The sequence below is a fragment of the Rutidosis leptorrhynchoides genome, chromosome 11 (assembly GCF_046630445.1).
Source record: "Rutidosis leptorrhynchoides isolate AG116_Rl617_1_P2 chromosome 11, CSIRO_AGI_Rlap_v1, whole genome shotgun sequence".
Lineage (NCBI taxonomy): Eukaryota > Viridiplantae > Streptophyta > Magnoliopsida > Asterales > Asteraceae > Rutidosis > Rutidosis leptorrhynchoides.
The window spans coordinates 349,163,941-349,236,029 of NC_092343.1; positions in this window are offsets into that span (position 1 = coordinate 349,163,941).

Below are 72,089 nucleotides of genomic sequence, written 5' to 3' on the forward strand. Positions count from 1 at the left end.
AGTTTTAAAAGAGGGAAATTTAAAGGATGAAATACCCAAAGGATCGGAGAAGCATCTTAATATTCGGGAAGACGGAACCCGGTATAGGGCTGAAAGGATTTGGGTACCAAAATTTGGAGATATGAGAGAAATGGTACTTAGAGAAGCTCATAAAACCAGATACTCAATACATCCTGGAACGGGGAAGATGTACAAGGATCTCAAGAAACATTTTTGGTGGCCGGGTATGAAAGCCGATGTTGCTAAATACGTAGGAGAATGTTTGACGTGTTCTAAGGTCAAAGCTGAGCATCAGAAACCATCAGGTCTACTTCAACAACCCGAAATCCCGGAATGGAAATGGGAAAACATTACCATGGATTTCATCACTAAATTGCCAAGGACTGCAAGTGGTTTTGATACTATTTGGGTAATAGTTGATCGTCTCACCAAATCAGCACACTTCCTACCAATAAGAGAAGATGACAAGATGGAGAAGTTAGCACGACTGTATTTGAAGGAAGTCGTCTCCAGACATGGAATACCAATCTCTATTATCTCTGATAGGGATGGCAGATTTATTTCAAGATTCTGGCAGACATTACAGCAAGCATTAGGAACTCGTCTAGACATGAGTACTGCCTATCATCCACAAACTGATGGGCAGAGCGAAAGGACGATACAAACGCTTGAAGACATGCTACGAGCATGTGTTATTGATTTCGGAAACAGTTGGGATCGACATCTACCGTTAGCAGAATTTTCCTACAACAACAGCTACCATTCAAGCATTGAGATGGCGCCGTTTGAAGCACTTTATGGTAGAAAGTGCAGGTCTCCGATTTGTTGGAGTGAAGTGGGGGATAGACAGATTACGGGTCCAGAGATTATACAAGAAACTACCGAGAAGATCATCCAAATTCAACAACGGTTGAAAACCGCCCAAAGTCGACAAAAGAGCTACGCTGACATTAAAAGAAAAGATATAGAATTTGAAATTGGAGAGATGGTCATGCTTAAAGTTGCACCTTGGAAAGGCGTTGTTCGATTTGGTAAACGAGGGAAATTAAATCCAAGGTATATTGGACCATTCAAGATTATTGATCGTGTCGGACCAGTAGCTTACCGACTAGAGTTACCTCAACAACTCGCGGCTGTACATAACACTTTCCACGTCTCGAATTTAAAGAAATGTTTTGCTAAAGAAGATCTCACTATTCTGTTAGATGAAATCCAAATCAACGAAAAACTTCAATTCATCGAACAACCCGTCGAAATAATGGATCGTGAGGTTAAAAGACTTAAGCAAAACAAGATACCAATTGTTAAGGTTCGATGGAATGCTCGTAGAGGACCCGAGTTCACCTGGGAGCGTGAAGATCAGATGAAGAAGAAATACCCGCATCTATTTCCAGAAGATTCGTCAACACCTTCAACAGCTTAAAATTTCGGGACGAAATTTATTTAACGGGTAGGTACTGTAGTGACCCGAACTTTTCCATGTTTATATATATTAATTGAGATTGATATTTACATGATTAAATGTTTCCAACATGTTAAGCAATCAAACTTGTTAAGACTTGATTAATTGAAATATGTTTCATATAGACAATTGACCACCCAAGTTGATCGGTGATTCACGAACGTTAAAACTTGTAAAAACTATATGATGACATATATATGGATATATATATATAGTTAACATGATACTATGATAAGAAAACATATCATAAAGTATATTAACAATGAACTACATATGTAAAAACAAGACTACTAACTTAATGATTTTTAAACGAGACATATATGTAACGATTATCGTTGTAAAGACATTTAATGTATATATATCATATTAAGAGATATTCATACATGATAATATCATGATAATATAATAATTTAAAATCTCATTTGATATTATAAACATTGGGTTAACAACATTTAACAAGATCGTTAACCTAAAGGTTTCAAAACAACACTTACATGTAACGACTAACGATGACTTAACGACTCAGTTAAAATGTATATACATGTAGTGTTTTAATATGTATTTATACACTTTTGAAAGACTTCAATACACTTATCAAAATACTTCTACTTAACAAAAATGTTTACAATTACATCCTCGTTCAGTTTCATCAACAATTCTACTCGTATGCACCCGTACTCTATATGAGACGTTTTTCAAAGACTGCATTCATTTTTAAAACAAACCATAACCTTTATTTCATAAATAAAGGTTTAAAAAGCTTTACGTAGATTATCAAATAATGATAATCTAAAATATCCTGTTTACACACGACCATTACATAATGGTTTACATTACAAATATGTTACATCGAAATCAGTTTCTTGAATGCAGTTTTTACACAATATCATACAAACATGGACTCCAACATAGTATATCCATATAAAATTTCATAATTCTATATATTAAGTGTTATTAACTAAATAATAGTTAAATCCCGGAATGGAAATGGGAAAACATTACCATGGATTTCATCACTAAATTGCCAAGGACTGCAAGTGGTTTTGATACTATTTGGGTAATAGTTGATCGTCTCACCAAATCAGCACACTTCCTACCAATAAGAGAAGATGACAAGATGGAGAAGTTAGCACGACTGTATTTGAAGGAAGTCGTCTCCAGACATGGAATACCAATCTCTATTATCTCTGATAGGGATGGCAGATTTATTTCAAGATTCTGGCAGACATTACAGCAAGCATTAGGAACTCGTCTAGACATGAGTACTGCCTATCATCCACAAACTGATGGGCAGAGCGAAAGGACGATACAAACGCTTGAAGACATGCTACGAGCATGTGTTATTGATTTCGGAAACAGTTGGGATCGACATCTACCGTTAGCAGAATTTTCCTACAACAACAGCTACCATTCAAGCATTGAGATGGCGCCGTTTGAAGCACTTTATGGTAGAAAGTGCAGGTCTCCGATTTGTTGGAGTGAAGTGGGGGATAGACAGATTACGGGTCCAGAGATTATACAAGAAACTACCGAGAAGATCATCCAAATTCAACAACGGTTGAAAACCGCCCAAAGTCGATAAAAGAGCTACGCTGACATTAAAAGAAAAGATATAGAATTTGAAATTGGAGAGATGGTCATGCTTAAAGTTGCACCTTGGAAAGGCGTTGTTCGATTTGGTAAACGAGGGAAATTAAATCCAAGGTATATTGGACCATTCAAGATTATTGATCGTGTCGGACCAGTAGCTTACCGACTAGAGTTACCTCAACAACTCGCGGCTGTACATAACACTTTCCACGTCTCGAATTTAAAGAAATGTTTTGCTAAAGAAGATCTCACTATTCCGTTAGATGAAATCCAAATCAACGAAAAACTTCAATTCATCGAAGAACCCGTCGAAATAATGGATCGTGAGGTTAAAAGACTTAAGCAAAACAAGATACCAATTGTTAAGGTTCGATGGAATGCTCGTAGAGGACCCGAGTTCACCTGGGAGCGTGAAGATCAGATGAAGAAGAAATACCCGCATCTATTTCCAGAAGATTCGTCAACACCTTCAACAGCTTAAAATTTCGGGACGAAATTTATTTAACGGGTAGGTACTGTAGTGACCCGAACTTTTCCATGTTTATATATATTAATTGAGATTGATATTTACATGATTAAATGTTTCCAACATGTTAAGCAATCAAACTTGTTAAGACTTGATTAATTGAAATATGTTTCATATAGACAATTGACCACCCAAGTTGATCGGTGATTCATGAACGTTAAAACTTGTAAAAACTATATGATGACATATATATGGATATATATATATAGTTAACATGATACTATGATAAGAAAACATATCATAAAGTATATTAACAATGAACTACATATGTAAAAACAAGACTACTAACTTAATGATTTTTAAACGAGACATATATGTAACGATTATCGTTGTAAAGACATTTAATGTATATATATCATATTAAGAGATATTCATACATGATAATATCATGATAATATAATAATTTAAAATCTCATTTGATATTATAAACATTGGGTTAACAACATTTAACAAGATCGTTAACCTAAAGGTTTCAAAACAACACTTACATGTAACGACTAACGATGACTTAACGAGTCAGTTAAAATGTATATACATGTAGTGTTTTAATATGTATTTATACACTTTTGAAAGACTTCAATACACTTATCAAAATACTTCTACTTAACAAAAATGTTTACAATTACATCCTCGTTCAGTTTCATCAACAATTCTACTCGTATGCACCCGTATTCGTACTCGTACAATACACAGCTTTTAGATGTATGTACTATTGGTATATACATTCCAATGATCAGCTCTTAGCAGCCCATGTGAGTCACCTAACACATGTGGGAACCATCATTTGGCAACTAGCATGAAATATCTCATAAAATTACAAAAATATGAGTAATCATTCATGACTTATTTACATGAAAACAAAATTACATATCCTTTATATCTAATCCATACACCAACGACCAAAAACACCTACAAACACTTTCATTCTTCAATTTTCTTCATCTAATTGATCTCTCTCAAGTTCTATCTTCAAGTTCTAAGTGTTCTTCATAAATTCCAAAAGTTCTAGTTTCATAAAATCAAGAATACTTTCAAGTTTGCTAGCTCACTTCCAATCTTGTAAGGTGATCATCCAACCTCAAGAAATCTTTGTTTCTTACAGTAGGTTATCATTCTAATACAAGGTAATAATCATATTCAAACTTTGGTTCAATTTCTATAACTGTAACAATCTTATTTCAAGTGATGATCTTACTTGAACTTGTTTTCGTGTCATGATTCTGCTTCAAGAACTTCGAGCCATCCAAGGATCCATTGAAGCTAGATCCATTTTTCTCTTTTCCAGTAGGTTTATCCAAGGAAATTAAGGTAGTAATGATGTTCATAACATCATTCGATTCATACATATAAAGCTATCTTATTCGAAGGTTTAAACTTGTAATCACTAGAACATAGTTTAGTTAATTCTAAACTTGTTTGCAAACAAAAGTTAATCATTCTAACTTGACTTTTAAAATCAACTAAACACATGTTATATATCTATATGATATGCTAACTTAATGATTTAAAACCTGGAAACACGAAAAACACCGTAAAACCGGATTTACGCCGTCGTAGTAACACCGCGGGCTGTTTTGGGTTAGTTAATTAAAAACTATGATAAACTTTGATTTAAAAGTTGTTATTCTGAGAAAATGATTTTTATTATGAACATGAAACTATATCCAAAAATTATGGTTAAACTCAAAGTGGAAGCATGTTTTCTAAAATGGTCATCTAGACGTCGTTCTTTCGACTGAAATGACTACCTTTACAAAAACGACTTGTAACTTATTTTTCCGACTATAAACCTATACTTTTTCTGTTTAGATTCATAAAATAGAGTTCAATATGAAACCATAGCAATTTGATTCACTCAAAACGGATTTAAAATGAAGAAGTTATGGGTAAAACAAGATTGGATAATTTTTCTCATTTTAGCTACGTGAAAATTGGTAACAAATCTATTCCAACCATAACTTAATCAACTTGTATTGTATATTATGTAATCTTGAGATACCATAGACACGTATACAATGTTTCGACCTATCATGTCGACACATCTATATATATTTCGGAACAACCATAGACACTCTATATGTGAATGTTGGAGTTAGCTATTCAGGGTTGAGGTTGATTCCAAAATATATATAGTTTGAGTTGTGATCAATACTGAGATACGTATACACTGGGTCATGGATTGATTCAAGATAATATTTATTGATTTATTTCTGTACATCTAACTGTGGACAACTAGTTATAGGTTACTAACGAGGACAGCTGACTTAATAAACTTAAAACATCAAAATATATTAAAAGTGTTGTAAATATATTTTGAACATACTTTAATATATATGTATATATTGTTATAGGTTCGTGAATCAATAGTGGCCAAGTCTTACTTCCCGACGAAGTAAAAATCTGTGAAAGTGAGTTATAGTCCCACTTTTAAAATCTAATATTTTTGGGATGAGAATACATGCAGGTTTTATAAATGATTTACAAAATAGACACAAGTACGTGAAACTACATTCTATGGTTGAATTATCGAAATCGAATATGCCCCTTTTTATTAAGTCTGGTAATCTAAGAATTAGGGAACAGACACCCTAATTGACGCGAATCCTAAAGATAGATCTATTGGGCCTAACAAACCCCATCCAAAGTACCGGATGCTTTAGTACTTCGAAATTTATATCATATCCGAAGGGTGTCCCGGAATGATGGGGATATGCTTATATATGCATCTTGTTATTGTCGGTTACCAGGTGTTCACCATATGAATGATTTTTATCTCTATGTATGGGATGTGTATTGAAATATGAAATCTTGTGGTCTATTGTTACGATTTGATATATATAGGTTAAACCTATAACTCACCAACATTTTTCTTGACGTTTAAAGCATGTTTATTCTCAGGTGAATATTAAGAGCTTCCGCTGTTGCATACTAAAATAAGGACAAGATTTGGAGTCCATGTTTGTATGATATTGTGTAAAAACTGCATTCAAGAAACTGATTTCGATGTAACATATTTGTAATGTAAACCATTATGTAATGGTCGTGTGTAAACAGGATATTTTAGATTATCATTATTTGATAATCTACGTAAAGCTTTTTAAACCTTTATTTATGAAATAAAGGTTATGGTTTGTTTTAAAAATGAATGCAGTCTTTGAAAAACGTCTCATATAGAGGTCAAAACCTCGCAACGAAATCAATTAATATGGAACGTTTTTAATCAATAAGAACGGGACATTTCAGTTGGTATATTATTATATTATTATTTAACATATATACATATTAAAACATATATTATATTGATACATTATATTGATATTTTAATTTAATATATGTAATAATCTCATTTGATATTGATATTTTATGTTTAGATAATTGATATTTATATCTAATATTTCAGATATGATATATATTTAGTTAAAATATTTAGTTAATAATAATTTTAATATGTAATTATAAAATCATATCGTAATCATCTCATTTTAGCTACGTGAAAATTGGTAACAAATCTATTCCAACCATAACTTAATCAACTTGTATTGTATATTATGTAATCTTGAGATACCATAGACACGTATACAATGTTTCGACCTATCATGTCGACACATCTATATATATTTCGGAACAACCATAGACACTCTATATGTGAATGTTGGAGTTAGCTATACAGGGTTGAGGTTGATTCCAAAATATATATAGTTTGAGTTGTGATCAATACTGAGATACGTATACACTGGGTCGTGGATTGATTCAAGATAATATTTATTGATTTATTTCTGTACATCTAACTGTGGACAACTAGTTATAGGTTACTAACGAGGACAGCTGACTTAATAAACTTAAAACATCAAAATATATTAAAAGTGTTGTAAATATATTTTGAACATACTTTAATATATATGTATATATTGTTATAGGTTCGTGAATCAACAGTGGCCAAGTCTTACTTCCCGACGAAGTAAAAATCTGTGAAAGTGAGTTATAGTCCCACTTTTAAAATCTAATATTTTTGGGATGAGAATACATGCAGGTTTTATAAATGATTTACAAAATAGACACAAGTACGTGAAACTACATTCTATGGTTGAATTATCGAAATCGAATATGCCCCTTTTTATTAAGTCTGGTAATCTAATGTCCCGTTCTTATTGATTAAAAACGTTCCATATTAATTGATTTTGTTGCGAGGTTTTGACCTCTATATGAGACGTTTTTCAAAGACTGCATTCATTTTTAAAACAAACCATAACCTTTATTTCATAAATAAAGGTTTAAAAAGCTTTACGTAGATTATCAAATAATGATAATCTAAAATATCCTGTTTACACACGACCATTACATAATGGTTTACATTACAAATATGTTACATCGAAATCAGTTTCTTGAATGCAGTTTTTACACAATATCATACAAACATGGACTCCAAATCTTGTCCTTATTTTAGTATGCAACAGCGGAAGCTCTTAATATTCACCTGAGAATAAACATGCTTTAAACATCAAGAAAAATGTTGGTGAGTTATAGGTTTAACCTATATATATCAAATCGTAACAATAGACCACAAGATTTCATATTTCAATACACATCCCATACATAGAGATAAAAATCATTCATATGGTGAACACCTGGTAACCGACAATAACAAGATGCATATATAAGAATATCCCCATCATTCCGGGACACCCTTCGGATATGATATAAATTTCGAAGTACTAAAGCATCCGGTACTTTGGATGGGGTTTGTTAGGCCCAATAGATCTATCTTTAGGATTCGCGTCAATTAGGGTGTCTGTTCCCTAATTCTTAGATTACCAGACTTAATAAAAAGGGGCATATTCGATTTCGATAATTCAACCATAGAATGTAGTTTCACGTACTTGTGTCTATTTTGTAAATCATTTATAAAACCTGCATGTATTCTCATCCCAAAAATATTAGATTTTAAAAGTGGGACTATAACTCACTTTCACAGATTTTTACTTCGTCGGGAAGTAAGACTTGGCCACTGTTGATTCACGAACCTATAACAATATATACATATATATTAAAGTATGTTCAAAATATATTTACAACACTTTTAATATATTTTGATGTTTTAAGTTTATTAAGTCAGCTGTCCTCGTTAGTAACCTATAACTAGTTGTCCACAGTTAGATGTACAGAAATAAATCAATAAATATTATCTTGAATCAATCCACGACCCAGTGTATACGTATCTCAGTATTGATCACAACTCAAACTATATATATTTTGGAATCAACCTCAACCCTGTATAGCTAACTCCAACATTCACATATAGAGTGTCTATGGTTGTTCCGAAATATATATAGATGTGTCGACATGATAGGTCGAAACATTGTATACGTGTCTATGGTATCTCAAGATTACATAATATACAATACAAGTTGATTAAGTTATGGTTGGAATAGATTTGTTACCAATTTTCACGTAGCTAAAATGAGAAAAATTATCCAATCTTGTTTTACCCATAACTTCTTCATTTTAAATCCGTTTTGAGTGAATCAAATTGCTATGGTTTCATATTGAACTCTATTTTATGAATCTAAACAGAAAAAGTATAGGTTTATAGTCGGAAAAATAAGTTACAAGTCGTTTTTGTAAAGGTAGTCATTTCAGTCGAAAGAACGACATCTAGATGACCATTTTAGAAAACATACTTCCACTTTGAGTTTAACCATAATTTTTGGATATAGTTTCATGTTCATAATAAAAATCATTTTCTCAGAATAACAACTTTTAAATCAAAGTTTATCATAGTTTTTAATTAACTAACCCAAAACAGCCCGCGGTGTTACTACGACGGCGTAAATCCGGTTTTACGGTGTTTTTCGTGTTTCCAGGTTTTAAATCATTAAGTTAGCATATCATATAGATATATAACATGTGTTTAGTTGATTTTAAAAGTCAAGTTAGAAGGATTAACTTTTGTTTGCAAACAAGTTTAGAATTAACTAAACTATGTTCTAGTGATTACAAGTTTAAACCTTCGAATAAGATAGCTTTATATGTATGAATCGAATGATGTTATGAATATCATTACTACCTTAATTTCCTTGGATAAACCTACTGGAAAAGAGAAAAATGGATCTAGCTTCAATGGATCCTTGGATGGCTCGAAGTTCTTGAAGCAGAATCATGACACGAAAACAAGTTCAAGTAAGATCATCACTTGAAATAAGATTGTTACAGTTATAGAAATTGAACCAAAGTTTGAATATGATTATTACCTTGTATTAGAATGATAACCTACTGTAAGAAACAAAGATTTCTTGAGGTTGGATGATCACCTTACAAGATTGGAAGTGAGCTAGCAAACTTGAAAGTATTCTTGATTTTATGAAACTAGAACTTTTGGAATTTATGAAGAACACTTAGAACTTGAAGATAGAACTTGAGAGAGATCAATTAGATGAAGAAAATTGAAGAATGAAAGTGTTTGTAGGTGTTTTTGGTCGTTGGTGTATGGATTAGATATAAAGGATATGTAATTTTGTTTTCATGTAAATAAGTCATGAATGATTACTCATATTTTTGTAATTTTATGAGATATTTCATGCTAGTTGCCAAATGATGGTTCCCACATGTGTTAGGTGACTCACATGGGCTGCTAAGAGCTGATCATTGGAGTGTATATACCAATAGTACATACATCTAAAAGCTGTGTATTGTACGAGTACGAATACGGGTGCATACGAGTAGAATTGTTGATGAAACTGAACGAGGATGTAATTGTAAACATTTTTGTTAAGTAGAAGTATTTTGATAAGTGTATTGAAGTCTTTCAAAAGTGTATAAATACATATTAAAACACTACATGTATATACATTTTAACTGAGTCGTTAAGTCATCGTTAGTCGTTACATGTAAGTGTTGTTTTGAAACCTTTAGGTTAACGATCTTGTTAAATGTTGTTAACCCAATGTTTATAATATCAAATGAGATTTTAAATTATTATATTATCATGATATTATCATGTATGAATATCTCTTAATATGATATATATACATTAAATGTCTTTACAACGATAATCGTTACATATATGTCTCGTTTAAAAATCATTAAGTTAGTAGTCTTGTTTTTACATATGTAGTTCATTGTTAATATACTTTATGATATGTTTTCTTATCATAGTATCATGTTAACTATATATATATATCCATATATATGTCATCATATAGTTTTTACAAGTTTTAACGTTCGTGAATCACCGATCAACTTGGGTGGTCAATTGTCTATATGAAACATATTTCAATTAATCAAGTCTTAACAAGTTTGATTGCTTAACATGTTGGAAACATTTAATCATGTAAATATCAATCTCAATTAATATATATAAACATGGAAAAGTTCGGGTCACTACAGTACCTACCCGTTAAATAAATTTCGTCCCGAAATTTTAAGCTGTTGAAGGTGTTGACGAATCTTCTGGAAATAGATGCGGGTATTTCTTCTTCATCTGATCTTCACGCTCCCAGGTGAACTCGGGTCCTCTACGAGCATTCCATCGAACCTTAACAATTGGTATCTTGTTTTGCTTAAGTCTTTTAACCTCACGATCCATTATTTCGACGGGTTCTTCGATGAATTGAAGTTTTTCGTTGATTTGGATTTCATCTAACGGAATAGTGAGATCTTCTTTAGCAAAACATTTCTTTAAATTCGAGACGTGGAAAGTGTTATGTACAGCCGCGAGTTGTTGAGGTAACTCTAGTCGGTAAGCTACTGGTCCGACACGATCAATAATCTTGAATGGTCCAATATACCTTGGATTTAATTTCCCTCGTTTACCAAATCGAACAACGCCTTTCCAAGGTGCAACTTTAAGCATGACCATCTCTCCAATTTCAAATTCTATATCTTTTCTTTTAATGTCAGCGTAGCTCTTTTGTCGACTTTGGGCGGTTTTCAACCGTTGTTGAATTTGGATGATCTTCTCGGTAGTTTCTTGTATAATCTCTGGACCCGTAATCTGTCTATCCCCCACTTCACTCCAACAAATCGGAGACCTGCACTTTCTACCATAAAGTGCTTCAAACGGCGCCATCTTAATGCTTGAATGGTAGCTGTTGTTGTAGGAAAATTCTGCTAACGGTAGATGTCGATCCCAACTGTTTCCGAAATCAATAACACATGCTCGTAGCATGTCTTCAAGCGTTTGTATCGTCCTTTCGCTCTGCCCATCAGTTTGTGGATGATAGGCAGTACTCATGTCTAGACGAGTTCCTAATGCTTGCTGTAATGTCTGCCAGAATCTTGAAATAAATCTGCCATCCCTATCAGAGATAATAGAGATTGGTATTCCATGTCTGGAGACGACTTCCTTCAAATACAGTCGTGCTAACTTCTCCATCTTGTCATCTTCTCTTATTGGTAGGAAGTGTGCTGATTTGGTGAGACGATCAACTATTACCCAAATAGTATCAAAACCACTTGCAGTCCTTGGCAATTTAGTGATGAAATCCATGGTAATGTTTTCCCATTTCCATTCCGGGATTTCGGGTTGTTGAAGTAGACCTGATGGTTTCTGATGCTCATCTTTGACCTTAGAACACGTCAAACATTCTCCTACGTATTTAGCAACATCGGCTTTCATACCCGGCCACCAAAAATGTTTCTTGAGATCCTTGTACATCTTCCCCGTTCCAGGATGTATTGAGTATCTGGTTTTATGAGCTTCTCTAAGTACCATTTCTCTCATACCTCCAAATTTTGGTACCCAAATCCTTTCAGCCCTATACCGGGTTCCGTCTTCCCGAATATTAAGATGCTTCTCCGATCCTTTGGGTATTTCATCCTTTAAATTTCCCTCTTTTAAAACTCCTTGTTGCGCCTCCTTTATTTGAGTAGTAATGTTATTATGAATCATTATATTCATAGATTTTACTCGAATGGGTTCTCTGTCCTTCCTGCTCAAGGCATCGGCTACCACATTTGCCTTCCCCGGGTGGTAACGAATCTCAAAGTCGTAATCATTCAATAATTCAATCCACCTACGCTGCCTCATATTCAGTTGTTTCTGATTAAATATGTGTTGAAGACTTTTGTGGTTGGTATATATAATACTTTTGACCCCATATAAGTAGTGCCTCCAAGTCTTTAACGCAAAAACAACCGCGCCTAATTCCAAATCATGCGTCGTATAATTTTGTTCGTGAATCTTCAATTGTCTAGACGCATAAGCAATCACCTTCGTTCATTGCATTAATACACAACCGAGACCTTGCTTTGATGCATCACAATAAATCACAAAATCATCATTCCCTTCAGGCAATGACAATATAGGTGCCGTAGTTAGCTTTTTCTTCAATAACTGAAACACTTTCTCTTGTTCATCATTCCATTCAAATTTCTTCCCTTTATGCGTTAATGCAGTCAAGGGTTTTGCTATTCTGGAAAAGTCTTGGATGAACCTTCTGTAGTAACCAGCTAGTCCTAAAAACTGGCGTATGTGTTTCGGAGTTTTCGGGGTTTCCCACTTTTCAACAGTTTCTATTTTTGCCGGATCCACCTTAATACCTTCTTTGTTCACTATGTGACCGAGGAATTGAACTTCTTCCAACCAAAATGCACACTTTGAAAACTTAGCGTACAATTCTTCCTTCCTCAATACTTCTAACACCTTTCTCAAATGTTCACCGTGTTCTTGGTCATTCTTTGAGTAAATAAGTATGTCATCAATGAAAACAATGACAAACTTGTCAAGGTATGGTCCACACACTCGGTTCATAAGGTCCATGAACACAGCTGGTGCATTAGTTAAACCAAACGGCATGACCATAAACTCGTAATGACCGTAACGTGTTCTAAAAGCAGTCTTTGGAATATCATCTTCTTTCACCCGCATTTGATGATACCCGGAACGTAAGTCAATCTTTGAATAAACAGACGAGCCTTGTAGTTGATCAAATAAGTCGTCGATTCTCGGTAGTGGGTAGCGGTTCTTGATGGTAAGTTTGTTCAACTCTCGGTAGTCGATACACAACCTGAATGTACCATCTTTCTTCTTGACAAACAAAACAGGAGCTCCCCACGGTGATGTGCTTGGTCGAATGAAACCACGCTCTAAAAGTTCTTGTAATTGGCTTTGCAGTTCTTTCATCTCGCTGGGTGCGAGTCTGTAAGGAGCACGAGCTATTGGTGCAGCTCCTGGTACAAGATCTATTTGAAATTCAACGGATCGATGTGGGGGTAATCCCGGTAATTCTTTCAGAAATACATCGGGAAATTCTTTTGCAATGGGAACATCATTGATGCTCTTTTCTTCAGTTTGTACTTTCTCGACATGTGCTAGAACAGCATAGCAACCTTTTCTTATTAGTTTTTGTGCCTTCAAATTACTAATAAGATGTAGCTTCGTGTTGCCCTTTTCTCCGTACACCATTAAGGGTTTTCCTTTTTCTCGTATAATGCGAATTGCATTTTTGTAACAAACGATCTCCGCTTTCACTTCTTTCAACCAGTCCATACCGATTATCACATCAAAACTCCCTAACTCTACTGGTATCAAATCAATCTTAAATGTTTCGCTAACCAGTTTAATTTCTCGATTCCGACATATATTATCTGCTGAAATTAATTTACCATTTGCTAATTCGAGTAAAAATTTACTATCCAAAGGCGTCAATGGACAACTTAATTTAGCACAAAAATCTCTACTCATATAGCTTCTATCCGCACCCGAATCAAATAAAACGTAAGCAGATTTATTGTCAATAAGAAACGTACCCGTAACAAGCTCCGGGTCTTCCTGTGCCTCTACCGCATTAATATTGAAAACTCTTCCACGGCCTTGTCCATTCGTGTTCTCCTGGTTCGGGCAATTTCTAATAATGTGGCCTGGTTTTCCACATTTATAACAAACTACATTGGCATAACTTGCTCCGACACTACTTGCTCCGCCATTACTCGTTCCGACACCATTTGTTCCTTTCGTTCTATTAACCCCTGGTCCGTAGACCTCACACTTCGCCGCGCTATGACCATTTCTTTTACACTTGTTGCAAAATTTGGTGCAGAACCCCGAGTGATTCTTTTCACATCTTTGGCATAGCTGCTTCTGATTGTTGTTGTTGTTGCGGTTATTATTGTTGTTGGGATGATTGTTGTAGTTGCTGTTGTTGTTGTTGTTGTTGTTGGGCCGTTTGTTGTAGTTGCGATTGATGTTGCGATTGTTGGGATAATTTTTGCGATTATTGTTGTAATTGCTGTTGTTGTTGTATTGGTGATTCTTATCACCGTTTTCCTCCCACTTTCTTTTGACTTGCTTCACATTGGCCTCTTCAGCAGTCTGTTCTTTAATTCTTTCTTCAATCTGGTTCACTAGTTTGTGAGCCATTCTACATGCCTGTTGTATGGAGGCGGGCTCGTGTGAACTTATATCTTCTTGGATTCTTTCCGGTAATCCTTTCACAAACGCGTCGATCTTCTCTTCCTCATCTTCGAATGCTCCCGGACACAATAGGCACAATTCTGTGAATCGTCTTTCGTACATGGTAATATCAAATCCTTGGGTTCGTAACCCTCTAAGTTCTGTCTTGAGCTTATTGACCTCGGTTCTGGGACGGTACTTCTCGTTCATCAAGTGCTTGAATGCTGACCACGGTAGTGCGTACGCATCATCTTGTCCCACTTGCTCTAGATAGGTATTCCACCATGTTAACGCAGAACCTGTGAAGGTATGTGTAGCGTACTTCACTTTGTCCTCTTCAGTACACTTACTTATGGCAAACACCGATTCAACCTTCTCGGTCCACCATTTCAATCCGATCGGTCCTTCGGTTCCATCAAATTCCAAAGGTTTGCAGGCAGTGAATTCTTTGTAGGTGCATCCTACACGATTTCCTGTACTGCTAGATCCAAGGTTATTGTTGGTATGTAGCGCAGCCTGTACTGCGGCTATGTTTGAAGCTAGAAAAGTACGGAATTCCTCTTCATTCATATTCACGGTGTGTCGAGTAGTCGGTGCCATTTCCTTCAAAATAGTTAAATGGAACAAGTTAATCATACAGAATATTAAGAGTAGTTAATAGTATTTCGTAGCATAATATGAACTCATTTATAAAAGCTTTTTCTTCATATTAGCGTTTTATAAGTTTAAATTCGGGTAGTACCTACCCGTTAAGTTCATACTTAGTAGCTAATATACAATTCGACTACTACAATTCTATATGAAAAACTGATTATAATAATATTTCGCGTTCAAACTTTTATACAATATTTTACAAACTTACAATACCGCTTATTTTACATAAAGCATGAAATATAGCACACAATAACTTTGATACAAGATAGTTGTGAAGATAATTCTAGCTAGTACACAAGTCGTTCAGCAAAGGCAATAAAGACACGTAATTCATACGTCCAGAAACAAGTCATGCATTCTGGTTTTACTAGGACTACTTCCCATCCTTGGTCTTGTGCAACATAACCGTTATGGCCGTTGATAAGACAGCGTGTTGTAACGTCGTCAAAGGGACGAGGGTTACGTAATGTCCAACAGTCCCGTAATAATCTAAAAACCTCATTTCTTACCCCAATTACCGACTCCGTCACTTGTGGAAATGTTTTGTTTAATAGTTGTAGCCCGATGTTCTTGTTCTCACTTTGGTGAGAAGCGAACATTAATAATCCGTAAGCATAACATGCTTCTTTATGTTGCATGTTAGCCGCTTTTTCTAAATCACGAAGTCCAATATTCGGATATATTGAGTCAAAATAATTTCTTAACCCGTTGCGTAAAATAGCATTTGGGTTCCCCGCAATATATGCGTCAAAGTAAACACATCGTAACTTATGGGTTTCCCAATGTGATATCCCCCATCTTTCAAACGAAAGTCTCTTATAAACCAAGACATTCTTGGAACGTTCTTCGAATGTCTTACAAACTGATCTCGCCTTAAATAGTTGTGCCGAGGAATTCTGGCCGACTCTAGACAAGATTTCATCAATCATGTCTCCGGGTAAGTCTCTTAAAATATTGGGTTGTCTATCCATTTTGTGTTTTTAAACTGTAAAATAGACAAGAGTTAGATTCATAAAAAAATACTTATTAATAAAAGCAATTTTTACATATATCATAAAGCATAAGAACACTATATTACATATATTACACCACACGAATACAACTATCTTATTCCGACTCGCTCGTTTCTTCTTCTTCGGTTTTGGTTCGTTTTGCCAAGTTTCTAGGGATATATGATGTTCCCCTAATACGAGCCGTCGTTGTCCACATTGGTTTAGAAAAACCTGGTGGTTTAGAGGTTCCCGGGTCATTGTTACAACTTAAGGACTTCGGGGGTTGACGATACATATAAAGTTCATCGGGGTTGGAATTAGATTTCTCTATTTTTATGCCCTTTCCCTTATTATTTTCTTTTGCCTTTTTAAATTCAGTTGGGGTAATTTCTATAACATCATCGGAATTCTCGTCGGAATCCGATTCATCGGAGAATTGGTAATCCTCCCAATATTTTGCTTCCTTGGCGAAAACACCATTGACCATAATTAACCTTGGTCGGTTGGTTGAGGATTTTCTTTTACTTAACCGTTTTATTATTTCCCCCACCGGTTCTATTTCTTCATCCGGTTCCGATTCTTCTTCCGGTTCCGATTCTTCTTCCGGTTCCGACTCTTCTTCCGGTTCCTCTTCGGGAACTTGTGAATCAGTCCACGAATCATTCCAATTTACATTTGACTCTTCATTATTATTAGGTGAGTCAATGGGACTTGTTCTAGAGGTAGACATCTATCACATAATATCAAACGCGTTAAGAGATTAATATATCACATAATATTCACATGTTAAAAATATATAGTTTCCAACAAAATTTGTTAAGCAATCATTTTTCAAGTAAACACGGTCGAAGTCCAGACTCACTAATGCATCCTAACAAACTCGATAAGACACACTAATGCAAAATTCTGGTTCTCTAAGACCAACGCTCGGATACCAACTGAAATGTCCCGTTCTTATTGATTAAAAACGTTCCATATTAATTGATTTCGTTGCGAGGTTTTGACCTCTATATGAGACGTTTTTCAAAGACTGCATTCATTTTTAAAACAAACCATAACCTTTATTTCATAAATAAAGGTTTAAAAAGCTTTACGTAGATTATCAAATAATGATAATCTAAAATATCCTGTTCACACACGACCATTACATAATGGTTTACATTACAAATATGTTACATCGAAATCAGTTTCTTGAATGCAGTTTTTACACAATATCATACAAACATGGACTCCAAATCTTGTCCTTATTTTAGTATGCAACAGCGGAAGCTCTTAATATTCACCTGAGAATAAACATGCTTTAAACGTTAAGAAAAATGTTGGTGAGTTATAGGTTTAACCTATATATATCAAATCGTAACAATAGACCACAAGATTTCATATTTCAATACACATCCCATACATAGAGATAAAAATCATTCATATGGTGAACACCTGGTAACCGACAATAACAAGATGCATATATAAGAATATCCCCATCATTCCGGGACACCCTTCGGATATGATATAAATTTCGAAGTACTAAAGCATCCGGTACTTTGGATGGGGTTTGTTAGGCCCAATAGATCTATCTTTAGGATTCGCGTCAATTAGGGTGTCTGTTCCCTAATTCTTAGATTACCAGACTTAATAAAAAGGGGCATATTCGATTTCGATAATTCAACCATAGAATGTAGTTTCACGTACTTGTGTCTATTTTGTAAATCATTTATAAAACCTGCATGTATTCTCATCCCAAAAATATTAGATTTTAAAAGTGGGACTATAACTCACTTTCACAGATTTTTACTTCGTCGGGAAGTAAGACTTGGCCACTGTTGATTCACGAACCTATAACAATATATACATATATATTAAAGTATGTTCAAAATATATTTACAACACTTTTAATATATTTTGATGTTTTAAGTTTATTAAGTCAGCTGTCCTCGTTAGTAACCTATAACTAGTTGTCCACAGTTAGATGTACAGAAATAAATCAATAAATATTATCTTGAATCAATCCACGACCCAGTGTATACGTATCTCAGTATTGATCACAACTCAAACTATATATATTTTGGAATCAACCTCAACCCTGTATAGCTAACTCCAACATTCACATATAGAGTGTCTATGGTTGTTCCGAAATATATATAGATGTGTCGACATGATAGGTCGAAACATTGTATACGTGTCTATGGTATCTCAAGATTACATAATATACAATACAAGTTGATTAAGTTATGGTTGGAATAGATTTGTTACCAATTTTCACGTAGCTAAAATGAGAAAAATTATCCAATCTTGTTTTACCCATAACTTCTTCATTTTAAATCCGTTTTGAGTGAATCAAATTGCTATGGTTTCATATTGAACTCTATTTTATGAATCTAAACAGAAAAAGTATAGGTTTATAGTCGGAAAAATAAGTTACAAGTCATTTTTGTAAAGGTAGTCATTTCAGTCGAAAGAACGACGTCTAGATGACCATTTTAGAAAACATACTTCCACTTTGAGTTTAACCATAATTTTTGGATATAGTTTCATGTTCATAATAAAAATCATTTTCTCAGAATAACAACTTTTAAATCAAAGTTTATCATAGTTTTTAATTAACTAACCCAAAACAGCCCGCGGTGTTACTACGACGGCGTAAATCCGGTTTTACGGTGTTTTTCGTGTTTCCAGGTTTTAAATCATTAAGTTAGCATATCATATAGATATATAACATGTGTTTAGTTGATTTTAAAAGTCAAGTTAGAAGGATTAACTTTTGTTTGCAAACAAGTTTAGAATTAACTAAACTATGTTCTAGTGATTACAAGTTTAAACCTTCGAATAAGATAGCTTTATATGTATGAATCGAATGATGTTATGAACATCATTACTACCTTAATTTCCTTGGATAAACCTACTGGAAAAGAGAAAAATGGATCTAGCTTCAATGGATCCTTGGATGGCTCGAAGTTCTTGAAGCAGAATCATGACACGAAAACAAGTTCAAGTAAGATCATCACTTGAAATAAGATTGTTACAGTTATAGAAATTGAACCAAAGTTTGAATATGATTATTACCTTGTATTAGAATGATAACCTACTGTAAGAAACAAAGATTTCTTGAGGTTGGATGATCACCTTACAAGATTGGAAGTGAGCTAGCAAACTTGAAAGTATTCTTGATTTTATGAAACTAGAACTTTTGGAATTTATGAAGAACACTTAGAACTTGAAGATAGAACTTGAGAGAGATCAATTAGATGAAGAAAATTGAAGAATGAAAGTGTTTGTAGGTGTTTTTGGTCGTTGGTGTATGGATTAGATATAAAGGATATGTAATTTTGTTTTCATGTAAATAAGTCATGAATGATTACTCATATTTTTGTAATTTTATGAGATATTTCATGCTAGTTGCCAAATGATGGTTCCCACATGTGTTAGGTGACTCACATGGGCTGCTAAGAGCTGATCATTGGAGTGTATATACCAATAGTACATACATCTAAAAGCTGTGTATTGTACGAGTACGAATACGGGTGCATACGAGTAGAATTGTTGATGAAACTGAACGAGGATGTAATTGTAAACATTTTTGTTAAGTAGAAGTATTTTGATAAGTGTATTGAAGTCTTTCAAAAGTGTATAAATACATATTAAAACACTACATGTATATACATTTTAACTGAGTCGTTAAGTCATCGTTAATCGTTACATGTAAGTGTTGTTTTGAAACCTTTAGGTTAACGATCTTGTTAAATGTTGTTAACCCAATGTTTATAATATCAAATGAGATTTTAAATTATTATATTATCATGATATTATCATGTATGAATATCTCTTAATATGATATATATACATTAAATGTCTTTACAACGATAATCGTTACATATATGTCTCGTTTAAAAATCATTAAGTTAGTAGTCTTGTTTTTACATATGTAGTTCATTGTTAATATACTTTATGATATGTTTTCTTATCATAGTATCATGTTAACTATATATATATATCTATATATATGTCATCATATAGTTTTTACAAGTTTTAACGTTCGTGAATCACCGATCAACTTGGGTGGTCAATTGTCTATATGAAACATATTTCAATTAATCAAGTCTTAACAAGTTTGATTGCTTAACATGTTGGAAACATTTAATCATGTAAATATCAATCTCAATTAATATATATAAACATGGAAAAGTTCGGGTCACTACAGACTGAAATGTCCCGTTCTTATTGATTAAAAACGTTCCATATTAATTGATTTCGTTGCGAGGTTTTGACCTCTATATGAGACGTTTTTCAAAGACTGCATTCATTTTTAAAACAAACCATAACCTTTATTTCATAAATAAAGGTTTAAAAAGCTTTACGTAGATTATCAAATAATGATAATCTAAAATATCCTGTTTACACACGACCATTACATAATGGTTTACATTACAAATATGTTACATCGAAATCAGTTTCTTGAATGCAGTTTTTACACAATATCATACAAACATGGACTCCAAATCTTGTCCTTATTTTAGTATGCAACAGCGGAAGCTCTTAATATTCACCTGAGAATAAACATGCTTTAAACGTCAAGAAAAATGTTGGTGAGTTATAGGTTTAACCTATATATATCAAATCGTAACAATAGACCACAAGATTTCATATTTCAATACACATCCCATACATAGAGATAAAAATCATTCATATGGTGAACACCTGGTAACCGACAATAACAAGATGCATATATAAGAATATCCCCATCATTCCGGGACACCCTTCGGATATGATATAAATTTCGAAGTACTAAAGCATCCGGTACTTTGGATGGGGTTTGTTAGGCCCAATAGATCTATCTTTAGGATTCGCGTCAATTAGGGTGTCTGTTCCCTAATTCTTAGATTACCAGACTTAATAAAAAGGGGCATATTCGATTTCGATAATTCAACCATAGAATGTAGTTTCACGTACTTGTGTCTATTTTGTAAATCATTTATAAAACCTGCATGTATTCTCATCCCAAAAATATTAGATTTTAAAAGTGGGACTATAACTCACTTTCACAGATTTTTACTTCGTCGGGAAGTAAGACTTGGCCACTGTTGATTCACGAACCTATAACAATATATACATATATATTAAAGTATGTTCAAAATATATTTACAACACTTTTAATATATTTTGATGTTTTAAGTTTATTAAGTCAGCTGTCCTCGTTAGTAACCTATAACTAGTTGTCCACAGTTAGATGTACAGAAATAAATCAATAAATATTATCTTGAATCAATCCACGACCCAGTGTATACGTATCTCAGTATTGATCACAACTCAAACTATATATATTTTGGAATCAACCTCAACCCTGTATAGCTAACTCCAACATTCACATATAGAGTGTCTATGGTTGTTCCGAAATATATATAGATGTGTCGACATGATAGGTCGAAACATTGTATACGTGTCTATGGTATCTCAAGATTACATAATATACAATACAAGTTGATTAAGTTATGGTTGGAATAGATTTGTTACCAATTTTCACGTAGCTAAAATGAGAAAAATTATCCAATCTTGTTTTACCCATAACTTCTTCATTTTAAATCCGTTTTGAGTGAATCAAATTGCTATGGTTTCATATTGAACTCTATTTTATGAATCTAAACAGAAAAAGTATAGGTTTATAGTCAGAAAAATAAGTTACAAGTCGTTTTTGTAAAGGTAGTCATTTCAGTCGAAAGAACGACGTCTAGATGACCATTTTAGAAAACATACTTCCACTTTGAGTTTAACCATAATTTTTGGATATAGTTTCATGTTCATAATAAAAATCATTTTCTCAGAATAACAACTTTTAAATCAAAGTTTATCATAGTTTTTAATTAACTAACCCAAAACAGCCCGCGGTGTTACTACGACGGCGTAAATCCGGTTTTACGGTGTTTTTCGTGTTTCCAGGTTTTAAATCATTAAGTTAGCATATCATATAGATATATAACATGTGTTTAGTTGATTTTAAAAGTCAAGTTAGAAGGATTAACTTTTGTTTGCAAACAAGTTTAGAATTAACTAAACTATGTTCTAGTGATTACAAGTTTAAACCTTCGAATAAGATAGCTTTATATGTATGAATCGAATGATGTTATGAACATCATTACTACCTTAATTTACTTGGATAAACCTACTGGAAAAGAGAAAAATGGATCTAGCTTCAATGGATCCTTGGATGGCTCGAAGTTCTTGAAGCAGAATCATGACACGAAAACAAGTTCAAGTAAGATCATCACTTGAAATAAGATTGTTACAGTTATAGAAATTGAACCAAAGTTTGAATATGATTATTACCTTGTATTATAATGATAACCTACTGTAAGAAACAAAGATTTCTTGAGGTTGGATGATCACCTTACAAGATTGGAAGTGAGCTAGCAAACTTGAAAGTATTCTTGATTTTATGAAACTAGAACTTTTGGAATTTATGAAGAACACTTAGAACTTGAAGATAGAACTTGAGAGAGATCAATTAGATGAAGAAAATTGAAGAATGAAAGTGTTTGTAGGTGTTTTTGGTCGTTGGTGTATGGATTAGATATAAAGGATATGTAATTTTGTTTTCATGTAAATAAGTCATGAATGATTACTCATATTTTTGTAATTTTATGAGATATTTCATGCTAGTTGCCAAATGATGGTTCCCACATGTGTTAGGTGACTCACATGGGCTGCTAAGAGCTGATCATTGGAGTGTATATACCAATAGTACATACATCTAAAAGCTGTGTATTGTACGAGTACGAATACGGGTGCATACGAGTAGAATTGTTGATGAAACTGAACGAGGATGTAATTGTAAACATTTTTGTTAAGTAGAAGTATTTTGATAAGTGTATTGAAGTCTTTCAAAAGTGTATAAATACATATTAAAACACTACATGTATATACATTTTAACTGAGTCGTTAAGTCATCGTTAGTCGTTACATGTAAGTGTTGTTTTGAAACCTTTAGGTTAACGATCTTGTTAAATGTTGTTAACCCAATGTTTATAATATCAAATGAGATTTTAAATTATTATATTATCATGATATTATCATGTATGAATATCTCTTAATATGATATATATACATTAAATGTCTTTACAACGATAATCGTTACATATATGTCTCGTTTAAAAATCATTAAGTTAGTAGTCTTGTTTTTACATATGTAGTTCATTGTTAATATACTTTATGATATGTTTTCTTATCATAGTATCATGTTAACTATATATATATATATCCATATATATGTCATCATATAGTTTTTACAAGTTTTAACGTTCGTGAATCACCGATCAACTTGGGTGGTCAATTGTCTATATGAAACATATTTCAATTAATCAAGTCTTAACAAGTTTGATTGCTTAACATCCAATCTTGTAAGGTGATCATCCAACCTCAAGAAATCTTTGTTTCTTACAGTAGATTATCATTCTAATACAAGGTAATAATCATATTCAAACTTTGGTTCAATTTCTATAACTGTAACAATCTTATTTCAAGTGATGATCTTACTTGAACTTGTTTTCGTGTCATGATTCTGCTTCAAGAACTTCGAGCCATCCAAGGATCCATTGAAGCTAGATCCATTTTTCTCTTTTCCAGTAGGTTTATCCAAGGAAATTAAGGTAGTAATGATGTTCATAACAACATTCGATTCATACATATAAAGCTATCTTATTCGAAGGTTTAAACTTGTAATCACTAGAACATAGTTTAGTTAATTCTAAACTTGTTTGCAAACAAAAGTTAATCCTTCTAACTTGACTTTTAATATCAACTAAACACATGTTATATATCTATATGATATGCTAACTTAATGATTTAAAACCTGGAAACACGAAAAACACCGTAAAACCGGATTTACGCCGTCGTAGTAACACCGCGGGCTGTTTTGGGTTAGTTAATTAAAAACTATGATAAACTTTGATTTAAAAGTTGTTATTCTGAGAAAATGATTTTTATTATGAACATGAAACTATATCCAAAAATTATGGTTAAACTCAAAGTGGAAGTATGTTTTCTAAAATGGTCATCTAGACGTCGTTCTTTCGACTGAAATGACTACCTTTACAAAAACGACTTGTAACTTATTTTTCCGACTATAAACCTATACTTTTTCTATTTAGATTCATAAAATAGAGTTCAATATGAAACCATAGCAATTTGATTCACTCAAAACGGATTTAAAATGAAGAAGTTATGGGTAAAACAAGATTGGATAATTTTTCTCATTTTAGCTACGTGAAAATTGGTAACAAATCTATTCCAACCATAACTTAATCAACTTGTATTGTATATTATGTAATCTTGAGATACCATAGACACGTATACAATGTTTCGACCTATCATGTCGACACATCTATATATATTTCGGAACAACCATAGACACTCTATATGTGAATGTTGGAGTTAGCTATACAGGGTTGAGGTTGATTCCAAAATATATATAGTTTGAGTTGTGATCAATACTGAGATACGTATACACTGGGTCTGGATTGATTCAAGATAATATTTATTGATTTATTTCTGTACATCTAACTGTGGACAACTAGTTATAGGTTACTAACGAGGACAGCTGACTTAATAAACTTAAAACATCAAAATATATTAAAAGTGTTGTAAATATATTTTGAACATACTTTAATATATATGTATATATTGTTATAGGTTCGTGAATCAACAGTGGCCAAGTCTTACTTCCCGACGAAGTAAAAATCTGTGAAAGTGAGTTATAGTCCCACTTTTAAAATCTAATATTTTTGGGATGAGAATACATGCAGGTTTTATAAATGATTTACAAAATAGACACAAGTACGTGAAACTACATTCTATGGTTGAATTATCGAAATCGAATATGCCCCTTTTTATTAAGTCTGGTAATCTAAGAATTAGGGAACAGACACCCTAATTGACGCGAATCCTAAAGATAGATCTATTGGGCCTAACAAACCCCATCCAAAGTACCGGATGCTTTAGTACTTCGAAATTTATATCATATCCGAAGGGTGTCCCGGAATGATGGGGATATTCTTATATATGCATCTTGTTATTGTCAGTTACCAGGTGTTCACCATATGAATGATTTTTATCTCTATGTATGGGATGTGTATTGAAATATGAAATCTTGTGGTCTATTGTTACGATTTGATATATATAGGTTAAACCTATAACTCACCAATATTTTTCTTGACGTTTAAAGCATGTTTATTCTCAGGTGAATATTAAGAGCTTCCGCTGTTGCATACTAAAATAAGGACAAGATTTGGAGTCCATGTTTGTATGATATTGTGTAAAAACTGCATTCAAGAAACTGATTTCGATGTAACATATTTGTAATGTAAACCATTATGTAATGGTCGTGTGTAAACAGGATATTTTAGATTATCATTATTTGATAATCTACGTAAAGCTTTTTAAACCTTTATTTATGAAATAAAGGTTATGGTTTGTTTTAAAAATGAATGCAGTCTTTGAAAAACGTCTCATATAGAGGTCAAAACCTCGCAACGAAATCAATTAATATGGAACGTTTTTAATCAATAAGAACGGGACATTTCAGTTGGTGTAGTGACCCGAACTTTTCCATGTTTATATATATTACTTGAGATTGATATTTACATGATTAAATGTTTCCAACATGTTAAGCAATCAAACTTGTTAAGACTTGATTAATTGAAATATGTTTCATATAGACAATTGACCACCCAAGTTGATCGGTGATTCACGAACGTTAAAACTTGTAAAAACTATATGATGACATATATATGGATATATATATATAGTTAACATGATACTATGATAAGAAAACATATCATAAAGTATATTAACAATGAACTACATATGTAAAAACAAGACTACTAACTTAATGATTTTTAAACGAGACATATATGTAACGATTATCGTTGTAAAGACATTTAATGTATATATATCATATTAAGAGATATTCATACATGATAATATCATGATAATATAATAATTTAAAATCTCATTTGATATTATAAACATTGGGTTAACAACATTTAACAAGATCGTTAACCTAAAGGTTTCAAAACAACACTTACATGTAACGACTAACGATGACTTAACGACTCAGTTAAAATGTATATACATGTAGTGTTTTAATATGTATTTATACACTTTTGAAAGACTTCAATACACTTATCAAAATACTTCTACTTAACAAAAATGTTTACAATTACATCCTCGTTCAGTTTCATCAACAATTCTACTCGTATGCACCCGTATTCGTACTCGTACAATACACAGCTTTTAGATGTATGTACTATTGGTATATACACTCCAATGATCAGCTCTTAGCAGCCCATGTGAGTCACCTAACACATGTGGGAACCATCATTTGGCAACTAGCATGAAATATCTCATAAAATTACAAAAATATGAGTAATCATTCATGACTTATTTACATGAAAACAAAATTACATATCCTTTATATCTAATCCATACACCAACGACCAAAAACACCTACAAACACTTTCATTCTTCAATTTTCTTCATCTAATTGATCTCTCTCAAGTTCTATCTTCAAGTTCTAAGTGTTCTTCATAAATTCCAAAAGTTCTAGTTTCATAAAATCAAGAATACTTTCAAGTTTGCTAGCTCACTTCCAATCTTGTAAGGTGATCATCCAACCTCAAGAAATCTTTGTTTCTTACAGTAGGTTATCATTCTAATACAAGGTAATAATCATATTCAAACTTTGGTTCAATTTCTATAACTGTAACAATCTTATTTCAAGTGATGATCTTACTTGAACTTGTTTTCGTGTCATGATTCTGCTTCAAGAACTTCGAGCCATCCAAGGATCCATTGAAGCTAGATCCATTTTTCTCTTTTCCAGTAGGTTTATCCAAGGAAATTAAGGTAGTAATGATGTTCATAACATCATTCGATTCATACATATAAAGATATCTTATTCGAAGGTTTAAACTTGTAATCACTAGAACATAGTTTAGTTAATTCTAAACTTGTTTGCAAACAAAAGTTAATCCTGAAGGTGTTTCGTATGCCCGAGATACATATTAAATTAACGTGGCTAACGTGTTATGATCCAAGTCGGGTCATACCCAATAACAAACTTACCGACACCTTATTCGTATTTGATTTTAACGATTGGTTCATTGATCAAATACGCGACACTTGAACTTTAAGAAAAATGGTTTTCTTAAATATTACTTGATGTGTGTATATATATATAAATTATGGAATAATTTATATAATATGAATTTAATTATTTATAGGTAAATAATTAATAATGTTATATTACATTTTGTATAAATTGGTTTTATATAAAATGCACATGTTTATATGTGGAAGTTTATAAAAAGGGTTTTATAAAAATTAATACTTTTATAAAACTTATTTTATATAAACAAGTTTGAAGTGGCATTGGGAGTGAAGTGCACATGCTAGAGACTCTTGTTTTTAGTTGGTCATGCTTTTGTATTGATCAATAAAACTTGTCCCTTGACTCATGGTAACCAAGGCATGCAAACACACTTCAAATACACATAAAAAAGATCAAAAAAAAAACTGCACAAAGGGGTTGTTGCAGCTGCTGAATGCCGTAGCCCTTTAGGGTCCAAAGAGGGTTCATATTTTGATCTTTGCAAGCTAATTTCAAGTGCAAATAAATCCTAACTAATAGCAAGGGTGTTGGTGCATAGTTTGGGGTATTATCTCTTGAGGTTTCATGCTTTTGGAACTTGCATTCATCATCATTTCTTGAGAGCTGCTGTCCAGAAATTTTGAGTACATTAAAGTGGGTTTCAAGCTAGATTAACAAGGGTGTTGAGGTTACAAAGTCTAGCTAACTTAGGGGTGGTGTTGGAGGATCAAAAGCTTGAAGTTCTACACTCTTGTTCATCATCCTACTACCATTTTGGACAGCCCTTAAACTTAGTTTAAGGAGGTATATAACTCTTCCTTTTCTTGTTAGTTTGTAAGCTTATGTTCACAACTTGATCCATGGGGTTTAGCTTTAAATTGGTTTAAAGATTAACAAGTTTAATTGGTAATTACACGCTTCCATTTTTTTTTAATCTTAAATGGTTTTAAGAGTTTCAAACTTATTAAATCCCAACAATGGTATCTAGAGCCGAAGTTGTTGAAATATGCTTCGAATTGTTGTCTTTAAACCCACTATATTTGCATTCCAAGTACATGCATGAAAATGGAATACAAAAATTGTCGGGTTTGGGTGGGTTTGATATGATGGCCGAAATTTTGGATGTTCCAAAAGGGGTTTGGAACTTGTCATTTTGGTCATTTTTGGTTGCATGTTAAAGTTCACAATCCTAGCCTTGACCTTGTGTTGATTGCATGCTATATTTGGTTGATTTGTTATATTCATTTGGTATGTAATATTATTCATTCAATTGGCATGTAATAATTATTATTATTTTTGGCTATGTAATTTGTTTTACATTTGGTATGTAAAATAGAATAGGTTGTATTTCATTTTCTAGATAAAAATGTATTAGGATACATATTTTGTAAAAATGAAGAACAAGATCATGAAGACTTGAAGAACACAAGGAGCATTTGGATGCAAGGTTAAGTGGGAGATTGGAAATCTCTTGCTTTGTGTTGAAACCCCTTAACCGGTGACGTTTGTTTTCGGCTAAACAAACGTCCACCAAAATGGCTAGATTGTGAACATACTTATTTTGCATGTGTGGTTGTTTGTATGATTATTGTTTTGTATGTTTGGTTGATACAATTAATCACAAAATAACAACAAACAAAACGACAATTTAATTGGTTAAATTAGACGTTCTAAGTACATGCAAAACGGCAATTTAAATGGTTAAATTAAAATAGCAACAAAAAAAACCTTAATAAATGGTTATTAAGAACAAGAAAAGGATAACGTATATAAAATGGTTTATATCAAGTAATTGGCTCAATTACAAAACATGAAATTGGTTTTTCATAAGTACCATACACTAAATGCATGTTGGTGTATGGCATAAAAGTTTTCTCAAACTATAATTAACGAAAACTTAAAATCCCTTTTACAAACAAGGTAAACAAGTTTAACGCCATCCTATTGTGTGACACTTAAAAGTATTAGGGAACTCATGATGGGATAAAGGTCACCTAACCGTTATGAGCAAACTAATATGATTAAGGTAAATTTCGCATGCTTGTGGGATAAAGGTCACCTAACCACTTGTATGTTAAATTTACAAGTCTATACAAATAGGACGACTTGATTTGGGAATCATGAACTTAGGGTCACCGAAGCATGATGAACAAATAGGCGTTGATGGGATAATATGCCATGCAAAAGGATTGCATGATCCCATAACTTAGAAGTTGCAAAGGATTGCAATTGTCATATAATGACTACCTAGCTAAATCAAATAACGGGATAAAGGTCACCTAACCGAAATTTGGTTTACCGTTGGATTCTAAAATTTAATAAATATCAATCAAATTAAAAGGGTATTGTTTATTAAATCTGAAATCGATACTTAAAATAAACTTTGTTGAATTTTGTAGATGGCCGCTAATAACAACAACAACATACAAAACGCACCACTTAACATGAACAACCTATCATTACGGTCTCTCCTCGAGAAAGACAAACTTAACCATACCAACTTTATGGATTGGTTCCGCAATCTTCGGATTGTCCTCAAACAAGAGGATAAAGCGTATGTACTTGAGGACCCCATTCCCGATCAACCGGATGAGAATGATGTGGAAGCAATGGCCTCTTATGATAAGTATTGCCACGACTCCCTTCAAGTCTCATGCTTAATGCTTGGGACTATGATACCCGAACTCCAAAAGGATTTCGAGCATCATAGTGCATACGACATGATAACGCAATTGAAGGAGATGTTCCTCCAACAAGCGCGTGTCGAGCGTTTCGAAACGGTTCGGGCGCTACATGCTTGTCGTATGGACGATACCCAATCGGTTTCATCTTATGTACTTAAGATGAAAAGCCTTATCGATCGTGCTAACCGTCTCAACCTAAACATATCAAATGAGTTAGCCACCGATCTTATCCTTAACTCCCTATCAAAAAAGTTTGATCAATTTGTAATTAATTACAATATGAATGGGATGGATAAGAGCATAGGTGAGCTTCACGGTATGCTTAGAACGGCGGAAACTAGCATGGGTAAAAGGGCTTTACCCGTGTTAGCAATCGATCAAGGTGGGTCAAAAGGTAACACCTCTAAGCCAAAGGTGGCCAAGAGAAAAGGACCCGCCCATCAAGGCAAAGGGAAAGGGAAGATGGTTGCCCCAACCATCAACAAGGCTAAGAAGCAAAAGGTAGCCGAGAAGGCAAACCCCAAAGAAGACCCATGTTTCGGTTGCGGTGAGATGGGTCATTGGAAACGAAACTGTCCGGTCTATCTTAAGGAGTTGAAGGACAAGAGGGATGCAGGGCAAACCTCAGGTAATATGTATATGGTATATATAGAGCTTAGTATTACTTCTTCTAATACATGGGTATTAGACACGGGATGTGGAACTCATATTTGCAATTCTTTGCAGGGGTTCAAAAGAAGTGATCATAAGGCGGGAACATCAAGTCTCTATATGGGCAATGGTGCAAAGGTGCATGTTAAAGCTCAAGGAGATTTTATTTTGAAGCTTCCAAGCGGATTGGAACTTATTTTAGAAAATGTTTTGTATGCTCCGGATTTGTGTAGAAACATTATTTCTATTTCTCGCTTAAAACAATGTGGTTACGTTGTTAATTTTATTGATGATGATATTCATGTTTCTAAAGATAATGTATTCTATTTCAAGGCTTCGCCTTCAAATGGAATTTATGAATTGGTTCATGATGACACATCATCGAGCTCTATATACCATACTAGCACCAAGAAACTCAAAAGGGATTTGAGTGATTCCTACTTATGGCATTGTCGCCTTGGTCACATAAACAAGAACCGAATGCATACACTTCAAAAGAATGGACTCTTGAAATCAAATAAGATGGACTCGTTTGATGTGTGTGAATCTTGTTTACAAGGCAAAATGACTAAAGCACCTTTCAAAGGGACCAATGAAAGGGCTAAGGACTTATTGGGATTAATACATTCGGATGTATGTGGACCCTTTAAGCCCATAGCTAGGAATGGTGAAAGATACTTCGTTACTTTCATTGATGACTTCAGTCGTTTTGGGTATGTCTACTTGTTAAGACATAAGGACGAACCTTTTGAAGCATTCAAAGAATATCAAAGTGAAGTACAAAATCAACTCAATAAGACAATCAAGGTACTTCGTACCGATAGAGGAGGTGAATACCTAAGCGATGCTTTCCAAGATCATCTTAGGAGTTGTGGGATTATCTCACAACTTACTCCACCAGGAACACCCCAACTTAATGGAGTGTCCGAAAGGAGGAATCGAACCCTAATGGATATGGTTCGATCTATGATGGCAAGAAGCTCGTTACCTCTATCATTTTGGGGTTATTGTCTATGCTCCGCGGCTCGTATTTTAAATATGGCCCCAACCAAGAAAGTGGAACGAACACCTCATGAGATGTGGTTTGGAAAACCTCCATCCCTATCATACTTAAAGGTATGGGGATGTGAAGCTTATCCTAAGCGTTACATCCCTAATAAGTTGAATGCTCGATCCACGAAGTGTATCTTCATAGGATATCCCAAGGATAATATGGGATATTATTTCTATGATCCATCTGAGCAGAATGTAATTGTTGCTCGGAAGGCGGAATTCCTTGAAACTAAGTTCCTAATGGAAGGAAGTAGTGAAAGGAAGATAGATCTTGAAGAGGTTCAAGATCAAATAGATGATACACAATTGGTTGACACTAGCACTCAACATGAAAATGTTGATAGTGATCAAATGGATGATCAAAATACACAAGACATTCGTAGATCTGGTAGGATTAGCAATCCTCCTGAGAGATATGGTTTTCTCATAGATGGTTGCTATACAGTTGATTTGGATGAACCAACAAACTACCAAGATGCTTTATCAAGGATTGATAAAGATAAATGGCAGGAAGCCATGAAATCTGAGATGCAATCCATGTATGACAACCAAGTTTGGGAACTTGCTACACAACCTCCTGGCTCTAGGCTAGTTGATTGTAAATGGCTTTTCAAAATGAAAACCGACATACATGGAAACTTGGATACATACAAAGCTAGACTTGTAGCAAAAGGTTTCACTCAAACTCAAGGGATTGATTATGATGAAACTTTCTCGCCAGTGGCAATGCTAAAGTCTATTAGGATATTATTTGCCATTGCTGCTCACTATGACTATGAAATATGGCAAATGGATGTCAAAACCGCTTTCCTAAATGGATATCTTGAGGAAGATGTTTATATGGTACAGCCCGAAGGTTTTGTTGATCCGAAAAATCCTAAAAAGGTATGCAAGTTAAAGAAATCAATCTACGGATTGAAACAAGCATCTAGAATGTGGAATCATCGTTTTAATGAAGAGGCAAAGATATTTGGCTTCATTAAAAATGGTGATGAAGCTTGTGTATATAAAAAGGCTAGTGGGAGCTCTATAATGTTCCTTGTGCTATATGTGGATGATATATTATTGTTTGGGAATGATATAACCACAATGCAAGAGGTCAAAACTTGGCTAAAAGGTTGCTTCTCCATTAAGGATCTTGGAGAAGCGCAATACATATTGGGGATTGGGATCTATAGGAATAGATCCAAGAGATTGATAGGTTTAAGTCAAAGTACATACATTGACAAAATCTTGAAAAGGTTCAAGATGGAAAACTCTAAGAAAGGTTTGGTACCTATTCAAAGAGGAACCGTTCTCAGTTCATCTCAGTGTCCTACCACGAAAGATGAACAAGAGAGAATGAAGAAAGTCCCATACGCATCTGCTATTGGGTCTATCATGTATGCAATGATATGTACTAGACCGGATATGTCATGCGCTCTAAGCTTGACAAGTAGATACCAGAATAACCCAGGAAACAGTCATTGGATTGCTGTTAAAAGTATATTGAAATACCTTAGGAGGACTAAGGATATGTTTCTAATATATGGGTCTGGTGAGGAGGAACTCGCTGTAAAAGGTTACATGGACGCGAGTTTCCAAACTGATCGAGATGACTCTCGATCACAATCCGGCTATGTCTTCACATTAAATGGAGGTGCGGTCTCTTGGAAGAGTTCAAAACAGGATGTTGTTGCTCTATCCACTACAGAGTCGGAGTACATCGCCGCATCATTGGCAGCTCAGGAAGCTGCATGGATGAAGAAATTCATCGACGACTTAGGAGTAGTCCCTTCCATTCAGGACCCTCTTGAGATCTTTTGTGACAACGAGGGTGCGATTGCTCAAATCAAGGAACCTCGTGCTCATCAAAAGACCCGTCACATTGAGCGGAGATTCAACTACATAAGGGATGAAGTTGAAAAGGGGAAGATATGTATTCGCAAAGTTCACACAGATCTTAATATGGCGGATCCTCTCACGAAGCTCCTACATGGACCAAAACATGCAGGACATGTTTGTGCATTAGGGCTTCGATATTCTAGTGATTGGTCATGATCTATTTTAAGTATTGTAACAGAACGAAATTGTTCAAACTCATTAATATAATTATGGTATTAATTTATTTTGAGTTATGTTCCTATTTTGCATATTTTATCCAAGAATAAGTAATTATTCTGAATTCCGTAGTCGATCACATTTGTGGGAGCAAATGTGAGGTTTAGACTATTATGAACTTGGATTGGTATACATTCACGGGATGAATGTGGGGCAAGGTTGCAACCAAGGTTCATAGATATTTGTAGGATACAAATATTGGAAGACCCGCTCTCAAGATTTACTAAATGGAGCCTTTGTGGTTGATCACATGTAATCTTGAGTAAAGGAGAATATCATTGTATCCTCTGACCTGAGATACATATTGGGTTCAGATATTCACTGAATATCGTACCTTGATTCTTTCCTTCGCTATTCTGAAACATGATAGCACATAAGGAAGAACTCAGATATATTACAAAGTGTATATCTAGGACGTATGTAGTCAAGATGGAATTTGTCCCTCTTATTCGTTGAGAGTCAGATGTCTAAGGCCTGAAAAGTTAAATCTATAAGAGAGTGATCACTCTGTATCTCTTGGATTTAACATGACATCTAGGATAAAAGGATATAATGAAAGATTCACCTACATAAATCATATTCGAGATGGGAACTCGAAAGGGATGATGTTATTGAATGGCACAAAGTCATAACATATTAGGGGTGATGGACGGTGTGTTAGGCTGTATCCATCACTTGCATTAATTTCTTATGTTTCTCGTGCAAGTGGGAGATTGAAGGTGTTTCGTATGCCCGAGATACATATTAAATTAACGTGGCTAACGTGTTATGATCCAAGTCGGGTCATACCCAATAACAAACTTACCGACACCTTATTCGTATTTGATTTTAACGATTGGTTCATTGATCAAATACGCGACACTTGAACTTTAAGAAAAATGGTTTTCTTAAATATTACTTGATGTGTGTATATATATATAAATTATGGAATAATTTATATAATATGAATTTAATTATTTATAGGTAAATAATTAATAATGTTATATTACATTTTGTATAAATTGGTTTTATATAAAATGCACATGTTTATATGTGGAAGTTTATAAAAAGGGTTTTATAAAAATTAATACTTTTATAAAACTTATTTTATATAAACAAGTTTGAAGTGGCATTGGGAGTGAAGTGCACATGCTAGAGACTCTTGTTTTTAGTTGGTCATGCTTTTGTATTGATCAATAAAACTTGTCCCTTGACTCATGGTAACCAAGGCATGCAAACACACTTCAAATACACATAAAAAAGATCAAAAAAAAAACTGCACAAAGGGGTTGTTGCAGCTGCTGAATGCCGTAGCCCTTTAGGGTCCAAAGAGGGTTCATATTTTGATCTTTGCAAGCTAATTTCAAGTGCAAATAAATCCTAACTAATAGCAAGGGTGTTGGTGCATAGTTTGGGGTATTATCTCTTGAGGTTTCATGCTTTTGGAACTTGCATTCATCATCATTTCTTGAGAGCTGCTGTCCAGAAATTTTGAGTACATTAAAGTGGGTTTCAAGCTAGATTAACAAGGGTGTTGATGTTACAAAGTCTAGCTAACTTAGGGGTGGTGTTGGAGGATCAAAAGCTTGAAGTTCTACACTCTTGTTCATCATCCTACTACCATTTTGGACAGCCCTTAAACTTAGTTTAAGGAGGTATATAACTCTTCCTTTTCTTGTTAGTTTGTAAGCTTATGTTCACAACTTGATCCATGGGGTTTAGCTTTAAATTGGTTTAAAGATTAACAAGTTTAATTGGTAATTACACGCTTCCATTTTGTTTTAATCTTAAATGGTTTTAAGAGTTTCAAACTTGTTAAATCCCAACAAATCCTTCTAACTTGACTTTTAAAATCAACTAAACACATGTTATATATCTATATGATATGCTAACTTAATGATTTAAAACCTGGAAACACGAAAAACATCGTAAAACCGGATTTACGCCGTCGTAGTAACACCGCGGGCTGTTTTGGGTTAGTTAATTAAAAACTATGATAAACTTTGATTTAAAAGTTGTTATTTTGAGAAAATGATTTTTATTATGAACATGAAACTATATCCAAAAATTATGGTTAAACTCAAAGTGGAAGTATGTTTTCTAAAATGGTCATCTAGACGTCGTTCTTTCGACTGAAATGACTACCTTTACAAAAACGACTTGTAACTTATTTTTCCGACTATAAACCTATACTTTTTCTGTTTAGATTCATAAAATAGAGTTCAATATGAAACCATAGCAATTTGATTCACTCAAAACGGATTTAAAATGAAGAAGTTATGGGTAAAACAAGATTGGATAATTTTTCTCATTTTAGCTACGTGAAAATTGGTAACAAATCTATTCCAACCATAACTTAATCAACTTGTATTGTATATTATGTAATCTTGAGATACCATAGACACGTATACAATGTTTCGACCTATCATGTCGACACATCTATATATATTTCGGAACAACCATAGACACTCTATATGTGAATGTTGGAGTTAGCTATACAGGGTTGAGGTTGATTCCAAAATATATATAGTTTGAGTTGTGATCAATACTGAGATACGTATACACTGGGTCGTGGATTGATTCAAGATAATATTTATTGATTTATTTCTGTACATCTAACTGTGGACAACTAGTTATAGGTTACTAACGAGGACAGCTGACTTAATAAACTTAAAACATCAAAATATATTAAATGTGTTGTAAATATATTTTGAACATACTTTAATATATATGTATATATTGTTATAGGTTCGTGAATCAACAGTGGCCAAGTCTTACTTCCCGACGAAGTAAAAATCTGTGAAAGTGAGTTATAGTCCCACTTTTAAAATCTAATATTTTTGGGATGAGAATACATGCAGGTTTTATAAATGATTTACAAAATAGACACAAGTACGTGAAACTACATTCTATGGTTGAATTATCGAAATCGAATATGCCCCTTTTTATTAAGTCTGGTAATCTAAGAATTAGGGAACAGACACCCTAATTGACGCGAATCCTAAAGATAGATCTATTGGGCCTAACAAACCCCATCCAAAGTACCGGATGCTTTAGTACTTCGAAATTTATATCATATCCGAAGGGTGTCCCGGAATGATGGGGATATTCTTATATATGCATCTTGTTATTGTCGGTTACCAGGTGTTCACCATATGAATGATTTTTATCTCTATGTATGGGATGTGTATTGAAATATGAAATCTTGTGGTCTATTGTTACGATTTGATATATATAGGTTAAACCTATAACTCACCAACATTTTTCTTGACGTTTAAAGCATGTTTATTCTCAGGTGAATATTAAGAGCTTCCGCTGTTGGATACTAAAATAAGGACAAGATTTGGAGTCCATGTTTGTATGATATTGTGTAAAAACTGCATTCAAGAAACTGATTTCGATGTAACATATTTGTAATGTAAACCATTATGTAATGGTCGTGTGTAAACAGGATATTTTAGATTATCATTATTTGATAATCTACGTAAAGCTTTTTAAACCTTTATTTATGAAATAAAGGTTATGGTTTGTTTTAAAAATGAATGCAGTCTTTGAAAAACGTCTCATATAGAGGTCAAAACCTCGCAACGAAATCAATTAATATGGAACGTTTTTAATCAATAAGAACGGGACATTTCAGTTGGTATCCGAGCGTTGGTCTTAGAGAACCAGAATTTTGCATTAGTGTGTCTTATCGAGTTTGTTAGGATGCATTAGTGAGTCTGGACTTCGACCGTGTTTACTTGAAAAATGATTGCTTAACAAATTTTGTTGGAAACTATATATTTTTAACATGTGAATATTATGTGATATATTAATCTCTTAACGCGTTTGATATTATGTGATAGATGTCTACCTCTAGAACAAATCCCATTGACTCACCTAATAATAATGAAGAGTCAAATGTAAATTGGAATGATTCGTGGACTGATTCACAAGTTCCCGAAGAGGAACCGGAAGAAGAGTCGGAACCGGAAGAAGAATCGGAACCGGAAGAAGAATCGGAACCGGATGAAGAAATAGAACCGGTGGGGGAAATAATAAAACGGTTAAGTAAAAGAAAATCCTCAACCAACCGACCAAGGTTAATTATGGTCAATGGTGTTTTCGCCAAGGAAGCAAAATATTGGGAGGATTACCAATTCTCCGATGAATCGGATTCCGACGAGAATTCCGATGATGTTATAGAAATTACCCCAACTGAATTTAAAAAGGCAAAAGAAAATAATAAGGGAAAGGGCATAAAAATAGAGAAATCTAATTCCAACCCCGATGAACTTTATATGTATCGTCAACCCCCGAAGTCCTTAAGTTGTAACAATGACCCGGGAACCTCTAAACCACCAGGTTTTTCTAAACCAATGTGGACAACGACGGCTCGTATTAGGGGAACATCATATATCCCTAGAAACTTGGCAAAACGAACCAAAACTGAAGAAGAAGAAACGAGCGAGTCGGAATAAGATAGTTGTATTCGTGTGGTGTAATATATGTAATATAGTGTTCTTATGCTTTATGATATATGTAAAAATTGCTTGTATTAATAAGTATTTTTTTATGAATCTAACTCTTGTCTATTTTACAGTTTAAAAACACAAAATGGATAGACAACCCAATATTTTAAGAGACTTACCCGGAGACATGATTGATGAAATCTTGTCTAGAGTCGGCCAGAATTCCTCGGCACAACTATTTAAGGCGAGATCAGTTTGTAAGACATTCGAAGAACGTTCCAAGAATGTCTTGGTTTATAAGAGACTTTCGTTTGAAAGATGGGGGATATCACATTGGGAAACCCATAAGTTACGATGTGTTTACTTTGACGCATATATTGCGGGGAACCCAAATGCTATTTTACGCAACGGGTTAAGAAATTATTTTGACTCAATATATCCGAATATTGGATTTCGTGATTTAGAAAAAGCGGCTAACATGCAACATAAAGAAGCATGTTATGCTTACGGATTATTAATGTTCGCTTCTCACCAAAGTGAGAACAAGAACATCGGGCTACAACTATTAAACAAAACGTTTCCACAAGTGACGGAGTCGGTAATTGGGGTAAGAAATGAGGTTTTTAGATTATTACGGGACTGTTGGACATTACGTAACCCTCGTCCCTTTGACGACGTTACAACACGCTGTCTTATCAACGGCCATAACGGTTATGTTGCACAAGACCAAGGATGGGAAGTAGTCCTAGTAAAACCAGAATGCATGACTTGTTTCTGGACGTATGAATTACGTGTCTTTATTGCCTTTTCTGAACGACTTGTGTACTAGCTAGAATTATCTTCACAACTATCTTGTATCAAAGTTATTGTGTGCTATATTTCATGCTTTATGTAAAATAAGCGGTATTGTAAGTTTGTAAAATATTGTATAAAAGTTTGAACGCGAAATATTATTATAATCAGTTTTTCATATAGAATTGTAGTAGTCGAATTGTATATTAGCTACTAAGTATGAACTTAACGGGTAGGTACTACCCGAATTTAAACTTATAAAACGCTAATATGAAGAAAAAGCTTTTATAAATGAGTTCATATTATGCTACGAAATACTATTAACTACTCTTAATATTCTGTATGATTAACTTGTTCCATTTAACTATTTTGAAGGAAATGGCACCGACTACTCGACACACCGTGAATATGAATGAAGAGGAATTCCGTACTTTTCTAGCTTCAAACATAGCCGCAGTACAGGCTGCGCTACATACCAACAATAACCTTGGATCTAGCAGTACAGGAAATCGTGTAGGATGCACCTACAAAGAATTCACTGCCTGCAAACCTTTGGAATTTGATGGAACCGAAGGACCGATCGGATTGAAACGGTGGACCGAGAAGGTTGAATCGGTGTTTGCCATAAGTAAGTGTACTGAAGAGGACAAAGTGAAGTACGCTACGCATACCTTCACAGGTTCTGCGTTAACATGGTGGAATACCTATCTAGAGCAAGTGGGACAAGATGATGCGTACGCACTACCGTGGTCAGCATTCAAGCACTTGATGAACGAGAAGTACCGTCCCAGAACCGAGGTCAATAAGCTCAAGACAGAACTTAGAGGGTTACGAACCCAAGGATTTGATATTACCACGTACGAAAGACGATTCACAGAATTGTGCCTATTGTGTCCGGGAGCATTCGAAGATGAGGAAGAGAAGATCGACGCGTTTATGAAAGGATTACCGGAAAGAATCCAAGAAGATATAAGTTCACACGAGCCCGCCTCCATACAACAGGCATGTAGAATGGCTCACAAACTAGTGACCAGATTGAAGAAAGAATTAAAGAACAGACTGCTGAAGAGGCCAATGTGAAGCAAGTCAAAAGAAAGTGGGAGGAAAACGGTGATAAGAATCACCAATACAACAACAACAGCAATTACAACAATAATCGCAACAATTATCCCAACAATCGCAACATCAATCGCAACTACAACAAACGGCCCAACAACAACAACAACAACAACAACAGCAACTACAACAATCATCCCAACAACAATAATAACCGCAACAACAACAACAATCAGAAGCAGCTATGCCAAAGATGTGAAAAGAATCACTCGGGGTTCTGCACCAAATTTTGCAACAAGTGTAAAAGAAATGGTCATAGCGCAGCGAAGTGTGAGGTCTACGGACCAGGGGTTAATAGAACGAAAGGAACAATGGTGTCGGAACGAGTAATGGCGGAGCAAGTAGTGTCGGAGCAAGTTATGCCAATGTAGTTTGTTATAAATGTGGAAAACCAGGCCACATTATTAGAAATTGCCCGAACCAGGAGAACACGAATGGACAAGGCCGTGGAAGAGTTTTCAATATTAATGCGGTAGAGGCACAGGAAGACCCGGAGCTTGTTACGGGTACGTTTCTTATTGACAATAAATCTGCTTACGTTTTATTTGATTCGGGTGCGGATAGAAGCTATATGAGTAGAGATTTTTGTGCTAAATTAAGTTGTCCATTGACGCCTTTGGATAGTAAATTTTTACTCGAATTAGCAAATGGTAAATTAATTTCAGCAGATAATATATGTCGGAATCGAGAAATTAAACTGGTTAGCGAAACATTTAAGATTGATTTGATACCAGTAGAGTTAGGGAGTTTTGATGTGATAATCGGTATGGACTGGTTGAAAGAAGTGAAAGCGGAGATCGTTTGTTACAAAAATGCAATTCGCATTATACGAGAAAAAGGAAAACCCTTAATGGTGTACGGAGAAAAGGGCAACACGAAGCTACATCTTATTAGTAATTTGAAGGCACAAAAACTAATAAGAAAAGGTTGCTATGCTGTTCTAGCACACGTCGAGAAAGTACAAACTGAAGAAAAGAGCATCAATGATGTTCCCATTGCAAAAGAATTTCTCGATGTATTTCCGAAAGAATTACCGGGATTACCCCCACATCGATCCGTTGAATTTCAAATAGATCTTGTACCAGGAGCTGCACCAATAGCTCGTGCTCCTTACAGACTCGCACCCAGCGAGATGAAAGAACTGCAAAGCCAATTACAAGAACTTTTAGAGCGTGGTTTCATTCGACCAAGCACATCACCGTGGGGAGCTCCTGTTTTGTTTGTCAAGAAGAAAGATGGTACATTCAGGTTGTGTATCGACTACCGAGAGTTGAACAAACTTACCATCAAGAACCGCTACCCACTACCGAGAATCGACGACTTATTTGATCAACTACAAGGCTCGTCTGTTTATTCAAAGATTGACTTACGTTCCGGGTATCATCAAATGCGGGTGAAAGAAGATGATATTCCAAAGACTGCTTTCAGAACACGTTACGGTCATTACGAGTTTATGGTCATGCCGTTTGGTTTAACTAATGCACCAGCTGTGTTCATGGACCTTATGAACCGAGTGTGTGGACCATACCTTGACAAGTTTGTCATTGTTTTCATTGATGACATACTTATTTACTCAAAGAATGACCAAGAACACGGTGAACATTTGAGAAAGGTGTTAGAAGTATTGAGGAAGGAAGAATTGTACGCTAAGTTTTCAAAGTGTGCATTTTGGTTGGAAGAAGTTCAATTCCTCGGTCACATAGTGAACAAAGAAGGTATTAAGGTGGATCCGGCAAAGATAGAAACTGTTGAAAAGTGGGAAACCCCGAAAACTCCGAAACACATACGCCAGTTTTTAGGACTAGCTGGTTACTACAGAAGGTTCATCCAAGACTTTTCCAGAATAGCAAAACCCTTGACTGCATTAACGCATAAAGGGAAGAAATTTGAATGGAATGATGAACAAGAGAAAGTGTTTCAGTTATTGAAGAAAAAGCTAACTACGGCACCTATATTGTCATTGCCTGAAGGGAATGATGATTTTGTGATTTATTGTGATGCATCAAAGCAAGGTCTCGGTTGTGTATTAATGCAACGAACGAAGGTGATTGCTTATGCGTCTAGACAATTGAAGATTCACGAACAAAATTATACGACGCATGATTTGGAATTAGGCGCGGTTGTTTTTGCATTAAAGACTTGGAGGCACTACTTATATGGGGTCAAAAGTATTATATATACCGACCACAAAAGTCTTCAACACATATTTAATCAGAAACAACTGAATATGAGGCAGCGTAGGTGGATTGAATTATTGAATGATTACGACTTTGAGATTCGTTACCACCCGGGGAAGGCAAATGTGGTAGCCGATGCCTTGAGCAGGAAGGAAAGAGAACCCATTCGAGTAAAATCTATGAATATAATGATTCATAATAACATTACTACTCAAATAAAGGAGGCGCAACAAGGAGTTTTAAAAGAGGAAAATTTAAAGGATGAAATACCCAAAGGATCGGAGAAGCATCTTAATATTCGGGAAGACGGAACCCGGTATAGGGCTGAAAGGATTTGGGTACCAAAATTTGGAGATATGAGAGAAATGGTACTTAGAGAAGCTCATAAAACCAGATACTCAATACATCCTGGAACGGGGAAGATGTACAAGGATCTCAAGAAACATTTTTGGTGGCCGGGTATGAAAGCCGATGTTGCTAAATACGTAGGAGAATGTTTGACGTGTTCTAAGGTCAAAGCTGAGCATCAGAAACCATCAGGTCTACTTCAACAACCCGAAATCCCGGAATGGAAATGGGAAAACATTACCATGGATTTCATCACTAAATTGCCAAGGACTGCAAGTGGTTTTGATACTATTTGGGTAATAGTTGATCGTCTCACCAAATCAGCACACTTCCTACCAATAAGAGAAGATGACAAGATGGAGAAGTTAGCACGACTGTATTTGAAGGAAGTCGTCTCCAGACATGGAATACCAATCTCTATTATCTCTGATAGGGATGGCAGATTTATTTCAAGATTCTGGCAGACATTACAGCAAGCATTAGGAACTCGTCTAGACATGAGTACTGCCTATCATCCACAAACTGATGGGCAGAGCGAAAGGACGATACAAACGCTTGAAGACATGCTACGAGCATGTGTTATTGATTTCGGAAACAGTTGGGATCGACATCTACCGTTAGCAGAATTTTCCTACAACAACAGCTACCATTCAAGCATTGAGATGGCGCCGTTTGAAGCACTTTATGGTAGAAAGTGCAGGTCTCCGATTTGTTGGAGTGAAGTGGGGGATAGACAGATTACAGGTCCAGAGATTATACAAGAAACTACCGAGAAGATCATCCAAATTCAACAACGGTTGAAAACCGCCCAAAGTCGACAAAAGAGCTACGCTGACATTAAAAGAAAAGATATAGAATTTGAAATTGGAGAGATGGTCATGCTTAAAGTTGCACCTTGGAAAGGCGTTGTTCGATTTGGTAAACGAGGGAAATTAAATCCAAGGTATATTGGACCATTCAAGATTATTGATCGTGTCGGACCAGTAGCTTACCGACTAGAGTTACCTCAACAACTCGCGGCTGTACATAACACTTTCCACGTCTCGAATTTAAAGAAATGTTTTGCTAAAGAAGATCTCACTATTCCGTTAGATGAAATCCAAATCAACGAAAAACTTCAATTCATCGAAGAACCCGTCGAAATAATGGATCGTGAGGTTAAAAGACTTAAGCAAAACAAGATACCAATTGTTAAGGTTCGATGGAATGCTCGTAGAGGACCCGAGTTCACCTGGGAGCGTGAAGATCAGATGAAGAAGAAATACCCGCATCTATTTCCAGAAGATTCGTCAACACCTTCAACAGCTTAAAATTTCGGGACGAAATTTATTTAACGGGTAGGTACTGTAGTGACCCGAACTTTTCCATGTTTATATATATTAATTGAGATTGATATTTACATGATTAAATGTTTCCAACATGTTAAGCAATCAAACTTGTTAAGACTTGATTAATTGAAATATGTTTCATATAGACAATTGACCACCCAAGTTGATCGGTGATTCACGAACGTTAAAACTTGTAAAAACTATATGATGACATATATATGTATATATATATATAGTTAACATGATACTATGATAAGAAAACATATCATAAAGTATATTAACAATGAACTACATATGTAAAAACAAGACTACTAACTTAATGATTTTTAAACGAGACATATATGTAACGATTATCGTTGTAAAGACATTTAATGTATATATATCATATTAAGAGATATTCATACATGATAATATCATGATAATATAATAATTTAAAATCTCATTTGATATTATAAACATTGGGTTAACAACATTTAACAAGATCGTTAACCTAAAGGTTTCAAAACAACACTTACATGTAACGACTAACGATGACTTAACGACTCAGTTAAAATGTATATACATGTAGTGTTTTAATATGTATTTATACACTTTTGAAAGACTTCAATACACTTATCAAAATACTTCTACTTAACAAAAATGTTTACAATTACATCCTCGTTCAGTTTCATCAACAATTCTACTCGTATGCACCCGTATTCGTACTCGTACAATACACAGCTTTTAGATGTATGTACTATTGGTATATACACTCCAATGATCAGCTCTTAGCAGCCCATGTGAGTCACCTAACACATGTGGGAACCATCATTTGGCAACTAGCATGAAATATCTCATAAAATTACAAAAATATGAGTAATCATTCATGACTTATTTACATGAAAACAAAATTACATATCCTTTATATCTAATCCATACACCAACGACCAAAAACACCTACAAACACTTTCATTCTTCAATTTTCTTCATCTAATTGATCTCTCTCAAGTTCTATCTTCAAGTTCTAAGTGTTCTTCATAAATTCCAAAAGTTCTAGTTTCATAAAATCAAGAATACTTTCAAGTTTGCTAGCTCACTTCCAATCTTGTAAGGTGATCATCCAACCTCAAGAAATCTTTGTTTCTTACAGTAGGTTATCATTCTAATACAAGGTAATAATCATATTCAAACTTTGGTTCAATTTCTATAACTGTAACAATCTTATTTCAAGTGATGATCTTACTTGAACTTGTTTTCGTGTCATGATTCTGCTTCAAGAACTTCGAGCCATCCAAGGATCCATTGAAGCTAGATCCATTTTTCTCTTTTCCAGTAGGTTTATCCAAGGAAATTAAGGTAGTAATGATGTTCATAACATCATTCGATTCATACATATAAAGCTATCTTATTCGAAGGTTTAAACTTGTAATCACTAGAACATAGTTTAGTTAATTCTAAACTTGTTTGCAAACAAAAGTTAATCCTTCTAACTTGACTTTTAAAATCAACTAAACACATGTTATATATCTATATGATATGCTAACTTAATGATTTAAAACCTGGAAACACGAAAAACACCGTAAAACCGGATTTACGCCGTCGTAGTAACACCGCGGGCTGTTTTGGGTTAGTTAATTAAAAACTATGATAAACTTTGATTTAAAAGTTGTTATTCTGAGAAAATGATTTTTATTATGAACATGAAACTATATCCAAAAATTATGGTTAAACTCAAAGTGGAAGTATGTTTTCTAAAATGGTCATCTAGACGTCGTTCTTTCGACTGAAATGACTACCTTTACAAAAACGACTTGTAACTTATTTTTCCGACTATAAACCTATACTTTTTCTGTTTAGATTCATAAAATAGAGTTCAATATGAAACCATAGCAATTTGATTCACTCAAAACGGATTTAAAATGAAGAAGTTATGGGTAAAACAAGATTGGATAATTTTTCTCATTTTAGCAACGTGAAAATTGGTAACAAATCTATTCCAACCATAACTTAATCAACTTGTATTGTATATTATGTAATCTTGAGATACCATAGACACGTATACAATGTTTCGACCTATCATGTCGACACATCTATATATATTTCGGAACAACCATAGACACTATATATGTGAATGTTGGAGTTAGCTATACAGGGTTGAGGTTGATTCCAAAATATATATAGTTTGAGTTGTGATCAATACTGAGATACGTATACACTGGGTCGTGGATTGATTCAAGATAATATTTATTGATTTATTTCTGTACATCTAACTGTGGACAACTAGTTATAGGTTACTAACGAGGACAGCTGACTTAATAAACTTAAAACATCAAAATATATTAAAAGTGTTGTAAATATATTTTGAACATACTTTAATATATATGTATATATTGTTATAGGTTCGTGAATCAACAGTGGCCAAGTCTTACTTCCCGACGAAGTAAAAATCTGTGAAAGTGAGTTATAGTCCCACTTTTAAAATCTAATATTTTTGGGATGAGAATACATGCAGGTTTTATAAATGATTTACAAAATAGACACAAGTACGTGAAACTACATTCTATGGTTGAATTATCGAAATCGAATATGCCCCTTTTTATTAAGTCTGGTAATCTAAGAATTAGGGAACAGACACCCTAATTGACGCGAATCCTAAAGATAGATCTATTGGGCCTAACAAACCCCATCCAAAGTACCGGATGCTTTAGTACTTCGAAATTTATATCATATCCGAAGGGTGTCCTGGAATGATGGGGATATTCTTATATATGCATCTTGTTATTGTCGGTTACCAGGTGTTCACCATATGAATGATTTTTATCTCTATGTATGGGATGTGTATTGAAATATGAAATCTTGTGGTCTATTGTTACGATTTGATATATATAGGTTAAACCTATAACTCACCAACATTTTTCTTGACGTTTAAAGCATGTTTATTCTCAGGTGAATATTAAGAGCTTCCGCTGTTGCATACTAAAATAAGGACAAGATTTGGAGTCCATGTTTGTATGATATTGTGTAAAAACTGCATTCAAGAAACTGATTTCGATGTAACATATTTGTAATGTAAACCATTATGTAATGGTCGTGTGTAAACAGGATATTTTAGATTATCATTATTTGATAATCTACGTAAAGCTTTTTAAACCTTTATTTATGAAATAAAGGTTATGGTTTGTTTTAAAAATGAATGCAGTCTTTGAAAAACGTCTCATATAGAGGTCAAAACCTCGCAACAAAATCAATTAATATGGAACGTTTTTAATCAATAAGAACGGGACATTTCAGTTGGTATCAGAGTCGAAATATATTTCGTGAATCAACAGTGGCCAAGTCTTACGTCCCGACGAAGTAAAAATCTGTGAAAGTGAGTTATAGTCCCACTTTTAAAATCTAATATTTTTGGGATGAGAATACATGCAGGTTTTATAAATGATTTACAAAATAGACACAAGTACGTGAAACTACATTCTATGGTTGAATTATCGAAATCGAATATGCCCCTTTTTATTAAGTCTGGTAATCTAAGAATTAGGGAACAGACACCCTAATTGACGCGAATCCTAAAGATAGATCTATTGGGCCTAACAAACCCCATCCAAAGTACCGGATGCTTTAGTACTTCGAAATTTATATCATATCCGAAGGGTGTCCCGGAATGATGGGGATATTCTTATATATGCATCTTGTTATTGTCGGTTACCAGGTGTTCACCATATGAATGATTTTTATCTCTATGTATGGGATGTGTATTGAAATATGAAATCTTGTGGTCTATTGTTACGATTTGATATATATAGGTTAAACCTATAACTCACCAACATTTTTCTTGACGTTTAAAGCATGTTTATTCTCAGGTGAATATTAAGAGCTTCCGCTGTTGCATACTAAAATAAGGACAAGATTTGGAGTCCATGTTTGTATGATATTGTGTAAAAACTGCATTCAAGAAACTGATTTCGATGTAACATATTTGTAATGTAAACCATTATGTAATGGTCGTGTGTAAACAGAATATTTTAGATTAAAAACACCCATATATCTAACTGAAATGTCCCGTTCTTATTGATTAAAAACGTTCCATATTAATTGATTTCGTTGCGAGGTTTTGACCTCTATATGAGACGTTTTTCAAAGACTGCATTCATTTTTAAAACAAACCATAACCTTTATTTCATAAATAAAGGTTTAAAAAGCTTTACGTAGATTATCAAATAATGATAATCTAAAATATCCTGTTTACACACGACCATTACATAATGGTTTACATTACAAATATGTTACATCGAAATCAGTTTCTTGAATGCAGTTTTTACACAATATCATACAAACATGGACTCCAAATCTTGTCCTTATTTTAGTATGCAACAGCGGAAGCTCTTAATATTCACCTGAGAATAAACATGCTTTAAACGTCAAGAAAAATGTTGGTGAGTTATAGGTTTAACCTATATATATCAAATCGTAACAATAGACCACAAGATTTCATATTTCAATACACATCCCATACATAGAGATAAAAATCATTCATATGGTGAACACCTGGTAACCGACAATAACAAGATGCATATATAAGAATATCCCCATCATTCCGGGACACCCTTCGGATATGATATAAATTTTGAAGTACTAAAGCATCCGGTACTTTGGATGGGGTTTGTTAGGCCCAATAGATCTATCTTTAGGATTCGCGTCAATTAGGGTGTCTGTTCCCTAATTCTTAGATTACCAGACTTAATAAAAAGGGGCATATTCGATTTCGATAATTCAACCATAGAATGTAGTTTCACGTACTTGTGTCTATTTTGTAAATCATTTATAAAACCTGCATGTATTCTCATCCCAAAAATATTAGATTTTAAAAGTGGGACTATAACTCACTTTCACAGATTTTTACTTCGTCGGGAAGTAAGACTTGGCCACTGTTGATTCACGAACCTATAACAATATATACATATATATTAAAGTATGTTCAAAATATATTTACAACACTTTTAATATATTTTGATGTTTTAAGTTTATTAAGTCAGCTGTCCTCGTTAGTAACCTATAACTAGTTGTCCACAGTTAGATGTACAGAAATAAATCAATAAATATTATCTTGAATCAATCCACGACCCAGTGTATACGTATCTCAGTATTGATCACAACTCAAACTATATATATTTTGGAATCAACCTCAACCCTGTATAGCTAACTCCAACATTCACATATAGAGTGTCTATGGTTGTTCCGAAATATATATAGATGTGTCGACATGATAGGTCGAAACATTGTATACGTGTCTATGGTATCTCAAGATTACATAATATACAATACAAGTTGATTAAGTTATGGTTGGAATAGATTTGTTACCAATTTTCACGTAGCTAAAATGAGAAAAATTATCCAATCTTGTTTTACCCATAACTTCTTCATTTTAAATCCGTTTTGAGTGAATCAAATTGCTATGGTTTCATATTGAACTCTATTTTATGAATCTAAACAGAAAAAGTATAGGTTTATAGTCGGAAAAATAAGTTACAAGTCATTTTTGTAAAGGTAGTCATTTCAGTCGAAAGAACGACGTCTAGATGACCATTTTAGAAAACATACTTCCACTTTGAGTTTAACCATAATTTTTGGATATAGTTTCATGTTCATAATAAAAATCATTTTCTCAGAATAACAACTTTTAAATCAAAGTTTATCATAGTTTTTAATTAACTAACCCAAAACAGCCCGCGGTGTTACTACGACGGCGTAAATCCGGTTTTACGGTGTTTTTCGTGTTTCCAGGTTTTAAATCATTAAGTTAGCATATCATATAGATATATAACATGTGTTTAGTTGATTTTAAAAGTCAAGTTAGAAGGATTAACTTTTGTTTGCAAACAAGTTTAGAATTAACTAAACTATGTTCTAGTGATTACAAGTTTAAACCTTCGAATAAGATAGCTTTATATGTATGAATCGAATGATGTTATGAACATCATTACTACCTTAATTTCCTTGGATAAACCTACTGGAAAAGAGAAAAATGGATCTAGCTTCAATGGATCCTTGGATGGCTCGAAGTTCTTGAAGCAGAATCATGACACGAAAACAAGTTCAAGTAAGATCATCACTTGAAATAAGATTGTTACAGTTATAGAAATTGAACCAAAGTTTGAATATGATTATTACCTTGTATTAGAATGATAACCTACTGTAAGAAACAAAGATTTCTTGAGGTTGGATGATCACCTTACAAGATTGGAAGTGAGCTAGCAAACTTGAAAGTATTCTTGATTTTATGAAACTAGAACTTTTGGAATTTATGAAGAACACTTAGAACTTGAAGATAGAACTTGAGAGAGATCAATTAGATGAAGAAAATTGAAGAATGAAAGTGTTTGTAGGTGTTTTTGGTCGTTGGTGTATGGATTAGATATAAAGGATATGTAATTTTGTTTTCATGTAAATAAGTCATGAATGATTACTCATATTTTTGTAATTTTATGAGATATTTCATGCTAGTTGCCAAATGATGGTTCTCACATGTGTTAGGTGACTCACATGGGCTGCTAAGAGCTGATCATTGGAGTGTATATACCAATAGTACATACATCTAAAAGCTGTGTATTGTACGAGTACGAATACGGGTGCATACGAGTAGAATTGTTGATGAAACTGAACGAGGATGTAATTGTAAACATTTTTGTTAAGTAGAAGTATTTTGATAAGTGTATTGAATTCTTTCAAAAGTGTATAAATACATATTAAAACACTACATGTATATACATTTTAACTGAGTCGTTAAGTCATCGTTAGTCGTTACATGTAAGTGTTGTTTTGAAACCTTTAGGTTAACGATCTTGTTAAATGTTGTTAACCCAATGTTTATAATATCAAATGAGATTTTAAATTATTATATTATCATGATATTATCATGTATGAATATCTCTTAATATGATATATATACATTAAATGTCTTTACAACGATAATCGTTACATATATGTCTCGTTTAAAAATCATTAAGTTAGTAGTCTTGTTTTTACATATGTAGTTCATTGTTAATATACTTTATGATATGTTTTCTTATCATAGTATCATGTTAACTATATATATATATCCATATATATGTCATCATATAGTTTTTACAAGTTTTAACGTTCGTGAATCACCGATCAACTTGGGTGGTCAATTGTCTATATGAAACATATTTCAATTAATCAAGTCTTAACAAGTTTGATTGCTTAACATGTTGGAAACATTTAATCATGTAAATATCAATCTCAATTAATATATATAAACATGGAAAAGTTCGGGTCACTACAGTACCTACCCGTTAAATAAATTGCGTCCCGAAATTTTAAGCTGTTGAAGGTGTTGACGAATCTTCTGGAAATAGATGCGGGTATTTCTTCTTCATCTGATCTTCACGCTCCCAGGTGAACTCGGGTCCTCTATGAGCATTCCATCGAACCTTAACAATTGGTATCTTGTTTTGCTTAAGTCTTTTAACCTCACGATCCATTATTTCGACGGGTTCTTCGATGAATTGAAGTTTTTCGTTGATTTGGATTTCATCTAACGGAATAGTGAGATCTTCTTTAGCAAAACATTTCTTTAAATTCGAGACGTGGAAAGTGTTATGTACAGCCGCGAGTTGTTGAGGTAACTCTAGTCGGTAAGCTACTGGTCCGACACGATCAATAATCTTGAATGGTCCAATATACCTTGGATTTAATTTCCCTCGTTTACCAAATCGAACAACGCCTTTCCAAGGTGCAACTTTAAGCATGACCATCTCTCCAATTTCAAATTCTATATCTTTTCTTTTAATGTCAGCGTAGCTCTTTTGTCGACTTTGGGCGGTTTTCAACCGTTGTTGAATTTGGATGATCTTCTCGGTAGTTTCTTGTATAATCTCTGGACCCGTAATCTGTCTATCCCCCACTTCACTCCAACAAATCGGAGACCTGCACTTTCTACCATAAAGTGCTTCAAACGGCGCCATCTCAATGCTTGAATGGTAGCTGTTGTTGTAGGAAAATTCTGCTAACGGTAGATGTCGATCCCAACTGTTTCCGAAATCAATAACACATGCTCGTAGCATGTCTTCAAGCGTTTGTATCGTCCTTTCGCTCTGCCCATCAGTTTGTGGATGATAGGCAGTACTCATGTCTAGACGAGTTCCTAATGCTTGCTGTAATGTCTGCCAGAATCTTGAAATAAATCTGCCATCCCTATCAGAGATAATAGAGATTGGTATTCCATGTCTGGAGACGACTTCCTTCAAATACAGTCGTGCTAACTTCTCCATCTTGTCATCTTATCTTATTGGTAGGAAGTGTGCTGATTTGGTGAGACGATCAACTATTACCCAAATAGTATCAAAACCACTTGCAGTCCTTGGCAATTTAGTGATGAAATCCATGGTAATGTTTTCCCATTTCCATTCCGGGATTTCGGGTTGTTGAAGTAGACCTGATGGTTTCTGATGCTCAGCTTTGACCTTAGAACACGTCAAACATTCTCCTACGTATTTAGCAACATCGGCTTTCATACCCGGCCACCAAAAATGTTTCTTGAGATCCTTGTACATCTTCCCCGTTCCAGGATGTATTGAGTATCTGGTTTTATGAGCTTCTCTAAGTACCATTTCTCTCATATCTCCAAATTTTGGTACCCAAATCCTTTCAGCCCTATACCGGGTTCCGTCTTCCCGAATATTAAGATGCTTCTCCGATCCTTTGGGTATTTCATCCTTTAAATTTCCCTCTTTTAAAACTCCTTGTTGCGCCTCCTTTATTTGAGTAGTAATGTTATTATGAATCATTATATTCATAGATTTTACTCGAATGGGTTCTCTGTCCTTCCTGCTCAAGGCATCGGCTAACACATTTGCCTTCCCCGGGTGGTAACGAATCTCAAAGTCGTAATCATTCAATAATTCAATCCACCTACGCTGCCTCATATTCAGTTGTTTCTGATTAAATATGTGTTGAAGACTTTTGTGGTCGGTATATATAATACTTTTGACCCCATATAAGTAGTGCCTCCAAGTCTTTAATGCAAAAACAACCGCGCCTAATTCCAAATCATGCGTCGTATAATTTTGTTCGTGAATCTTCAATTGTCTAGACGCATAAGCAATCACCTTCGTTCGTTGCATTAATACACAACCGAGACCTTGCTTTGATGCATCACAATAAATCACAAAATCATCATTCCCTTCAGGCAATGACAATATAGGTGCCGTAGTTAGCTTTTTCTTCAATAACTGAAACACTTTCTCTTGTTCATCATTCCATTCAAATTTCTTCCCTTTATGCGTTAATGCAGTCAAGGGTTTTGCTATTCTGGAAAAGTCTTGGATGAACCTTCTGTAGTAACCAGCTAGTCCTAAAAACTGGCGTATGTGTTTCGGAGTTTTCGGGGTTTCCCACTTTTCAACAGTTTCTATCTTTGCCGGATCCACCTTAATACCTTCTTTGTTCACTATGTGACCGAGGAATTGAACTTCTTCCAACCAAAATGCACACTTTGAAAACTTAGCGTACAATTCTTCCTTCCTCAATACTTCTAACACCTTTCTCAAATGTTCACCGTGTTCTTGGTCATTCTTTGAGTAAATAAGTATGTCATCAATGAAAACAATGACAAACTTGTCAAGGTATGGTCCACACACTCGGTTCATAAGGTCCATGAACACAGCTGGTGCATTAGTTAAACCAAACGGCATGACCATAAACTCGTAATGACCGTAACGTGTTCTGAAAGCAGTCTTTGGAATATCATCTTCTTTCACCCGCATTTGATGATACCCGGAACGTAAGTTAATCTTTGAATAAACAGACGAGCCTTGTAGTTGATCAAATAAGTCGTCGATTCTCGGTAGTGGGTAGCGGTTCTTGATGGTAAGTTTGTTCAACTCTCGGTAGTCGATACACAACCTGAATGTACCATCTTTCTTCTTGACAAACAAAACAGGAGCTCCCCACGGTGATGTGCTTGGTCGAATGAAACCACGCTCTAAAAGTTCTTGTAATTGGCTTTGCAGTTCTTTCATCTCGCTGGGTGCGAGTCTGTAAGGAGCACGAGCTATTGGTGCAGGTCCTGGTACAAGATCTATTTGAAATTCAACGGATCGATGTGGGGGTAATCCCGGTAATTCTTTCGGAAATACATCGGGAAATTCTTTTGCAATGGGAACATCATTGATGCTCTTTTCTTCAGTTTGTACTTTCTCGACGTGTGCTAGAACAGCATAGCAACCTTTTCTTATTAGTTTTTGTGCCTTCAAATTACTAATAAGATGTAGCTTCGTGTTGCCCTTTTCTCCGTACACCATTAAGGGTTTTCCTTTTTCTCGTATAATGCGAATTGCATTTTTGTAACAAACGATCTCCGCTTTCACTTCTTTCAACCAGTCCATACCGATTATCACATCAAAACTCCCTAACTCTACTGGTATCAAATCAATCTTAAATGTTTCGCTAACCAGTTTAATTTCTCGATTCCGACATATATTATCTGCTGAAATTAATTTACCATTTGCTAATTCGAGTAAAAATTTACTATCCAAAGGCGTCAATGGACAACTTAATTTAGCACAAAAATCTCTACTCATATAGCTTCTATCCGCACCCGAATCAAATAAAACGTAAGCAGATTTATTGTCAATAAGAAACGTACCCGTAACAAGCTCCGGGTCTTCCTGTGCCTCTACCGCATTAATATTGAAAACTCTTCCACGGCCTTGTCCATTCGTGTTCTCCTGGTTCGGGCAATTTCTAATAATGTGGCCTGGTTTTCCACATTTATAACAAACTACATTGGCATAACTTGCTCCGACACTACTTGCTCCGCCATTACTCGTTCCGACACCATTTGTTCCTTTCGTTCTATTAACCCCTGGTCCGTAGACCTCACACTTCGCCGCGCTATGACCATTTCTTTTACACTTGTTGCAAAATTTGGTGCAGAACCCCGAGTGATTCTTTTCGCATCTTTGGCATAGCTGCTTCTGATTGTTGTTGTTGTTGCGGTTATTATTGTTGTTGGGATGATTGTTGTAGTTGCTGTTGTTGTTGTTGTTGTTGTTGGGCCATTTGTTGTAGTTGCGATTGATGTTGCGATTGTTGGGATAATTGTTGCGATTATTGTTGTAATTGCTGTTGTTGTTGTATTGGTGATTCTTATCACCGTTTTCCTCCCACTTTCTTTTGACTTGCTTCACATTGGCCTCTTCAGCAGTCTGTTCTTTAATTCTTTCTTCAATCTGGTTCACTAGTTTGTGAGCCATTCTACATGCCTGTTGTATGGAGGCGGGCTCGTGTGAACTTATATCTTCTTGGATTCTTTCCGGTAATCCTTTCACAAACGCGTCGATCTTCTCTTCCTCATCTTCGAATGCTCCCGGACACAATAGGCACAATTCTGTGAATCGTCTTTCGTACGTGGTAATATCAAATCCTTGGGTTCGTAACCCTCTAAGTTCTGTCTTGAGCTTATTGACCTCGGTTCTGGGACGGTACTTCTCGTTCATCAAGTGCTTGAATGCTGACCACAGTAGTGCGTACGCATTATCTTGTCCCACTTGCTCTAGATAGGTATTCCACCATGTTAACGCAGAACCTGTGAAGGTATGCGTAGCGTACTTCACTTTGTCCTCTTCAGTACACTTACTTATGGCAAACACCGATTCAACCTTCTCGGTCCACCGTTTCAATCCGATCGGTCCTTCGGTTCCATCAAATTCCAAAGGTTTGCAGGCAGTGAATTCTTTGTAGGTGCATCCTACACAATTTCCTGTACTGCTAGATCCAAGGTTATTGTTGGTATGTAGCGCAGCCTGTACTGCGGCTATGTTTGAAGCTAGAAAAGTACGGAATTCCTCTTCATTCATATTCACGGTGTGTCGAGTAGTCGGTGCCATTTCCTTCAAAATAGTTAAATGGAACAAGTTAATCATACAGAATATTAAGAGTAGTTAATAGTATTTCGTAGCATAATATGAACTCATTTATAAAAGCTTTTTCTTCATATTAGCGTTTTATAAGTTTAAATTCGGGTAGTACCTACCCGTTAAGTTCATACTTAGTAGCTAATATACAATTCGACTACTACAATTCTATATGAAAAACTGATTATAATAATATTTCGCGTTCAAACTTTTATACAATATTTTACAAACTTACAATACCGCTTATTTTACATAAAGCATGAAATATAGCACACAATAACTTTGATACAAGATAGTTGTGAAGATAATTCTAGCTAGTACACAAGTCGTTCAGCAAAGGCAATAAAGACACGTAATTCATACGTCCAGAAACAAGTCATGCATTCTGGTTTTACTAGGACTACTTCCCATCCTTGGTCTTGTGCAACATAACCGTTATGGCCGTTGATAAGACAGCGTGTTGTAACGTCGTCAAAGGGACGAGGGTTACGTAATGTCCAACAGTCCCGTAATAATCTAAAAACCTCATTTCTTACCCCAATTACCGACTCCGTCACTTGTGGAAACGTTTTGTTTAATAGTTGTAGCCCGATGTTCTTGTTCTCACTTTGGTGAGAAGCGAACATTAATAATCCGTAAGCATAACATGCTTCTTTATGTTGCATGTTAGCCGCTTTTTCTAAATCACGAAGTCCAATATTCGGATATATTGAGTCAAAATAATTTCTTAACCCGTTGCGTAAAATAGCATTTGGGTTCCCCGCAATATATGCGTCAAAGTAAACACATCGTAACTTATGGGTTTCCCAATGTGATATCCCCCATCTTTCAAACGAAAGTCTCTTATAAACCAAGACATTCTTGGAACGTTCTTCGAATGTCTTACAAACTGATCTCGCCTTAAATAGTTGTGCCGAGGAATTCTGGCCGACTCTAGACAAGATTTCATCAATCATGTCTCCGGGTAAGTCTCTTAAAATATTGGGTTGTCTATCCATTTTGTGTTTTTAAACTGTAAAATAGACAAGAGTTAGATTCATAAAAAAATACTTATTAATACAAGCAATTTTTACATATATCATAAAGCATAAGAACACTATATTACATATATTACACCACACGAATACAACTATCTTATTCCGACTCGCCGATCATAACGTTTTTATTAAATATTGTGTATGATACGTATACATAATTGTAAATATGAATAAACATTAATAAAATGTATACGTATTTCAGTTTAAATGTTACAACTAGTTGATTATACATATCGTTCACATGTTCATAATAAACATAATTCTAAAATAATCAAATATATTTTCAAATTTCATTCATAATTCACAACTCAAATTTATGACCAATTGTTAAGGTTCGATGGAATGCTCGTAGAGGACCCGAGTTCACCTGGGAGCGTGAAGATCAGATGAAGAAGAAATACCCGCATCTATTTCCAGAAGATTCGTCAACACCTTCAACAGCTTAAAATTTCGGGACGAAATTTATTTAACGGGTAGGTACTGTAGTGACCCGAACTTTTCCATGTTTATATATATTAATTGAGATTGATATTTACATGATTAAATGTTTCCAACATGTTAAGCAATCAAACTTGTTAAGACTTGATTAATTGAAATATGTTTCATATAGACAATTGACCACCCAAGTTGATCGGTGATTCACGAACGTTAAAACTTGTAAAAACTATATGATGACATATATATGGATATATATATATAGTTAACATGATACTATGATAAGAAAACATATCATAAAGTATATTAACAATGAACTACATATGTAAAAACAAGACTACTAACTTAATGATTTTTAAACGAGACATATATGTAACGATTATCGTTGTAAAGACATTTAATGTATATATATCATATTAAGAGATATTCATACATGATAATATCATGATAATATAATAATTTAAAATCTCATTTGATATTATAAACATTGGGTTAACAACATTTAACAAGATCGTTAACCTAAAGGTTTCAAAACAACACTTACATGTAACGACTAACGATGACTTAACGACTCAGTTAAAATGTATATACATGTAGTGTTTTAATATGTATTTATACACTTTTGAAAGACTTCAATACACTTATCAAAATACTTCTACTTAACAAAAATGTTTACAATTACATCCTCGTTCAGTTTCATCAACAATTCTACTCGTATGCACCCGTATTCGTACTCATACAATACACAGCTTTTAGATGTATGTACTATTGGTATATACACTCCAATGATCAGCTCTTAGCAGCCCATGTGAGTCACCTAACACATGTGGGAACCATCATTTGGCAACTAGCATGAAATATCTCATAAAATTACAAAAATATGAGTAATCATTCATGACTTATTTACATGAAAACAAAATTACATATCCTTTATATCTAATCCATACACCAACGACCAAAAACACCTACAAACACTTTCATTCTTCAATTTTCTTCATCTAATTGATCTCTCTCAAGTTCTATCTTCAAGTTCTAAGTGTTCTTCATAAATTCCAAAAGTTCTAGTTTCATAAAATCAAGAATACTTTCAAGTTTGCTAGCTCACTTCCAATCTTGTAAGGTGATCATCCAACCTCAAGAAATCTTTGTTTCTTATATTAGGTTATCATTCTAATACAAGGTAATAATCATATTCAAACTTTGGTTCAATTTCTATAACTGTAACAATCTTATTTCAAGTGATGATCTTACTTGAACTTGTTTTCGTGTCATGATTCTGCTTCAAGAACTTCGAGCCATCCAAGGATCCATTGAAGCTAGATCCATTTTTCTCTTTTCCAGTAGGTTTATCCAAGGAAATTAAGGTAGTAATGATGTTCATAACATCATTCGATTCATACATATAAAGCTATCTTATTCGAAGGTTTAAACTTGTAATCACTAGAACATAGTTTAGTTAATTCTAAACTTGTTTGCAAACAAAAGTTAATCCTTCTAACTTGACTTTTAAAATCAACTAAACACATGTTATATATCTATATGATATGCTAACTTAATGATTTAAAACCTGGAAACACGAAAAACACCGTAAAACCGGATTTACGCCGTCGTAGTAACACCGCGGGCTGTTTTGGGTTAGTTAATTAAAAACTATGATAAACTTTGATTTAAAATTTGTTATTCTGAGAAAATGATTTTTATTATGAACATGAAACTATATCCAAAAATTATGGTTAAACTCAAAGTGGAAGTATGTTTTCTAAAATGGTCATCTAGACGTCGTTCTTTCGACTGAAATGACTACCTTTACAAAAACGACTTGTAACTTATTTTTCCGACTATAAACCTATACTTTTTCTGTTTAGATTCATAAAATAGAGTTCAATATGAAACCATAGCAATTTGATTCACTCAAAACGGATTTAAAATGAAGAAGTTATGGGTAAAACAAGATTGGATAATTTTTCTCATTTTAGCTACGTGAAAATTGGTAACAAATCTATTCCAACCATAACTTAATCAACTTGTATTGTATATTATGTAATCTTGAGATACCATAGACACGTATACAATGTTTCGACCTATCATGTCGACACATCTATATATATTTCGGAACAACCATAGACACTCTATATGTGAATGTTGGAGTTAGCTATACAGGGTTGAGGTTGATTCCAAAATATATATAGTTTGAGTTGTGATCAATACTGAGATACGTATACACTGGGTCGTGGATTGATTCAAGATAATATTTATTGATTTATTTCTGTACATCTAACTGTGGACAACTAGTTATAGGTTACTAACGAGGACAGCTGACTTAATAAACTTAAAACATCAAAATATATTAAAAGTGTTGTAAATATATTTTGAACATACTTTAATATATATGTATATATTGTTATAGGTTCGTGAATCAACAGTGGCCAAGTCTTACTTCCCGACGAAGTAAAAATCTGTGAAAGTGAGTTATAGTCCCACTTTTAAAATCTAATATTTTTGGGATGAGAATACATGCAGGTTTTATAAATGATTTACAAAATAGACACAAGTACGTGAAACTACATTCTATGGTTGAATTATCGAAATCGAATATGCCCCTTTTTATTAAGTCTGGTAATCTAAGAATTAGGGAACAGACACCCTAATTGACGCGAATCCTAAAGATAGATCTATTGGGCCTAACAAACCCCATCCAAAGTACCGGATGCTTTAGTACTTCGAAATTTATATCATATCCGAAGGGTGTCCCGGAATGATGGGGATATTCTTATATATGCATCTTGTTATTGTCGGTTACCAGGTGTTCACCATATGAATGATTTTTATCTCTATGTATGGGATGTGTATTGAAATATGAAATCTTGTGGTCTATTGTTACGATTTGATATATATAGGTTAAACCTATAACTCACCAACATTTTTCTTGACGTTTAAAGCATGTTTATTCTCAGGTGAATATTAAGAGCTTCCGCTGTTGCATACTAAAATAAGGACAAGATTTGGAGTCCATGTTTGTATGATATTGTGTAAAAACTGCATTCAAGAAACTGATTTCGATGTAACATATTTGTAATATAAACCATTATGTAATGGTCGTGTGTAAACAGGATATTTTAGATTATCATTATTTGATAATCTACGTAAAGCTTTTTAAACCTTTATTTATGAAATAAAGGTTATGGTTTGTTTTAAAAATGAATGCAGTCTTTGAAAAACGTCTCATATAGAGGTCAAAACCTCGCAACGAAATCAATTAATATGGAACGTTTTTAATCAATAAGAACGGGACATTTCAACAAAGTCGGACCAAACCTGAACACATTCGTTTTTATATTTTGATTTCATGAAAACACCATTTTAATCATATCTTAAGTTTCAAAAATCGAAATAACATGAATCCAGAGTCTAAAATCAATGTCTTGATGAGAGGAATACATCTAGACACTTTAATTTAACAAAAAAAAATCAGTTAAGTTTACTGAAATGGTCGATTAGTCTGTTGTCCACAATCAATCAAACTGAAACCATGCGATAACGAGTGATTCTATTCATACAATCAATAAACCAATAACATACAAGCACTATACTATCATATTAAACATCAAACTCAGTAAAATAAATAAAAGATCAAAAATTTAGGGTTAGGGTTTATACCCTAATCAATAATTGATTTATGTACACGCGTAGAGAACGAGATGAGGAACCCGATTATGTGAACAATCAATTGATCCAAGCTAGTTTTTTGTTGATGATGATGATGTTAGGTGTGGTATTTGGAGGCCAAAGGAGAAAAGAGAAAGGGGAGAAAACTTGAGAGAAAATATAAAACTAGGTTATAGTGAAATGAAAAATGAAAACTGAAAAATGGGAAAAACAAAGGCAAGGCTCCCCCCCCCCCCTCTAAGGGGTTCAGCTGAAATTGTCATGGGGGTGGTCCAAATTGGCCCACTTTTGTGATTTGGTAAATTACTTGCGGCCCGAACGCTCGAACGAAACCTGAAACGCGAAAACGCTACTACGCGATTAAATATTCGGAGAGACAACAAGAACGCGACGAATAAAATATATAAACACTATATATAATCATATGACATTAAAATATCATATTTAAAATAATTTAGATTTAAAAATCTCAAAAGTTTGACCGTTGGTTTGAAAACTGAAAAGATTCGCCGGATAGAAATCCACGACACGTACAAATGTACAATTTAAAATATGAATACAAATATTCACATAACGCATCATAATTAATATATTATTACTAAAATAATAATATAGGTCATAGAAATTACGTGACACGAATAACAATTAACGAACGTTAAATAATAAACGGTAAAAGATAACGAAAAAAGTAGGGTCGTGACAGTACTTCCTTAAGTGAGCTGGCCCGACAAAAGTAAAAGGTATTTTGTCGGAACTGACTTCTGTCTGCCATATATCTTTTGTTGGCTACAGCATCACGTGACATGCATACGTCACTACCACGCAGATCAGCGCTGTTTAGTGACTATAGCGCTTACCATTCCAGTGCGCATCATGCTTAGCTTACCTAGCGATGATGATTGATGCGTTACACGAGCTAATCGGGTATGCGTATCATTAGGAAGCAAACTGCTTCTCCTTCTCATAGTGAGCCTATGGACACCGAGGAACCAACTCCACCATCTCCGCCTTCTTACACACTCCTGAATACTCCGGATGAATGGTTAAATACCGTAATTGAAAATGATCGTTATAGGGATCGGTGGAATTTACTGAAAGACAAGCAAGTGCTCCCATCGAAGTATATTAATTTCCAACTGTTGCACCATGCTTTCGAATTAGATGCGGTCATGCGTTTTTGTATGCGTCGGTTTACCCCTCCTAATTCTTCTCAGGAGTACGAGATCGATGCCTGGAGAGAACTTTTTATGATAAACGTCCCGGTGTATCCATTACTTCACTGGAGTTTTTGACACACTCGAGGTTAAGTTGTCCGCTCCGAATTCACAAAATTACATGCGTTTCAGGTTGGGGGCAAGATCAGAGTATGAATCTTAAGGAGTTTGCTGACGCTTTGGATATTTATAATAATATACCGTAGTGTGTGTAAAATCAATATTTTAAGAGTTGTGTTCATGAGGTTCATGAGGTTCCGACCTACGATTCACGAACAACTATTTGTAAATAGATACATATATATTTAAATGTATATATATATATATATATATATATATATATATATATATATATATATATATATATATATATATATATATATATATATATATATATATATATATATATAATGATTTGAAATATAATTTGAAATAAAATACTATTTAAGTGTTAGAATAAATATTTATAATTTATGTAAAATTTTGATATTTTTTTTTCTCAATACTTTTATTCGTCACTGTTTAACAACGGAGTACGACATTCTAGTTCGGGATTTAAAGAGAAATAGTGTCGGCAGAAATTTAATTTTTTTTGCACGTGGATTCTCTACTCATATATTTATTATTACTTTACTTTAAAGATTATAATTATTATTATTATTGATATTGGTATTATATAGTATATAGAGATATAGATATATAGATATAAAATATAGATGTCCTACATACATGCATTTTATCAACCAACTTGTCTATCACTAAAGTTTACAGCTTGACATCACATGGCTGCCACAATTTTACGTTTTTAGATATTTGTAAAGGGAGGTGATCCGTACACCACCTTATTTTTGCCATACACCACCAAAACAATTATTTGGACATTTTTACCCTTCCTTTTATTCACCACCAACTCCCCTTAACTTCTCAAAGGAAGGCTAGAAATGTCCAAATTGTTATAATTCAGTAGGCTTATAACTACCTTTAGTGGTTTGATTCTTGATGTTATAATTCAGTAGGCTTATAACTACCTTTAGTGGTTTGATTCTTTATTAAGAATGTTAATAATGAAGTGTAAGAACAAAGATGATAATGGAGAGAAAGAAAGAAACACTTTGTAAGTGTGAGAAAATGGTGCAAGTTTAATGCTTGCATTCATGGCTATTTATAGCAAAAATATCACAAGTTTAGGTAATACAATAATATTACTTTTGTGTATCAATAATTGACTATCCATTTATATATATATATTTATATATTATAACACTCCCCCTTGGATAGCAATTTTGTTTGTTGAAGATCAACTGTAAGTTACTGCCTCGTTAAAAACCTTGCTAAAGAAAACCCAGTGGAAAAAAAAAATTTAGCTAAGGGAAAAAGAGTGCAGCATGGAGTTGACTCCCCCTCAAGTAGACATCGCTTCAGTTGTTACATCTTTTGAACATGTCTCATGCCAATGTTATGAACATGTGTTCTGAAAATAGCAGTTGGAAGTGCTTTCGTGAAAAGATCAGCAGAGTTTTTGCTGGATTGAACATATCTCATTTCAATCTCATTGTCCTTAATTAGATTTTGAGTGTATGAGAAGAATCTAGGAGGTATGTGTTTGGTTCGATCACTTTTGATATACCCTTCTTTCATCTGTGCTATGCAAGCTGCATTATCTTCATAGATAATTGTTGGACTTTTATCGCGTTCTAGTCCACAAGAATCAGTAATGATTTGTGTCATTGATCTCAACCAAAAACATTCCCGAGTAGCTTCATGTAATGCAATCACTTCGGCATGATTTGATGATGTAGCAACAAGTGTTTGTTTTTGAGAACGCCATGATATTGCAGTACCTCCATTTAGGAATACATATCCAGTTTGAGATTTAGCTTTATGTGGATCAGATAAATAACCTGCATCAGCATAACCAACCAAATCTTGTTTTGATTCGTTAGAATAAAATAATCCTAAATCAGTAGTTCCTCGAAGGTATCGAAATATGTGTTTGATCCCATTCCAGTGTCTTTTGGTAGGAGCAGAGCTGAACCTTGCCAAAAAATTAACTACAAAAGAAATGTCAGGTCTTGTACAATTTGTAAGATACATAAGAGCTCCAATTGCACTAAGATATGGTACTTCTGGTCCAAGAATATCTTCATGATCTTCACATGGACGAAATGGATCAGTTTCAACATTGAGTGATCTAACAACCATAGGAGTACTTAATGGTTTTGCCTTGTTCATATTGAAACGTTTCAAAATCTTTTCAGTATATGTTGTTTGATGTACAAGTAAACCATTAGGCATATGCTCAATTTGTAAACCAAGGAAATACTTGGTTTTCCGAGATCTTTCATTTCAAATTCTTTCTTTAGAAGTTGAATGGCTTCATAGATCTCTTTATTTGTACCTATGATGTTAAGATCATCAACATAAACAGCTATGATCACATATCCGGATGTTGTTTTCTTAATGAAAACACAAGGGCAAGTAAGGTTATTTGTATACCCTTTGCTTATCAAGTAATCACTTAATCGGTTATACCACATACGTCCCGATTGTTTTAACCCATATAAAGATATTTGTAATTTAATCGAATACATTTCTTTGGGTTTTGCATTTGATGCTTCTGGTACCTTAAATCCTTCAGGTATCTTCATATATATATCACTATCAAGTGATCCATATAGGTAAGCAGTCACAACATCCATGAGATGCATTTCTAAATTTTTAGAAACTGCCAGGCTGATTAAGTACCTAAAAGTAATTGCATCCATAACAGGGAAATAAGTTTCTTCATAATCAATTCCCGGTCTTTGAGAAAAACCTTGAGCTACAAGTCTAGCTTTATACCTTGTAACTTCATTTTTCTCATTTCTTTTTCGGACAAAAATCCATCTGTATCCTACAGGTTTCACATCTTTAGGAGTGAGAATGATGGATCCGAAAACTTTTCTTTTATTGAGTGATTCTAATTCAGCTCGTATTGCTTCTTTCCATTGAGCCCAATCATGTCTATTTTGACATTCAACCATAGATGTTGGTTCTGGATCATCATCATTATTCATGATGTCATATGCAACATTAAATGAAAATTTCTCATCAAGATTTTTCATTTCATTTCGGTTCCATAATATTTTTGAATATGCATAATTGATTGCAATTTCTGTATTGACATCATCAATCTCCTCTGCAGTAGGAGTACTGATTTGTGGTTCTTCTTGAACACTTTCTTTTACTTCATTATCAGCTGATTTTCTTTTTCGAGGATTTTTATCCTTTGAACCAATTGGTCTTCCACGTTTCTGACGTGGCAAAGATTCATGAGTGACGTTATTGCCAGCTTTTGGAATTTCAATTCGAGCTGGAGTATTTACTGCTGGTATATATAATTTTGTCACCGTTTTTGTATCTGTAAATGCATCAGGCAATTGATTTGCAAGTTCTTGTATATGCATTATCTTTTGAACTTCTGTCTCGCATTCTTTTGTGCGAGGATCAAGATACTTTAATTGAGGTTCACACCATGAAACATCATTTTCTTTATTTTTTATTTCTCCCCCTAATCTAGGGAACAATGTTTCATTAAAATGACAATCAGCAAAACGTGCTGTAAAAACGTCACCTGTCATAGGTTCAATATACCTTAATATTGAAGATGTTTCATATCCAACATATATTCCCAACCTCCTTTGAGGACCCATTTTTGTACGTTGTGGTGTCGCAATTGGAACATACACTGCACAACCAAATGTTCTAAGATGGGAAATATTTGGCTCTTGACCAAAAGCAAGTTGTAGGTGGAATATTTATGACTTGCACTTGGTCTGATGCGAATCAATGCAGCAGCATGTAAAATTGCATGACCCCATATAGATACAGGGAGTTTTGTTCTCATTATCAATGGTCTAGCGATTAACTGTAAACGTTTAATCAATGACTCGGCTAAACCATTTTGTGTATGCACATGAGCAACAGAATGTTCAACAAAAATTCCTATAGACATGCAATAGTCATTAAATGTTTGAGATGTAAATTCACCAGCATTATCAAGTCTCACCCTTTTAATGGTGTAATCAGGAAAATGAGCTCTCAATTTAATAATTTGGGCAAGAAATTTTGCAAATGCCACATTACGGCTTGATAACAGACAAACATGAGACCATCTGCTAGATGCGTCTATTAGAACCATGAAATATCTAAATGGTTCACATGGTGGATGAATTGGTCCACATATATCACCTTGAATTCTTTCAAGAAACATTGGTGATTCTTTCTCAACCTTAAGTGGTGAGGGTCTAGTTATCAATTTTCCAAGAGAGCAAGATGTACATGGAACCATTGTATCATGATAGATTTTTCTATCCTTTAGTGGATGTCCATGAGTATATTCAATAATCATTTTCATCATTGTTGATCCTGGATGGCCTAATCTGTTATGCCATAAACTGAATACACCAGGATCAATATATTTTTCGTTAACTACCATATGTATTTCTGGTACATTTATATGTGTATAATGTAATCCAGAACTAAGTCTTGGCAGTTTTTCAACCACATGACTCTTGTCAGTGATACTTAAATATTTCTCATTTTCTGTTGTCACTGACTGATAATCATACCCGTTAAGGTATATGTCGGAGAAACTCAATAAATTTCTGCTTGACTTGGGAGAAAATAAGGCATCATTTATTAAAAATTTTGTACCATTTGGTAGTATGAAATTTGCCTTTCCTATCCCTTTTATCAAGTTAGCAGGTCCTGATATTGTATGTATAGTTCCTTCCGTTGGTTTTAGATCAATAAAATATTTCTCGGATTTAAGTATAGTGTGTGTAGTTCCACTGTCTGCTATACAGAGATCTCCACCACTTGATTGATGTTGTATTCCAGCAAAATTCATATTGAACTTCATATATAAGAAATAAATAGTGAATACATTAATATTACACAATATTTTACACGCAAATAGATAGTACTGAAACATTTAGCAAACATAATGACAAAGACAGACGATATTAAATCGTTTATTTTTCGAAAGACACACAACTTAAACATTCAAGAAATCTTCATATAAATCAGATAGTTTCTCAGTGACTGTTGGATCGACGTTATCCACAAAGTTTACTTCCTTTTCTTTATCTTTCAGCGAATCCTGATACATCTTAACAAGATGTTTAGATGTTCGGCAAGTATTAGCCCAGTGGCCCATTCTACCACATCTGTAGCAAGATTCTTCAGAATTTTTAGAAGAATTTTCTTCAACATCTTGTTTAGTGGGCTTGTTTTGTGGTTGATATTTATATTTTCGTGGATTATTATTTCTTTGACCACCACGACCACGACCACGTCCACGCCCATTCCCATTACCATAATGATGGTTTCTACCATAGTTATGGCTTTTGGTATGATGATGGCGATGGTTATTATAACCACGACCTTGCCCGCGTCCTTGTCCCTGTTTATAATTATTTGCAGTATTTGCTTCAGGAATTGCAAGTGTACCAGTAGGACGGGATTGCTGATTTTTCATTAATAGCTCATCATTTTGCTCTGCAACCAAGAGATATGAATTAAGTTCATGATATGTGTTGAACTTTAGCATTCTCAAATTTCTTTGCACTGTGATGTTGGCAGCATTCATTGTGGAGAAAGTTTTCTCCAACATGTCTGCATCACTTATTTCATGTCCACGAGATTTAAGTTGTGAGACTGCATTATACAGAGCTGAGCTGTATTCATTTACTTTCTTAAAGTCTTGAAACCTTAATGTTCTCCATTGATCCATAGCAGCTGGAAGTAAAATTTCTCTTTGATTATTGAATCTGCTTTTTAGACCTTCCCATAAAACATGGGGATCTTCTACAGTCACATAATTATTTTGTAAGCATTCATCAATATGTTGATGAATAAAGCAACATGCCGTTGCTTGTTCTTTTTCAGAACAAGTGTTGTTTTTATTTATGGTTTCAAGAATGCCCATTGATTTAAGATGCATTTTTACTTTTATAACCCATGGCATGTAGTTGTTTCCCGTTGATTCTAAAGGAGTAAATTTAAGCTTTTTCAGATTCGACATTTTCTATTATCAAAAATTAAAACAAACAACATGATAAATTAGAGTCAATTTATATTCATAAGTATATAAACATTAAACATAAATTTAATATAAACATAAATGATAAGTAGGCGACAGTGTCGACCATATGTAAGGAATCATAAATAAATGTTATATAACATAAATGATAATTAGGTGACAGTGTCGACCATATAAATGTTAGATAATAGAAATATAAATGTTAGTAACATAAATGATAATTAGGCGACAATGTCGACCATATATTATTCAGGTGGTATAACCGACCATATATCATTTAGGTGGCAGAGCCAACCATAATTAGTATTAAGATTATCGTGCTGATAACGTGTTATAATTCAGTAGGCTTATAACTACCTTTAGTGGTTTGATTTTTGATGTTATAATTCAGTAGGCTTATAACTACCTTTAGTGGTTTGATTCTTGATTAAGAATGCTAATAATGAAGTGCAAGAACAAAGATGATAATGGAGAGAAAGAAAGAAACACTTTGTAAGTGTGAGAAAATGGTGCAAGTTTAATGCTCGCATTCATGGCTATTTATAGCAAAAATATCACAAGTTTAGGTAATACAATAATATTACTTTTGTGTATCAATAATTTACTATCTATTATATATATATATATATATATATATATATATATATATATATATATATATATATATATATATATATATATATATATATATATATATATATATATATTATAACACAAATAATTATTTTGATGGTGTACGGCAAAAAGAAAGTGGTGTACGAATCAACTCCCATTTGTAAAGATTCCAATCAAGATAAAACAACAACCATGTCCTACTCGTTTTTATCATCATTCAACTATTTTTATACCACTTTTTTTCTGTTGACACGAATCAAAAACCAACCCCAAATACTCAATTTGCTATACACAAATTTGATGGGTCCTACATTCTCAACTCATTAGCTTTCATGAAAATAATAGTTAACTCGGTAACCCTTAACTTTTCCCCTAGATAATCAAAATTAGATAACTCTCTTTCTCCTTAACAACCAAAAACACTTCTTCCTCTCTCTCAAATACACCATCGCTATTTAACTAACCGAAACCACCATCATCGTATTACTACTACTTGTTACAGTTACCGTTAACATTCAAATATTTACAACACCAAAATATCGTAGAAGTCGTCATAATAATTAACGATGGCTCCACTATTTCATTAAATATTTATTTATCTACACGTTTTTATTATTATATTTTAATTAATCTTAGTGGGTTGTCACTTTAATTATTTGTTACCACTTTTCAACTTATATATCTTACATACTTACAGATGCATTTAAATGGGTACCACCTCACTCCATCAATCATCACCAACTAACTATATGACATCTTGTTTCTGTTTCCTCTTTCGAACACCACTACTACCACTTCTATTTCCTTTTTGTTTTAAGCGTGAAACCAACTTACTAACCCATCACCCCATTTATTTGCTTTCATCAAATCTCCACTATCATTATTGTTCTTAATTTGTCGAGCAAGAACAACTCTAGAACCTCACCACCCTTTGACTTTTTAAACCACCATACTTCACCTAAGAATTTCAGCCGAGAACAACATTTTTTTTTCTCTCGGTGGTTCTAGCTTCTACTATACTTGCAATTCGACGTTTAAACCACTCAGACAGCTGCTCCGCCCTTATGTTCTTGCAGCTGTTTTGCAAATGTAAAACCCCGCCACGAAACACCATTAAAACAGTCCACCCCAGCCACCTGCAAATGCCTTCTTTGCTGCTATCCGACTCTTGCTGTTGGGTTATATGTTCCGTTCTACTTGTAACAAACACCACCTTCTTGATCAACCACTAGACCAACACCATCTATCTATTTTCGATGACCAAACCAACACTACTATCATCTTTCTCTCTCTCACTTACGTTTCTGTTTACCAACACTGCAACACCATCGATGTTAATACAGATAGACCCAAACCACCATTAACAACCAACCTGTCTCCTTTTTGCTTGAATACAATTGTTACTTGTTATCTCCTATTTTGATCACAACCAACATGAACCACCACCACCATCGGTTCCAACTTATAGCTCAATGCTACTACGCTTATTTTTCTTTGTTTTATGTCGTGAACACACCATCCCAAAATGACAACAACCCGTCAATATATGTTCCTGTAGCTACTGCTCAACTTACTATTCTTCCCAGCCACTATTACTACTTCATGTTTTCATTATGTACGATCAAGCCAGGAACCCACTTATCGAATTGTTGTTTAACTGAAACCCACCACCTTAGTATTTTTTTTTCTGTTACTAAGATCTACTACAGCTACTACTCAAAAGGTTGCTAGTACTTGTTTGACGAAAAACAGGAACACACACCTGTTCCAATTATTTGCTACTCTCTTGGTAAACCACTGTTGCTCGTATTTTCAACTATGAATTGATCAAACCCACACTAAAATTCACAAACCTTTAATCATTGTTCCTTCTCTTCGATTATTACTGTTTGTCGCTCCAACAACATCATCAAAGTTCGTCGCTATTTAATGCTACTATTGACAAAACCCAACCCACTTGATAACCCATCATGCAGCCGCTTCACTTTTCTTTCTGATTTAGATGATTACATGATAACGAGATAAAGGATGATGATGCGTTTGATTGAAACCAAAACACACCCGTTTAATTAATTTATTTATACAGTGTTGGGCTTATGAAACCCACTTGATCAAAATAAAAGGGTTTTGCTAAATTTGGGCTTGTGAAACTATTTTTGGGCCGAGACCCATTTTCGTGTCGGCTGTAATAATAAAGATTTTAGTAACGTAATGTTGAGTGGTGACGATGAGAAGAATGATGATGATTTTCGCTGTTATGATTTTGATGATGTTGTTATGAATTTATGTTAATCAATGACGATGAAGATGAAGTTATGACAGTCTCGTACGGGTTATAAATTTAAACGTGACAAATAATACAAGAATGTAATGAATATTTTATTGGTTTGAGTGTGTGTTTGTTAAGTGAGAGGTTGGGGTTCGAGCCCTAGTGGTGACAGTTTCATTTTTTCTGGAAGCTTATTATTATTATTAATTATTATATTATTATTATTATTATTATATTATTGTTAAGTTAATTATTATTATTATTACTATCATTAATATCATTTATATCATTTATATTATTATCATTATTATTAGTATTATTAATTATTAATATATCAAATAATGATTTTCTATATAAAAATATATTTATAACATAAAACATAGCTATATTAATATTTTTGTAATAAATATTAATTATCTATTTAAAA